Source organism: Oryctolagus cuniculus, chromosome 7 (genome assembly GCF_051225735.1).
Source record: "Oryctolagus cuniculus isolate XC-2025 breed Fujian yellow rabbit chromosome 7, ASM5122573v1, whole genome shotgun sequence".
NCBI lineage: Eukaryota > Metazoa > Chordata > Mammalia > Lagomorpha > Leporidae > Oryctolagus > Oryctolagus cuniculus.
The window spans coordinates 64,254,287-64,326,375 of NC_142873.1; positions in this window are offsets into that span (position 1 = coordinate 64,254,287).

The window sequence follows — 72,089 nt, forward strand, 5'->3', positions numbered from 1 at the left end:
TTTATAGGAAATTATGAATTTAAACAATTTTTGCATTAAAAGTAAACTTATCTTCAAATTTCATTTTCCGTGAACTTTTTAAAGTATCCTCCAACTTACAACTTTTTTTATCTCAACTGCTAATACCCATAATTTTGCCAAGTGAGAAAGTACTATGTTGTTGGATATTTTTCTTTTTTTAAATTATTTTTCCCAGAAACCTTCTATTCAAGGCACACAAACTTCATGCACCTTGTATATATAACTCCAGGAATATGGTGATTCCTCCCTCCCACCTGTACTCCCTGTTCCCATCCTCTACTAAGATCTATTTTCTTTTCTTTCTTTCTTTTTTTTTTAGAGGAAAGGTTTATTTTCAGCTAACTCCACACACACAATACCAACTTATACCAAGCAAAGAGCTCAAACAAATAGCATGGGGAAAAAAAAACCAAAAACTATTCTGCAACAGGAGAGACAAAGTCATTGTATCCCAAAGTGTCAATACTTCCAAAGATTACCTTTTAGGTGCTTTATTAGTTACCACAGGTCAGGGAAAACCTGATATTTGTCCTCATCTTGAAATGGGAACTGGATACTTTTATAGGTATAAATGGATAATTTGTAATATATCACATTTCATAGAAGTTAACAATGTACTTTAATTCTTAGGTTATATTATAGGCATAATATGGCTATATTATAGACATATAGAGCTGTTATGATTAATATTACATAATAAGAACATTTAAATGAAATTTCAGCCATGATTTACAAATTCTGTCCACAAATATGTGATTTTAATAAATGAACCTAACAAAGTAGATGAACTTGAAATCTTATTTAGACAGTTGTATCAGGCAGAGATTTATTTTTGCCAATTTTTATAGAATACCTTTGCTGACAATTTTTCCCAGACTCAAAAGTTATTAAGAAAAAATTTCTCTAGAGCATTAGGCTGACTGTCCCACCAATGGCTTTTTGCAAAGGAAGAGATGAGTGAGAGCCAGGAGTACTATGCATATAATCAAATGGGGCTTTGAGAAAAATGACTAGAAAATACCTGTATCCTTGAGAAATAATGACCACATTACCTGCCTAGCCTGATGCTGGAAGGAACTCTTAGGATAATGAGCTGAATTTGAAAAGTGTCTGCTCAGTTCATATCAGGGCGATAGGTGATGGGATAGGGACCCGTTAGCCTGGTTGAATGTAAGTTCTGTAGTTTAAACTAGGTCAGATATATTATTTCAATTTAAAATAAGGTGTACTCAAGAACCATAAATTTTCTGGAAGAAAGCTTAGGGATGTATGGCATGCAGACATATTCTTGATGAATTTTGTGACTCCTTTAGCGATGACCTGCCTTGACCTCCATTAGCGACTGCACACAATGATACATTAACATGTTTTAAATTCCCTCTTTCATACCATGCCTAATGTTGCTTATTGTTTTAAGACTATAATAAAGACCATCACCTCCTATATTCTGGGAGACATATGTACTACTATTAAAAATACTTGCGTTCCATTTTAGCAACTGTTCAAAAATGAATGGTATAATGGGAAATACATATTTAAGTATGTTATGCTCTTATCTCACTTGTACACTCTACGGCATATAATGGTTTGTTCATAATTACTTGAATGAAAGCCTAGGTTAATCAAAATTTTCCTAAGATTTTATTTTCCCTACCATACCATATACTTTCCATTTAAATAATTTTCATCAGGCTCTCAAAATATGAATGTATTTTTATGTGTGAAAAATTGTCACTCTGTAGACTAATTATCCATCCTTAGCTTTCCTAATGAGTATAAAAAAGAGGGTTCATAGTGGCAAATATAATTTGGGAGATAGTTCAATTCAAAGTGAAAATTCTTAGGGAAATAATGTCTTCAAAAGGAAGCATAGCTTGGAAATACATCCTCATATGAGTCTGTCTTGGTGATAAGAATAGCTATGTACAATCTTTCTTTGCTTTTCACATGATATGAAGTAAGATTTTTAAAAGAAATTATTCCATATTATCTGGTAATTTATTAGGAATTACACATTCATTTTCTAATGCTTTCATTGGAATTCTGAGACCTAAGTTGTGTTTATCTTAATATATCTGCACAGTTTTTGTGTTTTTTTTCCATGTTTTTCCAATAATATTTGTCACACTATGGGTACTACAGATGTGCTAAAGACCAAAACTTTATTAAAGAATTTACAGAGATAAAAAATTTGGGGTGGGTTATTACACAATTTTTAAAGGAAAAATATAAGCAGTTATGGGATTATTATGACTATGTAATTAGTAATACTTATTATAACAATATTGTCTACCATGAACATCTATGTCAACAGAATTAATTAAGCATTTTTAATATGTATTTCTTTATTTGAAAGGCAGAGTTACAGAGAGAGGGGAGAGACAGAGAGATATTTCCCATCTGATGGTTTACTCCCCAGATGGCTGCAAAGGCTGGAGCTGGGTCAGTACAAAGCCAGGAGCCAGGAGCCTCTTCCAGGTCTCCCAAGTGGGTGCTGGGGCCCAAGGACCTGGATCATTCTCTGCTGCCCTTCCATGCAGGAGCTCAATGGAAAATGAAGCAGCTGGGACTCGAATAAACCCCAATATAGGATGCCGGCATCACAGCTGGCAGCTTCACCCACTACACCACAACAATGGCCCTAACCGCTCATTTTTAAAAGAAATATGTAGGTGTGTAAATCAAGATGGCTTATTTGATCTGAAGTTGAGCAAGGTGTTTTAACAACTTGCCTTAGTATTGAAAACAGTAGGATTAACTACATGTTGGATTGAAATATTCCACTATTTTCTATTACAAAACCTTCACCAGAGCACTATGAAAGCTAAACTCCCCATAGTTTGGTCAAGTTTTAAAGACATTATTGCAAAATGAAAAAAAATCCTTTCAAAAATGCCAAGTGAATTGTGGATTAACCATTTACCTTCTATAGTATAATGTAACATTAATCATACCACACAGAGAAAAGAATTATTAGCTAGATCTATCTTTTGATTTGTCAATTGAAATACTTGGCTTGATTTAATTAATCTCAGTTGCTTTTGATGGAAGGCAAGGGAGATCTAGAGGAAGTTGCCTGGTGCATTATTCATTCTCTACATCTTTATTGTAGTGCCAATACTATTTATCCCGTCTTGAATTCTCCAGGTCCCTGTCCCTGGCAGTGACAGCTATTATAGCTGCTGTGACCACTGTTTCCCCCCCCCTCCCCTCTCTCTCTCTCCATTTTTCCTAACTAAAGGGCAGGGAGCAGCTGCTATTTTTTTCTAAGATTGAGTAAGGGATTGGTTTCTGGAGAAACTCCAGAGGTTGAGGAAGTCTCTCTCTCTCTCTCTCTCTCCTTTTTTATCAAATGTCTCCTCAAAGAAGTGATCAATTTCTGTTCTCATGAAACTGGGACTTCACCTACCTGACTAGGATCCTTCTTGTCTTTCTTGGAGAGCCAGTGATGATCTATTTCTAAAGTCAAAACATTGACTATTGCTTAAATCATTCAAGCATGGTTTCTGGATTGTAACATTTGGATAGTACTGTTTTCCTCCCAGAATTCTGTGGTTGCTAGGGCCTATATTGGTCCTGTCTATGGCATTTCTGCATAGATCAAGATGTGTATGTCTGTACTAATTTAAAGAGTATAAAAGATCACTTTCAGGTAGCCATGATGGATCAAGATATGACATGACACTTTTATCTCTAGAATAACAATTTTTCTTCCAATTCCAATAAAATCAGCTATTCTTTTATATAAGTGAAGCTTTCATGCTTCTGGTATTTTTATTCTATTGATTTCAAGTGCCAGATTTCTCTTTTATTGAGGGACACTCCCAATAAATTGCAAACTGTCAACGATATTTAGGAAATATTGCATTCCTCCATCACTGAGTCCCATTCAGTTAAATATATCATGCAGGAGCATTAGAACTGGGAAATGTATTATAGAAAAATATCACAGAAACAAAGATTCTTTTTTTTTTGGCTCCCTTGAATGTTAATCCAAATAAGCTAGATTAAGATGACTGAACTGACACATGTCTTTTCAAAAATAATCTATGCAACTGTATGAATATAAATTACACTTTTGGTAGTGCTACACTTAAATATTTATTTTGTGAAAACATGATTCGAAGTGTGGTAGTGCTTTCATGAAGTTTATTCCACCATTACATACAAAACATGTTGAACCACATTTCTTGAGTTTATTTACATAATTCTTTATGCCATATTTATGGTAGTAGGACTTTGGAATTCTCATGTTAAAACTGACTGAACAAGCCTGATAAAGGTCAGTTTGCTCATGGGATCATAAAACCTCTGTGGGGCAGAGCTAGAATTTATGTCCAGACTTCTAACTAAGCATTATATATATATATATATAATATATATATATATATTTCTCCTTATGTGTTTCTAAATGATTGTGAAGGAAAACAAGTAGCAAGTGTGGGTTTGTTTTGCTTCCAAACTGACAATCAATTTATATGTTTTCCCAACAATGTAAAAAGTTAGATTCATCAACTTTAAGACTTCCACACTAAATAATTAGAAAAAGTACATAAGTATATAGTAAAGCTGCTGACATCTATGCAATGTAAAGAAAATATAGGAGGTTGCAATAATTAATTCTTAGAACAGTAGACCAAGAAGATAAGTGTTTATTTTAAAACATTCAAAGAACTATAATATGAAAGACAGAATTGTATCTTGTTACTGTTGAAAAAGAAAAGCAGTATAAGAAAGTGGATCTAAACTCAAATAGCATCACAGATTTAAATAGAGACATGATATATAGAGATGGATTTATACATTGTAGGAAATATTCAAGCAAAATGATTGTAGAAGGAATTACTGTGCTGAGTTTCTGAGTACAATTTTGAGTAAGTTTCTTTATCTTAAATTTCTATAATTTCTATTGCTATTATCGGGGGGTGAAGGGCAAACCAAATTGCCTTGGCACATCTGACTTCAACAGAGTGCAGAAGTGAAATACTTCTACAGGGAAGGGGAACAAATACAATCTGAGCAGATGGCCACAACGGCCAGAACTGTGCCGATCCAAAGCCAGGAGCCAGGAGCTTCTTCCGGGTCTCTCACATGGGTGCAGGGGCCCAAGGACACGGACCATCTTCTACTGCTATCCCAGGCCATAGCAGAGAGCTGGACAGGAAGTGGAGCAGCTGGGTCTCGAACTGGTGTCCATATGGGATGCCAGTGGCAGGCCAGGGCATTAACCCACTGCGCCACAGCGCCGGCCCTTTTCATTTACTTTTTGTTGTTGTTGTTGTTGTTTGATTGCTTATTTCTGTATCTGGGCTCATTCACATCTATAATGAGTACAGGCGTTTGCAGTTGCCTGCACCCAGATGCCAGGGCTCTCCAGCTAGGACCAGATTATTTTGTTGCTGCCCTGTGGTGGGGATAGGTATGATATCACAGATTTCATTGCTGAGCCCATGGCCAGTTTTGCTCAAGTCTTGGTTATGCAAATGGCTTTGTATGTGCCATTTGTATGTCACCAATTTCAGAAGATCTTTCATGAATTTAAATTAGAATAATGAATTTTTAAAGGTTTATTTTATTTATTTGAAAGAATTATAGAGAAGTAGAGAGAGAGAGAGAGAGAGGTCTTCTATCCATTGGTTCACTCCCCAAATGTCCACAAGGGTCAGAGCTGGGCCTATCTGAAGCTAGGAGCCAGGAGCTTCTTTCAGGTCTTCCATGTGTGTGTGGAGGCCCAAGCACTTGAGCCATCCTTTTCTGCTTTCCCAGGGGCATTGGCAGGAAGCTGGATTGAAGTGGAACAGCCAAGACTCAAACTGGCACCCATATGGTTTGCTGGCACTGCAGACCAGACTTTAACCTGCTATGCCACAGTGCAGGCCCCATGAGTTGAAATTATTTTCCAAAAATACTCCCGCCTTTTTCCTGATGAGTCTTGAATGAGAATATGTAATATAAATACTACAAAGATAAATTTTTCTGAAATTCTTATTATAAGATTAGAAAACATGATCTAAACAACTGTCAATTTTTAATTTTTCACTACATTTTTGTCACTTTTTATTGGATATCTTTTAAAATTATGTTGTTAGGATCATACATATGTAGAAATCCTATACTACATTCACCTATTTTTCTTCATCAGTATCTTGAATGCTTTATCCCTTGGTTATCTGTGTGTGTGAGTGTGTGTGTGTACCTCTTAATTCTATTAATTTCCTGATAGTCAAATGGTTACCTTACCTTTGTTTGGTTCTTAACTAAACTATGCATTAATTTAAAACATCTTTGTACCAAAATAAGTTTATCTTTAACTACATTTTTTCCACAAATTTTAAACTACTCTCAGAGAGTAGGATACTCTTTTAAATATTCAGTATGACAGTTTACAGAGGCTGGTGTTATGGTATAGCAGGTTAAGCTGTGGCCTGCAATGCTGACATCTCAAAAGGGCCCTGGTTTAAGTCTAGTGATCCACTTCCAAACCAGCTCTCTGATGATGAACCTCTGAGTGTAGCAGAAGATGGCCCAAGTGCTTGGGCCCCTACCACCCCTATGAAGATCCATATGGAGTTCCAGGCTTATGCCTTCAGACTGTCCTAGCCCCCACTGGAAGTGAACCAGTGGATGGAAGAGCTCTCTCTTTCTCTCTCTATAACTCTATAACTCTCTCTCTATAACTCTGCTATTCAAATAAATAAAGAAAATCTTTTAAAAATTGTAGTTTACAACTTTAATTGATGAGCATAGACATTTAAATTTAATTATGATTGCATTCTGTTCACATGTTATATATCATTTATTCTTTTTTCTCTTTTCCTGAATAGTTTCCACTGTTTATGTTACTGCTATGCAAGTTGCACATTTCAATTATGTTCTTACATAGAATAAATCACATATGCTAATTTTTCCATTTCCTGTGTTTAACAGTCCTTTTACTTCTGTATCAAATGAAACATACACTATTTTTTTTTTCATTTTATTCTACTTTGCACCAAGGTATTACATCTACCACTGTAACCTCCATGTTAATATCATGAAATCCTAGATTTGTTTATGAAATAATGATATAAATTTCTAAGTTATTCACATTCGGTTAAAATATACAGGATGTGTTTCTGTGTTTTCTGAAAGTGCTTTCAGAAATGATCTCTGCAGAAAATCTTAAGTTTTGTTTTCCTAAATTTATCTCTATACTGGCATATTTAATGATAATTTAGCTAGGTATGTTCAAAATTAAATTTTTCTTTCCTATAAACATATAAAATTATGACATTGTCTCTTTTGCAATTAATCTTACCCTTGGGCTCTTTATGGTCAATATATGTTGTTTTGTTTTTGGAAATTTATTCTTTTTGAAAAAAATTTTAAAGCATAATCTTTGTCTTAATGCATTCTCTTATTCTGATGAAGGATATCTAGGTTCCATGAAGAATTTGCTATTGAATTTTCATTTTATTGCAGTAGATTTTGCCTTTTAAAGTTATTTTGGCTGAGTGAATTAAGCCAGTCCCAAAGGGACAAATATCATATGTTCTCCCTGATCGGTGACAACTAACTGAGCACCAAAGGGGAAACCTGTTGAAGTGAAATGGACGCTATGAGAAACAATGACTTGATCAGCTCTTGTCCTGACTGTTGATGTACAGTGTAATACTTTATCCCTTTTAGTATTTTTTCTTTGTTCTGTTCTAGTACTATTGGTTGAACTCTGTAATTAACACACAGTTATTCTTAGGTGTTTAAATTTTAACTGAAAAGTGATCCCTGTTAAATATAAGAGTGGGAATAAGAGAGGGAGGAGATGTACAATTTGGGACATGCTCAATCGGACTTGCCCCAAATGGTGGAGTTAGAATCATGCCAGGGGATCCCAATACAATCCCATAAAGGTGGCATGTATTAATGCCATCTCACTAGTCCAAGTGATCAATTTCAGTTCACAATTGATCACACTGATAGGTCTAAGAATCAAAGGGATCACACAAACAAGTCTAGTGTCTGCTAATACTAGCTGATAGAATTAAAAAGGGAGAGAATGATCCATCATGGGAAGCGAGATACACAGCAGACTCACAGAATGGCAGATGTCCTAAATAGCACTCTGGCCTCAGAATCAACCCTTAAGGCATTTGGATATGGCTGAAGAGCCCATGAAAGTATTTTAGGCATGGAAAGCCAAGACACTCTGGGAAAAAAAAAAAAAAAAAAAAAAAAGAAGACCTAAATGAAAGATCTCTGTGAGTGAGATCCCAGTGGAAAGAACGGGGCCAGCAAAGAAGGAAGTAACTTTCTCTGAAGGGAAGAGAGAACTTCCACTTTGACTATGACCCTGTCTGAATAAGATCAAAGTCGGCGAACTCAAAAGGCTTCCATAGCCTTGGCAACTCATGACTAGAGCCTAGGGAGATTACTGACACCATAAACAAGAGTGTCAAATTGTTAAGTCAACAACAGTAGTCACTGTGTACTTACTTCTCATGTGGGATCTGTACTTGATGTGTTGTCCAATGTAAAGCAATGCTATAACTAGTACTCAAACAGTATTTTTCACTGTATGTTTCTGTGTGGGTGTAAACTGATGAAATCTTTACTTAATATATACTAAATCAATCTTCTGTATATAAAGATAATTGAAAATGGGGGGCGGAGCCAAGATGGCGGAATAGTGAGGGCGTGCACCGATAGTCCGGGAAAATTTAGTTTAATAAAAGGGGAGTTACGGTAGCCGCAGAAAAAAGAACCAAAAAAAAATTGCAGGGGAAACCCTTCTGGATGGAGCAGCCGTGAATCAAAGGACCTACTGGGAGAACAAGGTTGCCCACCGCGCGGAAGCCAAGTCGCGGGACCAAGCCGCAGAAGCCCCAGGGTCTGTGCACCAGTGCTCCAAGGGGAGTGCATGCCACACAGACAACAGCGGGGAGACTTGGGACACTCAGGGCTCCGAGTCCACACATAGGCGCTGGAAGGGGAGGTGAGCTCAATAACCCGAGACATTGGTGGGGAAACGGGGGTCAGAATCTAGAGGGGGGCCGGAAAGTGCAGCAAACTCACTACCGGAAAGAAGGAAAAAAAAAGCTTCAAAGCTTCGGGGTTTCTCTTCCTCCTAACCTTGCAAAGGTTACAAGGCTGCAAGGCTTGAAGAATTCCCAAGAGACAAAGAGCAGGCCTCCTCTCTGGATTTACATATCAATGGGGGAGAGCTAAGGAACTGAGTCACTACAATTCAGTAGCCTAGGCAACCCAGTGGGAGTCCAGAGGAGCCAAAGACTGGAAGCTAAATACCATCAATTCTGCACAGCCCTGCCCTGCGGTGTTACTTACCCCCTGAATAAATAAAATACATAAATAAATAAAAAGAGAGAGATTTACCACGCATAACCTGAGGGTGTCACCTTTGCACACCCTTAACCAGGAAGAACCAGGCAGAGCTCTCAGGCTGCACCCATCTCAAGCCTCCAAGGCTCTTCCAACAGCAGGCAGTCCACTTAACACCGACACAGTATAAAAAAAAAAAAAAAGAAAAAAAAATGCACAGTGACGCAAGAAGAGTTAACTATGCCGAGTAACAAACACAGAAATCGAGGGAACAAGATCAACGATGACACTATGATGCCTCCAAATAAGCAAAACACCCCAAGCCAAGAGTATGAAGATGATGAGATAGAAGAAATGCAAGATACGGATTTCAAAAAATTTATGATAAGAACACTTAGAAGTTTTCAAAAGCAAATCCTTGAACTACAGAAATCCTTAATGGACAAGATTGAAAATCTCTCTCGTGAAAATGAAATTTTAAGGAAGAGTCAAAATGAAACTCAGAAACTAGTAGAACAGGAAAGTGTTATAGTGAAGAGAAATCAAAATGAAATGAAGAGCTCAATAGATCAAATGACAAACACATTAGAAAGCCTTAAAAACAGAATGGGTGAAGCAGAAGAGAGAATATCAGACTTAGAAGATAGAGCACAGGAAAACATACAGTCAAACCAAAGAAAAGAAGAAGAAATTAGAAATCTAAAAAATATTGTTGGGAATCTACAGGATACTATTAAAAAAACCAACATTCGAGTTCTAGGAGTTCCTGAAGGCATGGAGAGAGAGAAAGGATTGGAAGGCCTTTTTAGTGAGATACTAGCAGAGAACTTTCCAGGTTTGGAGAAGGACAGAGATATCCTAGTACAGGAAGCTCATAGAACCCCCAATAAACATGACCAAAAGAGATCCTCACCACGACACGTGGTAATTAAACTTACCACAGTGAAACATAAAGAAAAGATCCTAAAATGTGCAAGAGAGAAATGTCAGATTAATCTCAGAGGATCTCCAATCAGACTCACAGCTGACTTCTCATCAGAAACCCTACAAGCGAGGAGGGAATGGCGAGACATAGCACAGGTGCTAAGAGAGAAAAACTGCCAGCCCAGAATATTATATCCTGCCAAGCTCTCATTTGTGAATGAAGGTGAAATAAAGACCTTTCATAGCAAACAGAAATTGAAAGACTTTGTGGCCACTCGTCCGGCCCTGCAAAAGATACTTAAAGATGTGCTACACTCAGAAACACAGAAACACGGCCATCAATATGAAAGAAGGGAAAGGAAGAACACCTACCAGTAAAAGAGCATGGGAAGCTCAAAGCATATACTAGAAAATATTTCCGGGAAAATGGCAGGGCAAAGTCACTACGTATCAATAGTCACATTGAACATTAATGGTCTGAATTCTTCAGTTAAAAGACACCATTTGGCTGACTGGCTCACAGAACACGACCCAACTACTTGTTGCCTACAAGAAACACATCTCTCTAACAAAGAGACATGCAGACTGAAAGTGAAAGGTTGGAAAAAGATATTCCATGCCAACAGAAACCAAAAAAAAGCAGGTGTAGCCATATTAATATCAGACAAAATAAACTTTAATACAAAAACTGTTAAGAGAGACAAAGAGGGACACTATATAATGATTAAGGGTTCAATTCAACAGGAAGATGTAACTATTATAAATGTATATGCACCTAATTACAGGGCACCGGTCTATTTAAAAGATATGTTAAGGGACTTAAAGGGAGACTTAGATTCCAATACAATAGTACTGGGGGACTTCAATACTCCACTCTCAGAAATAGATAGATCATCTGGACAGAAGATCAATAAGGAAACAGCAGATTTAATTGACACTATTGCCCAAATGGATCTAACAGATATCTACAGAACTTTCAATCCTACATCTACAGACTTCACATTCTTCTCAGCAGTGCATGGAACCTTCTCAAGGATTGATCACATACTAGGCCATAAAGCAAGTCTCAGCAAATTTAAAAGAATTACAATCATACCATGCAGCTTCTCAGACCACAGCGGGATGAAGCTGGAAATTAGCAACTCAGGAAACCCCAGAAAATATGCAAACACATGGAGACTGAACAACATGCTCCTGAATGAACACTGGGTCATTCAAGAAATCAAAAGAGAAATCAAAAACTTTCTGGAAGTAAATGAAGACAACAACACAACATATCAAAACTTATGGGATACAGCAAAAGCAGTATTGAGAGGCAAATTTATAGCAATAGGTGCCTATCTCAAGAAATTGGAAAGGTATGGATAGATTCCTGGACACATGCAACCTGCCTAAATTGAACCAGGAAGACATCGAAAACCTAAACAGACCCATAACTGAGACAGAAATTGAAACAGTAATAAAGGCCCTCCCAACAAAGAAAAGCCCAGGACCAGATGGATTCACTGCTGAATTCTACCAGACGTTTAAAGAAGAACTAACTCCAATTCTTCTCAAACTATTCAGAACAATCGAAAAAGAGGGAAACCTCCCAAATTCTTTCTATGAAGCCAGCATCACCTTAATTCCTAAGCCAGAGAAAGATGCAGCACTGAAAGAGAATTACAGACCAATATCCCTGATGAACATAGATGCAAAAATCCTCAATAAAATTCTTGCCAATAGAATGCAACAACATATCAGAAAGATCATCCACCCAGACCAAGTGGGATTTATCCCTGGTATGCAGGGATGGTTTAATGTGCGCAAGACTATCAATGTGATACACCACATTAACAGACTGCAGAAGAAAAACCATATGATTATCTCAATAGATGCCGAGAAAGCATTTGATAAAATACAACACCCGTTCATGATGAAAACTCTAAGCAAACTGGGTTTGGAAGGAACATTCCTCAATACAATCAAAGCAATCTTTGAAAAACCCACAGCCAGCATCCTATTGAATGGGGAAAAGTTGGAAGCATTTCCACTGAGATCTGGTACCAGACAGGGATGCCCACTCTCACCACTGCTATTCAATATAGTTCTGGAGGTTCTAGCCAGAGCTATTAGGCAAGAAAAAGAAATTAAAGGGATACAAATTGGGAAGGAAGAACTCTTTGCAGATGACATGATTCTTTATTTAGGGGACCCAAAGAATCTACTAAGAGACTATTGGAACTCATAGAAGAGTTTGGCAAAGTAGCAGGGTATAAAATCAATGCACAAAAATCAACAGCCTTTGTATACACAGACAATGCCATGGCTGAGGAAGAACTGCTAAGATCAATCCCATTCACAATAGCTACAAAAACAATCAAATACCTTGGAATAAACTTAACCAAAGACGTTAAAGATCTCTACGATGAAAATTACAAAACCTTAAAGAAAGAAATAGAAGAGGATACCAAGAAATGGAAAAATCTTCCATGCTCATGGATTGGAAGAATCAATATCATCAAAATGTCCATTCTCCCAAAAGCAATTTACAGATTCAATGCAATACCAATCAAGATACCGAAGACCTTCTTCTCAGATCTGGAAAAAATGGTGCTGAAATTTATATGGAGGCACAAGAGACCTCGAATAGCTAAAGCAATCTTGTACAACAAAAACAAAGCCGGAGGCATCACAATACCAGATTTCAGGACATACTACAGGGCAGTTGTAATCAAAACAGCATGGTACTGGTACAGAAACAGATGGATAGACCAATGGAACAGAATTGAAACACCAGAAATCAACCCAAACATCTACAGCCAACTTATATTTGATCAAGGATCTAAAACTAATTCCTGGAGCAAGGACAGTCTATTCAATAAATGGTGCTGGGAAAATTGGATCTCCACGTGCAGAAGCATGAAGCAAGACCCCTACCTTACACCTTACACAAAAATCCACTCAACATGGATTAAAGACCTAAATCTACGACCTGACACCATCAAGGTACTAGAGAACATTGGAGAAACCCTTCAAGATACTGGCACAGGCAAAGAATTTCTGGAAAAGACCCAGGAGCACAGGCAGTCTAAGCCAAAATCAACTATTGGGATTGCATCAAATTGAGAAGTTTCTGTACTGCAAAAGAAACAGTCAGGAGAGTGAAGAGACAACCGACAGAATGGGAAAAAATATTTGCAAACTATGCAACAGATAAAGGGTTAATAACCAGAATCTACAAAGAGATCAAGAAACTCCACAAAAACAAAACCAACAACCCACTTAAGAGATGGGCCAAGGATCTCAATAGACATTTTTCAAAAGAGGAAATCCAAATGGCCAACAGGTACATGAAAAAATGTTCAAGGTCACTAGCAATCAGGGAAATGCAAATCAAAACCACAATGAGGTTTCACCTCACCCCGGTTAGAATGGCTCACATACAGAAATCTACCAACAACAGATGCTGGCGAGGATGTGGGGAAAAAGGGACACTAACCCACTGTTGGTGGGAATGCAAACTGGTCAAGCCACTATGGAAGTCAGTCTGGAGATTCCTCAGAAACCTGAAGATAACCCTACCGTTCGACCCAGCCATCCCACTCCTTGGAATTTACCCAAAGGAATTTAAATTGGCAAACAAAGAAGAGGTCTGCAGCCTAATGTTTATTGCAGCTCAATTCACAATAGCTAAGACCTGGAACCAACCTAAATGCCCATCAACGATAGACTGGATAAAGAAATTATGGGATATGTACTCTTTAGAATACTATACCGCAGTAAGAAACAATGAAATCCAGTCATTTGCAACAAAATGGAGGAATCTGGAGCACATCATGCTGAGTGAAATAAGCCAGTCCCAAAGGGACAAATACCATATGTTCTCCCTGATCGGTGACAACTGACTGAACACCAAGAGGGAAACCTGTTGGAGTGAGGTGGACACTATGGGAAACGGTGGCTTGATCAGCATAGCCCTGACTGTTAATGAACAACTTAATACATTATCCCTCTTAGTAGTTTTTTTTATCTGTTCTACTTAATATGACTGGTTTAATTCTGTAATTATCACACAGTTATTCTTAAGTGTTGAAAATTAACTGAAATATGATCCCTGTTGAACATGGGAGTGGGAATGGGAGAGGGAAGAGATGTATAATTTGGGACATGCTCAGGCTGACTTGCCCCAAGTGGTGGAGTTGGAAGCATACCAGGGGATTCCAATTCAATCCCATCGAGGTGGCATGTACCAATGCCATCTCACTGTTCCAGGTGATCAGTTTCAGTTTACAGTTGGTCATGGTGGAGGGACTGGGAGTCAAAGGGAGCACATAGACAAGTCTAGTACCTGCTAACGCTAACTGATGGAGTAAATAAAGGGGAGAGTGATCCAACATGGGAAGTGAGATACTCAGCAGACTCATAGAATGGCAGATGTCCTAAATAGCACTCTGGCCTCAGAATCAGCCCTAAAGGCATTCGGAGCTGGCTGAAAAGCTCATGAGAGTATTTCAGGCATGGAAAGCCAAGACACTCTCGCAAAAGATCTCTGCAAGTGAGATCACAGTGGAAAGAACAGGTCATCAAAGAAGGAGGTACCTTTCTCTGAAGGGAGGAGAGAACCTCCACTTTGACTATGACCTTGTCTAAACAAGATAAGAGTCGGAGAACTCAGAGGGCTTCCATAGCCTTGGAAACTCATGACTGGAGCATAGGGAGATTACTGAGGCCATAGACAGGAGTGTCAATTGGTAAAGTCAACAACAGGAGTCACTGTGCACTTACTCCTCATGTAGGATCTCTATCCTTAATGTGCTGTACATTGAGATTTAATGCTATAACGAATACTCAAACAATATATTTCACTTTGTGTTTCTATGGGGGTGCAAACTGTTGAAATCCTTACTTAATGCATACTAAACTGATCCTCTGAAAAAAAAAAAAAAAGAAATTATCAATTCCCAACTTGACTCTCACTGGGATTAAACATGACAATAGGCCTGATCTGATTTCATCATCATTTAAAAAAAATCATCTATTATTTTCACTTTATGTTTCTGTGTGGGAGCAAACTGTTGAAATCCATACTTGATGTATACTAAGCTGATCTTCTGTATATTAAGATAATCGAAAATGAATCTTGATGTGAATGGAAGGGGAGAGGGAGTGGGAAAGGGGAGGGTTGTGGGTGGGAAGGACGGTATGGGGGGGAAGCCATTGTAATCCATAAGTCGTACTTTGGAAATTTATATTCATTAAATAAAAGTTTAAAAAAAAAAAGAAATTGGAAAGGTACCAAATAAATGAGCTTTCAGCGCACCTCAAGGACCTAGAAAAACTGCAGCAAACCAAACCCAAATCTAGTAGGAGAAGAGAAATAATTAAAACCAGAGTAGAAATTAACAGGATTGAATCCAAAAAAACATTACAAAAAATCAGCCAAGCGAGAAGCTGGTTTTTTGAAAAAATAAACAAAATTGACACCCCATTGGCCCAACTAACTAAAAAAAGAAGAGAAAAGACCCAAATCAATAAAATCAGAGATGAAAAAGGAAACGTAACAACAGACACCACAGAAATAAAAAGAATCATCAGAAATTACTACAAGGACCTGTATGCCAGCAAACAGGAAAACCTATCAGAAATGGATAGATTCCTGGACACATGCAATCTACCAAAATTGAACCATGAAGACATCGAAAACCTAAATAGACCCATAACTGAAACAGAAATTGAAACAGTAATAAAGGCCCTCCCAACAAAGAAAAGCCCAGGACCAGATGGATTCACTGCTGAATTCTACCAGACATTTAAAGAAGAACTAATCCCATTTCTTCTCAAACTATTCAGAACAATCGAAAAAGAGGGAATCCTCCCAAATTCTTTCTATGAAGCCAGCATCACCTTAATCCCTAAGCCAGAGAAAGATGCAGCACTGAAAGAAAATTACAGACCAATATCCCTGATGAACATAGATGCAAAAATCCTCAATAAAATTCTTGCCAGTAGAATACAACAACACATCAGGAAAATCATCCACCCAGACCAAGTGGGATTCATCCCTGGTATGCAGGGATGGTTCAACATTCGCAAATCAATCAATGTGATTCACCACATTAACAGACTGCAGAAGAAAAACCATATGGTTATCTCAATTGATGCAGAGAAAGCATTTGATAAAATTCAACACCCTTTCATGATGAAAACTCTAAGCAAATTGGGTATAGAAGGAACATTCCTCAATATAATCAAAGCAATTTATAAAAAACCCACAGCCAGCATCGTATTGAATGGGGAAAAGTTGGAAGCATTTCCACTGAAATCTGGCACCAGGCAGGGATGCCCACTCTCACCACTGCTATTTAACATAGTTCTGGAAGTTTTAGCCAGAGCCATCAGACAAGAAAAAGAAATCAAAGGAATACAAATCAAGAAGGAAGAAGTCAAACTATCCCTCTTTGCAGACGATATGATTCTGTACTTAGAGGATCCAAAGAACTCTACTAAGAGACTATTGGAACTCATAGAGGAGTTTGGCAAAGTGGCAGGGTATAAAATCAATGCACAAAAATCAACAGCCTTTGTATACACAAGCAATGCCATGACTGAGAAAGAACTGCTAAGATCAATCCCATTCACAATAGCTACAAAAACAATCAAATACCTTGGAATAAACTTAACCAAGGACGTTAAAGATCTCTACGATGAAAATTACAAAACCTTAAAGAAAGAAATAGAAGAGGATACCAAAAAATGGAAAAAACTTCCATGCTCATGGATTGGAAGAATCAACATCATCAAAATGTCCATTCTCCCAAAAGCAATTTATAGATTCAATGCAATCCCAATCAAGATACCAAAGACATTCTTCGCAGATCTAGAAAAAATGATGCTGAAATTCATATGGAGGCACAAGAGACCTCGAATAGCTAAAGCAATCTTGTACAACAAAAACAAAGCCGGAGGCATCACAATACCAGACTTCAGGACATACTACAGGGCAGTTGTAATCAAAACAGCATGGTACTGGTACAGAAACAGATGGATAGACCAATGGAACAGAATTGAAACACCAGAAATCAATCCAAACATCTACAGCCAACTTATATTTGATCAAGGATCTAAAACTAATTCCTGGAGCAAGGACAGTCTATTCAATAAATGGTGCTGGGAAAACTGGATTTCCACGTGCAGAAGCATGAAGCAAGACCCCTACCTTGCACCTTACACAAAAATCCACTCAACGTGGATTAAAGACCTAAATCTACGTCCTGACACCATTAAGTTATTAGAGAACATTGGAGAAACCCTTCAAGATATTGGCACAGGCAAAGAATTTCTGGAAAAGACCCGGGAGGCACAGACAGTCTAAGCCAAAATCAACTATTGGGATTGCATCAAATTGAGAAGTTTCTGTACTGCAAAAGAAACAGTCAGGAGAGTGAAGAGACAACCGACAGAATGGGAAAAAATATTTGCAAACTATGCAACAGATAAAGGGTTAATAACCAGAATCTACAAAGAGATCAAGAAACTCCACAAAAACAAAACCAACAACCCACTTAAGAGATGGGCCAAGGATCTCAATAGACATTTTTCAAAAGAGGAAATCCAAATGGCCAACAGGTACATGAAAAAATGTTCAAGGTCACTAGCAATCAGGGAAATGCAAATCAAAACCACAATGAGGTTTCACCTCACCCCGGTTAGAATGGCTCACATACAGAAATCTACCAACAACAGATGCTGGCGAGGATGTGGGGAAAAAGGGACACTAACCCACTGTTGGTGGGAATGCAAACTGGTCAAGCCACTATGGAAGTCAGTCTGGAGATTCCTCAGAAACCTGAAGATAACCCTACCGTTCGACCCAGCCATCCCACTCCTTGGAATTTACCCAAAGGAGTTTAAATTGATAAACAAAAAAGCGGTCTGCACCCTAATGTTTATTGCAGCACAATTCACAATAGCCAAGACCTGGAACCAACCTAAATGCCCATCAACGGTAGACTGGATAAAGAAATTATGGGATATGTACTCTTTAGAATACTATACCGCAGTAAGAAACAACGAAATCCAGTCTTTTGCAGCAAAATGGAGGAATCTGGAACACATCATGCTGAGTGAAGTAAGCCAGTCCCAAAGGGACAAATACCATATGTTCTCCCTGATCGGTGACAACTGAACACCAAAAAGGAAAGCTCCTGAAGTGAAATGGACACTATGAGAAATGGTGACTTGATCAGCATAGCCCTGACTGCTAATGGACAACTTAATACATTATCCCTCATAGTATTTTTTTTTGTCTGTTCTACTTAATATGACTGGTTTAATTCTGTAATTATCACACAGTTATTCTTAAGTGTTGAAAATTAACTGAAATGTGATCCCTGTTAAACATAAGAGTGGGAATAAGAGAGGGAAGAGATGTATAATTTGGGGCATGCTCGGGCTGACTTGCCCCAATTGGTAGAGTTGGAAGCATACCAGGGGATTCCAATTCAATCCCATCAAGGTGGCATGTACCAATGCCATCTCACTATTCCAAGTGATCAATTTCAGTTCACAATTGATCATAATGAAAGGACTAAGAGTCAAAGGGAGCACATAAACAAGTCTAGTATCTGCTAACACTAACCGATAGAATAAATAAAGGGGAGAGTGGTCCAACATGGGAAGTGAGATACTCAGCAGACTCATAGAATGGCGGATGTCCTAAATAGCACTCTGGCCTCAGAATCAGCCCTAAAGGCACTCGGATCTGGCTGAAAAGCCCATGAGAGTATTTCAGGCATGGAAAGCCAAGACACTCTGGCAAAAAGATCTCTGTGAGTGAGATCCCAGTAGAAAGAACAGGTCTTCAAAGAGGGAGGTGCCTTTCTCTGAAGGGAGGAGAGAACCTCCACTTTGACTATGACCGTGTCTAAACAAGATAAGAGTCGGAGAACTCAAGGGGCTTCCATAGCCTTGGAAACTCAAGACTGGTGCATAGGGAGATTACTGATGCCATAAACAGGAGTGTCAATTTGTAAAGTCAACAACAGGAGTCACTGTGTACTTACTCCTCATGTAGGATCTCTGTCCTTAATGTGCTGTACACTGAGGCTTAATGCTATAACGAGTACTCAAACAGTATATTTCACTTTGTGTTTCTATGGGGGTGCAAACGATTGAAATCTTTACTTAATGTACACTAAACTGATCTTCTGTAAAAAAAAAAAAAAAAAAAAAAAAAGAAAGAAATTATCAATTCCCAACTTGACTCTCACTGGGATTAAACATGACAATAGGTCTGATCTGATTTCATCATCATTTAAAAAAAATCATCTATTATTTTTCACTTTATGTTTCTGTGTGGGAGCAAACTGTTGAAATCCTTACTTAAGGTATACTAAGCTGATCTTCTGTATATTAAGATAATCGAAAATGAATCTTGATGTGAATGGAAGGGGAGAGGGAGTGGGAAAGGGGAGGGTTGTGGGTGGGAGGGACGGTATGGGGGGGGAAGCCATTGTAACCCATGAGTCGTACTTTGGAAATTTATATTCATTAAATAAAAGATAAAAAAAAAAGATAATTGAAAATGAATCTTGATGCGAATGGAATGGGAGAGGGAGTGGGATATGGGAGACGTGGGAGTGGGAGGAAAATTATGGGTGGGGGAAAGCCATTGTAATCCATAAATTGTACTTTGGAAATTTATATTTACTAAATAAAAAAATACTAAAAAATTAAGTTATTTTGGGTTTTTGTTATTTTTTGTAGAAACATGAATATCATGGCTAATCATGTGTAATCAGGTTGAAAAGTTAAAACTCAAGGCATAGTTTATGTATCTATTGTTGAATTTAAGGTAGTAGATCAGAGAAAGGTTTGATATAAGAAAGGGAGTTTTTATTTGATCACTTTATATGTTCTACTCCTCTGGCCCTATAAATTATGTTATTCAACAATTTTCTCCTAAGGGTGAAATTATTTGGCCATTATTGTGGAGGGGAAAGAGAATGGCAGAGTACAACCTCAAGGACTTGCTACTTTGCATTGATTAGTTATTATGTTTTCTTCTTTCCAGCTGGGCCTGTTGTGTCATGTCTTTGGTTGTATTTGGCTGGGTCATAATTTTTTGAATCAACTGATGATAGATGGTGATTATAAGTTGAGAAATTCCTCCAGGATCAAAGTAGGTCTCAGAGGTTTTATAATTATAGTCATTTTGTGATCTTTGTATTTTTCACTTAGATAGAATTTGTTTAAGCAAACTCTAAATGTATGAAATTTTGTTATGAATCAATTAAATGAGTAGGTGATTATTTGTCTTGCACAGCAATTTTCCATAAGGTTCTTCTAAATAGCAAACTTTGCTAGTGAATTTCAATGTGAAACAGCTTATATCTAGTTTTCTGTAATTTCATTACACTATAGAGAGCCTGGAAAGCAGAGAGCTGATTCTCATCTAGGCAGCCCCCAACTAAACAAGTGATTCATTCCTTCATTCTTTTCCTTGCAGCTTTGTTCTTTTATCTAGTCTACAATTGTATATGTGAGGCAGTTGTGAAGTTACTATATCTGCTTCAAATCCACCCCCTTCTACTATGCTTTGTTCTGCTGGTACCCGAACTCTGGACAACTCATTTCTGCTCTGCAAGCTGCCTCTAGGTTAGGCTAATCTCATATGCGATGTGAAAGGACAACTGAAAAATTGAAAGAGGAAGAGATTTCTCTGCCTTCTCAGAAGTCTGAACTCAGCACCTTCGATCCCTTCTGCTAGGCTCAGGGGTCCCATCACAGCCAAGCAGCTTCTCATCCTCACTTGAGGTCTGAGTGTCAGCTGCACTTGCTTCTTCACTAGCATCCAAGTTCTCATCATCCCAACCTACTTCCTTTGGACGATAGTTCCTTCGCATTGATGCCTTACTTCTACTGTTCTGACATCTTGGTGTTCCCTTTTTATACTTTCAATTCTTCAATACGACTCTTAAACTAATTGATGGGGATTTTATCTCCTGAAAACCTAACAGACACAATATTCATTATATTTTCCTTTTAAAAAATATCTGTTCTGTTGAATGTCTGCATTGTGCTGGTCACTGTTAATGGTAGACAAGTCACTGTTAATGGTAGTCAAGTCACTTGAGCTCTTCCTCTTAAGGTTTTTGGAAGCATGCTTTCAAAAACCTATTGTTTTGGATTTTTGTGAATGTTGAGAAAAGTTGCATGAGGCAATGAATGTGATTGCATTATGGCAATAGCAATACTTGACCTTCATGTAGTATTCTACAGATTTAAAAATACCTTATACTATTACACTATGTGGAAGTTACACTATGTGGAAGTACAAGAGATTATACTATGTGGAAGTACAAGACAGCTATTATTCACATATAACAGATGAGAAAATATATTGTAAAGAATTTTTTCAAACTTTCCTATTGAACCTTAAATAATGATTTCTTTTAAAGCCACAATTTTTAAGTCAATGAAGAATTTAAAATGCAAAATCACTATGATATTGAATCACAAAACAAAACTCCAGAATTTTTTACTCTTCTACAAAATGGGACAATGAGAATTGAAGAGAAAAAAGATTTTTTCCCTTTATCCTCTGAAGGTTCACTGAAATGAAGTGAGAATAGCTAGATTAATAGTAGAAAAGGTATATGAATTTATTTAATGCACACATGTGCTCAGAAACCATGTAAAATATTACATTTAGGGGAAGGATCAGATGATTGAAGCTTGAATTTCCTCTTCATAGAGCAGAGGGAAATGAAGGGGTGCTGCAAGCAATTTTAGAGCGGTAGCAATGGCAGTTAGGAGAAATGAATGAAACCAAAGTTCAGACAATGGTCTGGGACCAGGTTGCTCTCAGGCCTAGAAAAGTAGCTACAATTTAAGGAAAGGTGGAAGTGGAAATTCACTGCTAATAAAGATTTTCTTATTAGGCAGATAAAAGTTCCTTGTTGATTTCAGAATGTTTTTAAGGACAGAGGAAAAGTCTGTTTGGGCATAATGACCTCTCATAGTCTCTTCTCTTTGGTTGATCTTGCTAAGTTATCTGATGAGATACCTAGAGAGGAGGTTTAAGACAACTACCTTTCCTTGGAGGAGAAAAGTTAGAGAACTTCAGAAAAAGCCTCATTCTGAACTTGGGGAAAGAAAGGACTAAAAATGAAGCAGAGACAGGGCCTTAGGGAGCAGACAGCTTAATTCTGAGACTTTTCTGGCTCAGATGTCAAAATGTCATATTTTGGAGTACTGATTTTGAGGCCCAGTGAAGTCATATGTTTTAGAAAAATATGTCTATTTCAACTGAAGCCCATGATGTAAAGATTGTTCCAAGCCTCCTATCTGTCTCTCTTAGCCCAAGGTGTCCTGGCCTATCCTTTATCAAAAGGAATTCATGGAATTGAGAGAGTGATACAGCTTCTCCAATAGATAAAATAAATAAAATTTGAGGTCCAGGCAGGGGCAGAAGGTGACTATCTCTTATTTGTAAACCTCCTCAGACCAATTGAAGCCCACATGGTCATATAAAACTTTCCTATGGGGCCAGCGCTGTTGCATAATGGGTAAAGCCGCCATCTGCTGTGCTGGCATCACATATGGGTGCCAGTTCGAATCCTGGCTGCTCCACTTTCAATCCAGCTCTCTGCTGTGGCCTGGGAAAGCAGTTTAGAATGGCCCGAGACCCAGAGGAAGTTCCTGGCTCCTGGCTTTGGATCAGTGCAGCTCTGGCTATTGCGGCCCATTGGGAAGTGAACCATTGGATGGAAGACCTCTTTTCCTCTCTCTCTCCTCCCCACCCTTCCTTCTCTCTCTGTGTAACTCTTTCAAATAAATAAATAAATCTTTTTTCAAAAGTTTCCTAAAGAGCATGGCATCACCAGCCAATTAAAGGAAGGTCACAAGTACCACTGACCAACCGAGAACCTGGTGCATTTCTAGCCCCAGTTTCCATCTATAAGAACCTTCACCCCTGATTCCTCAGAGAGACTGGGAATTAAGCTATAGCTGCCAAGATCCTTGCTCTGCGGTTTGCAATAAATACCTACTTTCTTCTATCACACTGATATTAGTGATTAGCTTTTTAAAAAAGACTTATTTTGGCTGGCGCCGCAGCTCAATAGGCTAATCCTCCACCTGCGGTGCTGGCACACCAGGTTCTAGTCCTGGTTGGGGCGCCAGATTCTGTCCCGGTTGCTCCTCTTCCAGTCCAGCTCTCTGCTGTGGCCCGGGAAAGCAGTGGAGGATGGCCCAAGTGCTTGGGCCCTGCACCCCATGGGAGACCAGGAGAAGCACCTGGCTCCTAGTTTCGGTTCAGCGTGGTGCGCCGGCTGCAGCACACCAGCCGCAGCGGCCATTGGGGAGTGAACCAATGGAAAAGGAAGACCTTTCTCTCCGTCTCTCTCTCTCTCTCTCACTGTCCACTCTGCCTGTCAAATAAAAATAAAAAGCTTTAAAAAAAGATTTATTTTATTTATTTGAAAGGCAGACTTACAGAGAGACGTAGAAACAGAGAGAGAGGTCTTCTATCCTCTGGTTCACTTCCCAAATGATTGCAATAGCTTGAGTTGAGCCATCCAAAGTCTCGAGCCAGGTGCTTCCTCTGCGTCTCCCATGTGGGTGCAGGGACCCAAGGACTTGTGGCATCATCAGCTGCTTTCCCAGGTGCACAAGCAGGGTGCTGGATAGGAAGTGGAGCAGGCAGGACTTGAACTGTTGCTCATGTGGTATGCTGGCACTACAGGACAGGGCTTTAACCTGCTGTGCCACAGCACCAGCCCCCTGGGATTGGCTTTCTGTGCATCCAGTGAGTAGACTGAGATCTAGGGGGTTTATAGCAACTAATTTGGAGGCTGTTCTGCAAGAATATGAAAATGTTTTGCCATTAGAATAAAATGATTTTGGTGAGCAATAACTTGTGAGTTTGCATGTGCTAGAAAATTAAAAAGAGGAGAAAAAAAAGAAAGTTTCAGTTTTGCAAAAAGCATCAGCCTAAAAGACCATGACAATATAATATTCCATGTTATTTTTCATTGTGGACTCATTTCCTTCCATTCAATTGCAATGTTAATAGTATGGGTTTTTATACAACATGAAAGTACAAAATTTGATAGTCACTTACTGCCCATAAAAATGTCTACCTTCTAGGCCTGCACCCAAAAACTACTTTTGGTGACATGTGGGTGTGATAAAGCCCTTGAGGAAAAAAATAGAAACTTTCCCCCCAAACTGTTTAGAGATTGATGCCCCAGGATGATGTCATGTCACCCTGGCTATCCTTTTCTCCTGATACACTGCTGTGGACTTCCTGTCAGGGCCCTGGATTAAAAATCATAACCTTAATACAGTTTTCAAGATCTAGATTCAGAAAAACTGCAATGAGCCACATTGTTCATTTATTCTCAGAATTTTATTTCAAAGAGATACTTTATCGTTTAGAACACAGATGCAATACAAATAAGGATTCAGTGTGCTTCCAATATTAGCTTCTTTTTTAAGGTATTTTTTGATTGTGGAGATATGGAATATTCTAGGGGTGGGTGTTGTAGTAGCATGGCTTAAACCATTGCTTGCAATGCTTTTATCTCATATCAGAATGTCTGGTTCTAGTCCTGGCCTTTCAAGTTCTGTTCCAGCTTCTGACTAATTCACTTAGGAAGGCAACAGATGATAGCAGATAATGGTTCCTGCCACCCACATAAGATACCTGGATTAACTCCTGGCTTTTGGCTTCCTACCAGGCCCAGCCATAGCTTTTGCGGGCATTTGGGGAGTGAACCAGCAGACAAAACATTTCCTCAACTGCTCTCTGTTTCTCCTCCTCTGTCAATTTGCCTTTAAAATAAATAGCTAATTAGAATAAAAATTGGATATTCTAAGTACATTCAGTGTTTTCTTTGTCTTTTCCTTATTTAGTGTCTCAGAGTGTTAGGATCAGTTAGAGCATCAGAGGGTGGTGCTCAGAAGACATTTGGAACACTCCCTCACTCGCTCTTGTGAAAGTAGCTCTTCAAATGATGTGGACTAAATAGGAAGGATTAACAGAGAGAGAGAGAATGGGCCATCATTTGTTTTCTTTCAGGCAACATTCCTCAGATGACCCTTCTTCTCAGTTGGTTAAAAGATTTTCACTAGGTTGCATGAAGCTAGATTTTTACTTTCTCATTCCCTTTGCTGTTTTGAATATTTTCCCTACCTCATTGTTTAAGCAAGAATCTGATTTCAAGGTAGGACATTACTTTGACATAAATTACAGCATGCTAGAATGCTTAATCTTCTCAGTCTGATTTTATTGCTGTCCTGTATAAATAACACATAATAATTTTGTTTTATTAATATAGTGATCCATCTTTATTGCCCTGTGCTTGTTAATGAAGATTGAAAATGAAGGTTCCTGATGATAAATTAAAAGTGTCTGAACAACAGAAAGGAGTTAAGTTTTCAAGTGGTAGATTAAACTTTCTTTTCTTAGACATATTTACACATAAACTTTCAAATGCTCTTGGATATTTTTGTTTGAAGAGGGTTATAGTCAGTAGGATGCCTTGATATGCTTAGAGATAAGTTATTCACTTTTTAGGCTAATTAAGCAATCAGCACATTTTAGTTTCAAATGAAAGATCTATGGTGAGCTCTGCTGAACCACTAGGATTTGATTTCATCGGTCAAAAAACTTTAAACTTAACTGTTGAGCATAGAAAGTCATTAAGTCTTTTGTGGATCCATTAAGATTGAAAGCTTAAAGAAAGGAGCCAAGAAAAGGTCCTGTGAAACATTTTCTCCTTTATGCATCTGTTACCATTGACCTTTTACCCTTCTTACAGTGACGGTAAACTAATTCAAGTTCTTGGAGTGCGTGACTTCCATTTGCCTCATATTTTTCATGTATGACCTTAGCTCTCAAGGCCACCTTCCTTTAAACACCGCCAATGCTGGGGGACTATCTGAGAGCCAGACTATAGGCTGTTTCTCTTTCTTCTGCCCAGTCTTAGGTTCTAAGACAAGTTTCATTAGGTATCCTTCAAGCAATATTTCTTACAGGGCTGTCCTTCAGCTTTCTAAACCTAAATCACTCAATTGGCTTGGTAGAAATGCAGATGTCAAGACTTCAGTGTGGAATCCAAGCAAAAAGAGTCTGCAGAGCTGTATTAACATCACTATGGATGATTTAATGCATGAATTTTGAGAACCACTTATTGGGTTCACTTCTCCTATTGGCAGAAGCAAGGAGGGGCAGTTGATGTTTGAGAGATTCCCTGCTGATTCAGAAATGCCTTTCATCCCACCAGGTACTGCTCTCCTGCATGATATTGATAGCATATATAGCATTGCTTGTTTTATTCCCTGTGCTTTGATATTTGCCAAAATAAAAGATGTAATCGTTGTCTTCAAGTAGTTTAGGGTATAGTTAGTTGAGAGATGAGTGTTGAATGCATTCGAAAAATTGCATCAAATTTCCCAACTTAAATTTTGGTGTTGACTTTAAGTACAGTGAAAAAGAGAAGGGTTAGGTGGTTTCGAGGAACTTGTGAAGATTTTGGAGAGTGGATTGGATATGAACCAATAGGGTATAACAATGCAGGAAACAGTGGGAAAACCACTGAGGTAGGAGTTAAGAATAGGAGCAAGGACTAGCATTGTGGCACCAGTTCATGTCCTGGTTTCTCCACTTCTGATCCAGCTCCCTGTTAATGGCCTGGGAAAAGCAGCAGAAGTTGGTCCAAGTGTTTGGGTTCTTGTACCCATATGGGAAACCCATATAAAACCCATAGCTCCTGTCTTTGGCCTGGCTCAATCCTAGTCATTGCAACCATCAAGGGAGTGAGTCAGAGGATGGAAGACCTTTCTCTCTCTCTTTCTCTCTGTAACATTGACTTTCAAATAAATAATAAGTAATAGCAGATAAATGGATGTGAGTAAAAGAAAAGAGTTAGGGGCCGGCGCCGTGGCTCACTAGGTTAATCCTCTGCCTGCGGCGCCGGCATCCCATATGGGCACCAGGTTCTAGCCCTGGCTGCCCCTCTTCCAGTCCAGCTCTCTGCTGTGGCCCAGGAAGGCAGTGGAGGATGGCCCAAGTGCTTGGGCCCCTGTACCCACATGGGAGACCAGGAAGAAGCACCTGGCTTCTGGCTTCGGATCTGTGTAGCTCCAGCCGTAGCGGCCATTTGGGGGCTGAACCAACGGAAGGAAAACCCTTCTCTCTCTCTCTGTCTAATTCAGTCAAATAAATAAATAGATATATATATTAAGCTAAAAAAAAAGAAAAGAGTTGGAATTGAATATCTTGAGAGCAGAGAAACAGCCCTCAAATCTTTCAAGTGAAGGAATAAAAGAGTAGGAGTTTAGACACATTGCATCATCTTCAATTATTCTCCATAATCTTAAAAAAATAAATAGATTTCAGAATTTGAACAGATTATAATCATTGGGAAATCCTGCTCTTGGTATTGAAAAACAAATGAAAACTTGAGTATACACAGATTATGTCAGTGTAGTAAATCCCCACCCTAATAATAAAATGTATGGAGTATTTCTAGACTAGTTGGAACAAGAGGCATTGGTACCTGAGTAAAAGCAACCTAAGTCTGTTCAAATTACAGGAAGATATTGTCACTAGTAGATTGTGGCTTTTGTGATCCCCTGTGAGAGGCATGCAAGGTTGTGTTTCCGAGGGATACACATGCTCATTCACATGCATATATACAGGAGGAAAAACTATCTGGCTTAAGAAAAGATTTTTAAAGGAATAGAGGAATTATCGTAATGATCTTATGTGTCTAAATGGAAGAAAGAGAAAGGGAGAGGAAAGAGAGAGAGAGAACAGGAAGAGAGAATGATAAATTGATTAAATCTGGCCTTGCTTCTAGAAAAGTATTCAAAATAGTGATAGGAGAAAGAGGAGAAAAAGAATCAAGAAATACCTTCTTTGTCCTCTTTTTCATCTATTAGCAATCTATATCACAATATAAATTTAAAATCTCTTCAACAACTCTAAAAGTCTATCTACTATCTGAGAAACTGTGAGTTACAGAGATTAGGGAATTTGTCAAAAACAAGCTGACCAAGGGAGTATGTACACTAAGGTGTATCTTAGTATAAGAACTTTCATTTTCAAGTCATCTGGAAGCATTTAATAAGCAAGCCAATTTGAATGCGCTTTTGCATTTTCTTGAACTAAGAGCCCCTTGTGTGCTCTTGGGCTTACTTGATTTGTTTCCATTCCTACTGCTTTGGCTCCTTTTTTCTTAAATTTTGGAATTTGCTTTGCTCAAAACACTTTTTGCCTTCCTCTCTACAGCAGCTCTAATTTATCACTCTGAGTGGCCAAGGATATTCTTCAGCAGCCTACAGGGAATGGGGAATTCCAGCCTCTGCCTACTTCTGTACCAGATATGTCCAAATGTCCAGTCACTTTTCTCTTTTCTTGTGTGATCCAATCATGCCCACATTTTTTTTTTTTTTTTGCTGTTATTCCTCAGATATCTCAATATAATTTTATTGGTTTTCTGGAGCATCCACTGTAAGTTATGACAACTTTTATGGCTTAAAATGAACAGGAACATATGTTTTCCTTGTTTTGAATGTCAGAATTCCTAAATCAAGGTGTCAGTAGGGTTGGTTCCTTCTCAGAACCGGAGGGACAGTATACCCATGCCTTATCTCCTAGTATCTAATGGCTTCAGACCATCCTTCACAGTACCCACTTTTACAAGCATTACTTCAGTGTCTCTTTTAGTCTTCTCTGAGTCTCTTTATATTTTTCTCCTTTTCTATATTTTACCAGAACATTGTAATTATATTCAGGAATCACTCTAACTACGGATTACCTCATCTCATGGTCCTTAGTTTATGTGCAAAATATAGTTATTCCAAATAGGTTCACATTCTGAGCTTCCAAGTGGAAATCTCATCTGTAATACTGCAGCTTAACCTACAATAGTAAACCTGCTAGTCCCCCAAACTTCACATTTATTCTATTCTACATGCAAAATACATTCATCCTATCTCAATGTCCCCCTGAATCTGAAAGCTTTATAACTCATTATTAACTCTTAAGTCCAAAAATCTCATGAAAACAGTTAAAAAGTCTCAAATATCTCAATGCAATGACTTAACCCAGGTATGAGTGAGACTGTAGATATGTTTTACTGCACCATCTGTGGGCCTGGCAAGTGAGAAAGCAAGTTATCTGCTTATTTAATGCTTTTATAACGGTGGTATAGGCATAGAATAGATGTTCACATTCCAGAAGACAGGAAATAGAAGGATAAAGGGGTCACTTGTTCTAAACAAGATTAAAATCCACTACAGCAAATTCTATTATGTTTAAGAATACTACTCTGTTGCTCAAGACTGCCCTCTGTTTGCTCAATGCAGCTTTCTCAAGCTCTCCACCTCACTGTCAGCTCCGTCACCCTCTGAGTTGTTCTTGCTTTTTATTGAATGGTAGCAGATGTTTACAGCTTTTTTCTTAAATTTTGCAATTTGCTTTGTTTCCCTGTTTCCTGCCTGAAGAATTTTGTAACTACAATAATTGTCTTTCATTTCAGTCAGGTTTTTTTTTTTTTTTTCCTGTCCAGGTTGACAGTGTCTCTGTTCATGTAACATTCTCAAAAACCTTGCGGGTCTCCCTTGTATATCAAGGTGACCTATGCCATTCAACAAGAGGATTCTCCACAGGTTCTTCCTGTACAGCTCTATCCCTATATCTGGCTTCTGCTCATATCAGTGATTGGAGGCATTATTTCTACTTTGATTGGGCACCTAATTTCTTCAGCAAAGCTTTGTTCAGCTGCTTACTTGAGCTTCTCTTCAAATACACTTTCTCTATTGTGGTTCGCTTTCTTTCCCTTTAAAAAAAGATCTATTTATTTATTTGAAAGGCAGAGTTACAGGAAGAGAGAGAAAAAGAGAGAGAGAGGGAGAGTCTTTCATGTGCTGTTTTACTCCCCAGTAAGCTGCAATGGCCAGTTCTGAAACCAGGAACAAGAAGCTTCTTCTGGATCTCTCATGTGGGTGCAGGGGCCCGAGCACTTGGGCCATCCTCCATTGCTTTCCCAAGCCAATTAGCAAGGAACTAGATTGGAAGTGGAGCAGCCAGGACTCAAACCTGCACCCATACGGGATGCATGGGCAACAAGAGATGGTTTTACGCACTATATCACAGAGCTGGCCCCATGACTTTTGTTTTAAAATAAGTTTTACTTATTTTTTGTATATGTAAAATGCAAAATGACAGGAACAGAGAGAAAGAGAGAGAGAGAGAGAAATATTTTTCATCTACTGGTTGACTCTCCAAATGCCCACAACATCCAGGGCTGCGCCAAGCCAAAACCAGAAGCCAGTAACTTCATCCTGGTTTTCCCATATGGATGTCAGGGATCAAAATACTTGAGACATCATCTGCTCCTTTTCCAGGTGCATTAGCAGGAATCTTGATGGCAGTGGATCAGCCAAGACTCAAACTGACATTTAGAAATGGGATGCTGGTATTGCAAGAAGGAGCAGAGCTGTGCCACAATGCAAGGCTCCTCAATTGTTACTTTTTTTAAATTTTAACATTCTTTGCAATCTGGCTAGGCTAAGGACTTCCCAAATCATTAAGCACTAATTTCTATCCCTGAATAAATTTTTCCGCAATTGACTTCTTTCCTCTTATATTTTATTAAAATTAGCAAGGTTAAAACAAGCTACGCCTTCCACATTTTACTTGGAATTCTTCTTTACTAAATATTTGAGTAAATTGCTTACAAATTCTACTTTTCACCCACTATATGTGTTTGTGTGGGAAAGTGAGAGAGAGATGTAGTGTGTGTGTGTGTGTGTGTGTGTGTGTGTATTTCTACAATTTGTTTCAAGAGGTTGACTGACACCATTCTAGGGGCTGGCAAGGCTGAAGCATTTAGAATAGACCAAGAGACTGAACTTGTAGACAAGAGTTGAACTATAGTCCACAGATGGAATTTCTTCTTTCACAGGGAAACTTCAGATTTTTTTTTAAGTCTTTCAACTAATTGGATAAAATCTATCCGGATTATCACAGAAAATCTCCTTTACTTAAGGTCATTTAACAGTAGATGTTAACCTCATCTATAAAATACCCTCCCAGCAAAATCTAGATTAGTGTTTAATTGAATAACTGTGTTCTATAATCCAGCTACTTTGGCACAGAAAACTTACACAACTATTGGATATGATTTTTCAGCTACCTGAGTCTGCTACCCTCCATATAATGTATTCTGTGTACTGTAATACACCTCTCTTCTCACTCTGTAAGATATCTTGCTGTAGTCCCCACACCAAGTTCACTGCCTGTTAAAAGTCCCAGCAGCACTTAGCAATTCTGCACATCACACTCACTATTTAGGTAATATCTAAGCCACCTACTGGATTATTAGTTGCAAGAAGTTTCATGAATCTATCCTGTTCTTCACATATTTGACACTCAATGAAGTCTTTTGGGTGTGAGAATGACTAAATCACAGATTAGGCTGATCCAGTTGGCAGATTCTCTTCATCCACAACTTAAGGATCCAATGCCAGCTCTTGCTATTTTAATGGTAGCCAAAAAATTAAGAAAATCATTTTGTTATTCAATCATATCTAGCCTTTAAGAACATTGTGTTCAGATTCTAAGTAAAATATTTTGTCTGGATAAACTTGACAGAATATGGCACATATCTTCCTTGCTTCTTCAGCAAATAGGATGAACTCTTATTTCAATCTGTCTATTTCAGACACAGCTGGAACTGTGGTCCATCCACCATTATGTTTCTACTTGCTATTTCTCCTTTTCTAGGAGAAGAACAAATGAGGAAGTCTGAGTTAGCAAGAATTGGAAGATTTGACATTAAATCTGAAGACATACTTTAAAAAGTGGTTTGGAGTACAGGCATTTAAGTGCTATACATACAGATCTATGTCACCAAATTACTTCCTTAAGCCTCAATATTTTTGCAGCATTAGTCATGCTATTTCCACAGTCTCAGTCTTTTGGCATGGGGCTATATTAAAATATCTATTTTGACTGAAGTAAAGAAGGCAAACATGGCTGCTAACTGGAAGAGTTCTCTTTTCCCAGGACCTATGCTATTTAAGAGAATGAGGGTGTTCAACACAAGCCTGCATGAGGAAGGACAGTAATCTAGCAGGCAAGGGAAACTGTATGGTTGATGATGGAAAACAGCAAAATCATATTGAATATAATTTGCTTTATGTGGGTCAGGAAAAATTTAAACATTGCAATTTGATTTGTAAACCAGTGTATTTTCTTCTTTTTCAGCCAGAGAAAATAGAGTAAGTTAATTGGTATAGTTAAGTGTTTATGAGGTAAATCCCACTTATAATCTTCATTTTTAAAACAAATCTAATAATAGTTGCTCTACTGATGGGCCAGAGATTGTTGGGGGAAATTAGAGTAAAGAAGACATGATATGTTTGAAATTGGTTTGTATCCTGTGAAGAAAATAAGAGGTATGATTATAAGATATCTTGTATCTACATGCTTCAATAACTGAACAAATTTGTACTTTAAAAACAAATCAATCAATCTGGTTGTTATTTGGCATCATGTAGACAAAACAATTGTTGATTTGACAATATTTCATATTTCAACTCGTTGTCATGGCATCATGTTGACTGAAAAAAAATGTGATTCTCTCTCCTCCACAGTTTTCAGATTCCATAAAACATTAAATAAAGAGATCTGAAAATAGAGGGCAGTTTTAAAGTCTTTGCTCAAGGCTTAGTCATAGGATAAATTTTAGAACATGCCTTTGGTGTGTCCTGAATAAGCTGATATTGAACATGCCTCATGCTGTTTGTCTTTGGGAGATGCCCTAATTTAGACTTTGCATTTGACCTTCTAGATGGATATAAAATAGAAATAGCCATGAAATGGGCCAAAAGATGAACAATAGTGGTTTGTCTTCTAGTTAGCAAGAGTATAAATGAACAGAGACACAGTGTTATAATTGAAAATACTTTGAAGATAATTTTTTGCCAGCCTTTCCAAAGATCAAATTAATTTAAGAGTTAGGACTGTAATCCAGGCTTCCTGAAGCTAAATTAAATATCCCCCATTCTCACTACTCATACTCAACTGTGCTACAGTGAAAAATAAATGGAGATCATGTTGGCTTTAATCTTTCTTCCCTCTGATTTGAATTCCTTACAAAAACAGCATGTAAAAAATCTCTCTAATTCTCATTAGCCTCACGCATATTTTGTCGAGATAAACTTGACAGAAGATGGCAGTTACCTTACCCGCTTCTCAGCATATTGGATGACCCCAGGTTTCACTCTGCTTGCTTTGGACACAGTTGGAGCTGTCCTCCATCCACCATTATGTTCCCTAACAAACTCTTAAGAAAACTATTACATTAAACACAGAGACTGAAGGTAAGGTCTCCTGTAGGCTTACCTAATGAACAGAAAGCTTATCACTCTCCATTTCAGAGCCCATTTATCTGGGCCAGTTATTCTGAGTGGATGGATCACTTTGCTGCCAAAGTCCTTATTTTCTTTTTACCCAACATTTCCTGGAGGCAATCAGGGAATGAGTCATCCTTAATCTTTGTTAACAGAGGGAAGCATGGACCTAATTTAAACATTGCAGTAGTGGCCAGTAGACCTACATAGCTATACAAAACAAAGCAAAACAGACAAAGCTTGATATAGTATTATGACAATAGCCAAATGGCTCTCTGCATGTTTTTATGTAGAAGGCCCACAAAATCATTTACAGAGGTTTCAGCTAAGAATGAGGATGTAAAATTAGCAACTAATCATATTATCAATTTGAGGAAATAACAGTTTGTTGAAACTTAAATTTGAAGTTGAAAAGTTGAAACCATGTTATCTGTTATAAAGAATATTGGCCATTTCTTTTTGTCACTAATGCTTTAAAGTTAATTTTAAATTGCATGTAGTCAGGTTTCATGAAATTATACTTGCAGAGCATTTCACAGCACACTCTAAACTCTTTCCCTATGCCTGCCACTAATTACACCAACACACACATAGATATGTTAAATGGATTCCAACATTAGAGGGATACTTAAGGACTGTGTAAAGCAGTGTGGCCAGGGTATAGGGAAATCAGAACCTCTAGCTCAAGAACTATTTCCAACATATCACATTGATTCTGCCAGAGCTTTTCCTGGACAACTCTGTTTTTTTCTTTTTTCTTACCAAACAGTGTTGTCTCTTCCATATAATTTTACATAACTCTTGGTTTAATTTCCTTATTGTATTCTACTGGCCAAGTCATCTTTCACAGTGATCATATATCTATATACTTTATCATTTCACATTTTCTAAATTGTCATTTTTTAAAGAATTTCTTCCAGAGTGCTCATTATAAAAGTAATACATATGTTGGTTTGTGCAGGGTACTTCCAACCTGGATTCAAACACACTTCAGAGAATCAAAGTTTAAACTTTTTCCTTAATATTGTGCACTGGATAAAATAGAGACTTCTGGTACAGTCTTTAGCAACCTAGAAACTAGACTGACATTGGCCAGAATCTAGAATGAAAAGATTAACTCTATTTTCCTTCTTGGTGTCTATGTTGAAGACAATTAATGTTGGTTTCTTTTTGTTGATATTATATTCTCCAGAAAGATATTGAAAATGTGGCTATACATTAACAGATATTGAAAATGTGGGTTTGACAAAAGAGTAATTGTAGGGAGTTTGCATTGATTGGTCCACACATTCTAAAAGGGTTCATATTTCATCTTTATTTCCTTCCTGCCTTCATTCTCTCTTCCTTCTCTCTCTTTTTCTCGGTCAAGACAGAGACAGAGAGCCAGCTAGCCACTGGGCTGCCATCTGCTGGTTGACTCCTAAAATGCCTACAGTGGCTGAAGCTGGGCTAAATAGAACTGGGAACCAAGAATTCAACCCAGGTGCCACATTAGATGGCAGCAACCCAATATCTTGAGCCATTTCCTAAAGCCTACCAGGATTTATACTGGTAGGAAGCTGGACTTGAGAATAGAGTCAAAAGTAGAACCCAAGTGTTTTGATATGTGATGTGAGTTAGTTTCTCCCTCTTTTTTTTCCTTCCTTCCTTCTTTCTTTCCTTCCTTCCTACCTTCCTTCCTTCCTTCCTACCTTCCTTCCTTTCTTCCTTCCTTCCTTCCTTCCTCGCTCCTCCCACAATCCCTCCCTCCCTCCTTTTTTCTTTCTTCTTTCTTTCTTCTTTCTTTCTCTTTCTTTCTTTCTTTCTTTCTTTCTTTCTTTCTCTCTCTCTCTCTCTCTCTCTCTCTCTCTCTCTTTCTCTCTTTCTCTCTTTCTCTCTCTCTTTCTCTCTCTCTTTTCTTTCTTTTTTTTCTTCTTTATCTTTTTATTAAGGTTAGAATTTTAAAGGCAGAGTTAGAGAGACAGAAGGAAAGAAAGAGAAAGAGATCTTCTATCCACTGGTTCGGTCCTCAAAAGGCTGCAACAGCTAGAACTAAGTCAGGCCGAAGCCAGTAACCTGGAGCTCATCCAGATCTCCCATGTGGGTAGCAGGTTCAGAATTGGAGCAGCTGAGACTGGAAACAGCTCTCACATACGATGCTGGTGTTGCAGGCATCATTTTAACTGGATGCATCATAACACTGGCCTTGAATGTCAGTTTTAAATTAGTGTTTCAACCGTTAGCACAAACACCCACCTGATATTTTTTCTTCCTAATGTGATGATATGCATATTTCATGCAGATACTCACTGCTTATTTTATTGTGCTGGAAAGGACTGATGGATCACAGGTACTAAATGTGCTGTTTATTCTCACTGATACTAATCTGTGTCATTGCTTTCAAGCCACAATTTTTCTTTCACTGGAGAAAAAGATGATTTGGGGACTAACATATGTTTACTAAACCTGGTTAAAATCCCAACTTTGTCATTTACTAGCTATGTGACTTTGAGTGAGTTACTTAATCTGTTAAAACTCAGTCTCTTTACATATAAATCGAGGTGGAAATTAATAATTGCTTCACTTCATTTTGATATGAAGATTATATAAAATATCATATATGCAAATACTTTTGTAAACAGACTAGAAATACCAATTACTTTATAGCTAGTTTCACAATATCTCAAGAAAGGGTGATAAATCTTTTTAGAATTTGTTTTTTTGCTGCAATCTCTCTTTATTCATTGTCCATAGTAAACTTATGTTCAGCTTGTCATAGCACAAAGAATTTGGGAAACTTCTTTTAATTTTTATTTTATTTTATTTTGTTAAGAAGATTTTATTTACTTATTTGAGAGATAAATTTACAGACAGACAGGGAGAGACAGTGAAAGGTCTTCCATCCACTGGATCACTCCCCAGATGGCAGGAATGGCTTGAGTTGAGCTGATCCAAAGCCAGGAGCCAGGGGCTACTTCTAGGCCTCTCATGGGGGTGCAGGGGCCCAAGCACTTGGACCATCTTCCTCTGCATTCCCATGCCATAAGCAGAGAGCTGGATCAGAGAAGGAGCAGCTGGAACACAGGCTGGTACCTATATGGGATGCTGGCAACACAGCCGGTAGTTTATCTTACTATGCCACAGCACTGGCCCCCGGGAAACTGTTTTTTTTTTTTTTTTTTTTTTTTTAAAGATTAATTTTATTTATTTGAGAGGAAGAGTTAGAAAGGGAGAGAGAGATAGAGAGAGAGAGAATCTTTCATCTGTTGGTTCACTCCTCAAAATGCTGCATCTGGATCTCCCGGTTGGGTGGCAGAGGCCCACCTTCTGCTGCTTTCCCAGGCACATTAGCAGGGAGCTTGATCTGAACCTGGACTTGAACAATATGGAGATGTTATAATTTCATAGATTCATTAGTGGAGGAAAAAGGAAAGAGGACACCTCAAATTAAGGCCCTGGTTGGGCAGGGGAGGAGGGGAACTACACAAGTAGGATTCTGAACACTGGGAGAAAAACGCCCTTTGGGCCCTCTTCAGAAAGGAGTGCAGATCTTGTGCTGCACTCTACTCCCTAAGCATTTCTTATTTTGAGTGGTATTTGAGCAAATGAACTGACAAAGCAAATGTTTGGTGTGATTCGGCTGTGATGGAGACAAATGTCCACTGAAGCACATGGGACCTAAAATGAAAGTGAGGGGATACAGAATTAATCCAATATATCACTACTTTCCCATATGTCAGTTTTAGAGATTTGGTCTCTCAGAAACAGAAGTTAGAGGCTAGTGAATTAATCCAATGCATCATCACAAGATCCCTGGGTATCTCTGTAAATTCTGGCCTCTAATGGTATAAAATACAAGTTTAGTCATGTTAGTGTATTTATGAATCCTACATGTTTCCCTTTGACTCATTCATTGTAAGTTTTCCATAAAAAAAAAAAAAAAACACATAGGCCAAATGAACAGCAGCATTAGACTGGGATCATGTTTCCTTTTAAACTAAAAATAGAAAAAGCTCCATTCCCATATTATAAAAGTAAACTGCAACCCAATTATTTTCTCCTCCTCGATTTAGTTGTCATATTGTGTCCTTGGACTGATAATTAGTTTTACTTTTTTTTTTTTTTTTGGTGGCTCTGCCTGTCAAAGGAGCACCCCATGAGATCAGACCATATAATGTCCTGTGTTTGTACCCACAAACCTGTATTTATTCCTGATGGGGAGGCTGTGTGTGACTTTGCTTTTAATCTAAAACATAATTCTTCATTAAATAGTTTCTGTTTTTAATCACCTAGTCAGCAGGCCATGATAACTAATTTTCTAAAATGGTTAAGTATTCTTTTTATTCAAATGCATTTGAATTTCACAATTGAAATGGTAGAGAAAAACACATGCAGCATTTCTCAGGCTGGAATTACTGTGTGGGATATGAGTTGTTACACAGTCATGAGACAGTTGGTCTGAATAATAAGTGAAAACCATAAAGCCTGCAACATTTTGGCTTGAATAATAGATCATTAGGTACTTACAAAAGAGAGGTTCTTGATGATGGAGTTGTGGAGGACTCCTAAATATATGTTTATGATACATAATTTCCCTATAAGTTAAACACCAGAGCATTGTTGTTGCGTACATGTAATCCTAAGAACCATAGTTTGCTTTAATTTAGAACTAAAATCACAAAACCAAACCATATCTGATGTTGGAAAAGGCAGTTACTCTCAATAAGGCTGAAAATTCACTGTGGCTTGTCAGTTTTGCAAACATGCATTTGGAAGCAGAGGTTATTAGCTTTTACTCTTGGTATCAGAATAACAGCATAAATCCTCAGACCAATGTACACTGCAGTGCACTCATTAATATACCCCGAACTCTCTAGATTGCCTGGTTACTGGGTGACAGTGCCATGCTCTTCAGTGTCAAGGGGCAGTGGCAGCTGTCACAAAGAACAGCAGGTGGCATGCAGTTGCTGTATCTCCACTTTAGCTTTTCACAATTGTTTGAGTTAGGAGTTGAATTACAGCACAAAAGGAACGACCATCCTACTCTCATTTATTTAACAGATTTGAAGGGTATATTGAGGTGAATTATTATCCCTTGTCAAAATGGTCTAATGACTTCTGGAGTTACCTTTCAAAGGGTAGGAGTCGGTAGCGTGAAGGATTGAGTGGAAACCACATTGGTTTAAGTGGTAAAAGATATTTGCCAACAAAGTACGGAGAGGACAGAAGGATTCATGTTGATCCTTTGTCGAGGACTTAAAGTGCTATAAAACATTCCTATAAATCATCTGGCAATCACAGTGGGCACGAAGCAGAACAGTTTGATTTTTCTTCAGGGGTAATCTAAGGTGAAAATTTATGGATTGGGTGAAATTATTTAAACTCACAAGAACTTTTGTTTTACTTTAATTTTGCACAGCTAATTCCTACTTTAAATAGGACTTTTGTCCCAGACCTCAGAATAGCATGGCTTTAATTAATATCTCAGTTCATATTATGCACAAGGACTGTTCTCTTTTGCATTAATTAATTCCTTTTAAATGAGAATAGAGATTATATATTGCTTTTAACACATGTTTAGGTAGGATAGAATATTTCTTTTTTTAAGATTGATTGATTTATTTGAAGGCAGAGTTATGGGGGGAGGGGGAGAGAGAGAGAGAGAGAGAGAGAGAGAGAGAGAGAGAGAGAAAGTCTTCCATCAGCTGGCTTACTCCCCAGATGGCTACAAGGGCAGGAGCACTGCAGGTGGTATCTTTAACCTCTATGCCTCAGTGCTGGCCCCTAGAATATTTCAAAAAATAAATTCAATATCTGAAGCCTGATTAGCTGTGAAACAATTTTGAGTGTACAAGCATTCAAAACATAGTATTGGAGGATTATTTTTACATTATATTTGATAATGCATCATACAATTTCCTTAATTTTAGAATCTTTTAAACTTTCTTGGATTTTTTTATGCTGTTTGAGAGTAATGGGCCACTGTTATTCTCTAATTTGGAAGCAGATTTTTCCAATATAGTCTTGAGTACTTGATCTCCTGAGGTTAGAAAGCACTTTTTTTTCCCCCTCTTGCTAAATATTTAGAGACCTGAAAGCATCTCTGAATCTTGCACCAAAATTTATAGTGTCCCCTCGATAGCTGAAAAGAAATTATTTTAGGATTGTGATTTTGTTTCTTCTGCCAAGATCCTACTGTTCCTTTGAAAGTCAATTGGTTGGCCTCAGTAATGTGGGTTAAAGTACCTTCCTACTGTCATATTATATAACCAGCTCATCAGTGAATTTAACAGTCAGCCACTCAGAGACTGAACCAATCCAAAGGTATTCATCAACAATGTACTTACTATATGATACTACTTTCTAGGTGAGTCAGTACTGCAACAAAAATGGAAGATTGCCTTTTATCTATAGGAATGCAGTTAAAGGCTTATGTTTAATTAAGTACTGGGTCGAATGAGTCAGAGTGTAGACACTGTGGAGGCTTAAAGAAGGGAAAGACTGAAAATAACCAACATCAGAATCATTTACTTGAAATAGGTAACCACAGTGCTTATTTACAACTATTGAAAAGCCCAAATAATGCAGCTATTTTGTGACAAAAAGAGAAAGCTGACACAAGTACCCAGCATTCGTTTGGAAATCATGGATTAATAGTAGGTTGCTCTGATCCAGCTGTGATATTAAAAATGTCACTTTTACTTGTTATGTATTATCCCCTCTGAATTCTTGTAGATGTAAAGCCCAAAGGTCACTTGACACATCAGACATCTTTCTTCCTGAAAGTCAATGGCTGATGAAATACACATCATTAGAGTTCAGGAATGTGCTACTCTTTTCCTCCTTGCAATATGCATGCCTTGGCAGAGGTATAGAAATCAAGTTAGTAGGAGAAATTTCAGACCCCCTTGCTGTGAAGAAGACTGAGCGTCATTTACTGCACGACACTCCGATTTGGGTTTAAGAGAATTACACCAACTAAAAATTATACATAATAGACTTGGCAGAAACAGAAGCTGGCGGTCAGGTTCGATTCTATCAAATAGAAACACTTGGAAACTGATGTTGCCAGATATGGCTTTCTGGGATTCACAGCAGGTGGCCACAGGACAGTAATCCTCACACATCCTCAACTACTTCCTTGATGCTCAGATTTTGAGCTACAGACTTCCCTTGGCTCCTTGACAAAAGTGTATGTTAATTAAGATCTATCTAAATCTTCTGAGCTAAGAAAAGTCAGAGCCTAAAAGGAAGTCTTATCCTGAATGGATTCCTTCATTGCACTACATTACCCATAAATTTTGAAGGAAGTTTTAGGTTCCAAAATCAGATCAAGTTAGCCACAAAATTTAAAAATAGTATTGTTAACCAGAAAACAGATATTGACAATAAATTAATTGATAACAAATAATTAGTATATATGATCATTAGCATTGTTTAGATTAAATTTTTCTTTTTTCTAAAAATAACATGTTTAAGTAACAAAGTAATGTTTTTAAAGGATGGCTTTGTATGTGCAGTTATAATATATCAGCCTTTATTGTTGCAGATAAATTCTATGAAAAAAATCCTTTGTTAATTTGTTTTTCTTCCTAGATTGTGAGTTTTACAAAGATAAGAAATGTTACATTACCAGAACCTAGAACAATTCTAGGTCCAAAGTATATACTTGGGAAATGCGGGGTGACAATGTTGAACAAAAGTATTTTTAATTATGGCTTGCACTACAACAAGAGCATTTAGATAAACAACAAAAATGGGTGCAGACTAGACATTTCTTATTTAGTTGTCTGAACTAAATAAAGCTTGGTATTTCATGTTGGCCTCAATTCATTTTTTAATTAAACTAGACAAGGAAAATAAAGTACATATAGCAATGTCTTAGGGTAAATGCAGAAATTCTATTTTTTACATAGTGGAAAGCAGGTTTTCAAGACTCATTCAAGTATGATCATGGATTTGCTTTGCATTTTTCATTTGAGCAACATCTACTACCTTGACATATACATTTAGACTCTAGGAAATCATCTTCCATGTGATCAGAATTTTGTACACATGAAAGATCAATAAAAATGAAAATAAAATTGCAACACTGAGTTCACTTCCATTAAAAAAAAAGGGTAGCCAAAGCAATGTTAACACAGCTAGATGGATATTTTTAGCCTATGTATATAAGTCCCGAATATAGGACCCTGCTTTTTTTTTTTTTGTCTGTCTCCCCTAGCCCAAGGTTTCCTTGTCTGTCCTATATCAAAAGGAATTCACTGAATTGAGGGAGCTATACAGCTGTCCTTACTGGACTACAGGAATCTTTTGCTTCTGCAACAGGTAAGAACCCTGATAACCAGTTTTGTCCAGAGGGGTTTGGTTAGGCAAATTCCACATCCCAAAATACTCCACCCAGGCTTTCCCAGTACAAGGAGGATGGGAGAAGAAATGGGGGAATCCATACTCATGTCCATAGAAACCTCAGTCTGCATGCACACTGGGCTCTCAGTCCATTACTGAGATGCCCATTTGGTCTATCAGGTGTAGGAATTTCTGTCTCTTCACTTTTTACAATAAACTATGTTAAAATCACCTTCTCATCTGCTTGTTCATTGGCCACATTCTTCCTCCTGCATAGAAAAAGTTCCTGGGGGTCAAATCAGGTGGTAAGAGTAGGCAGTTGATGTAAACATACATGAGAATGAATGCAATTAATCAAATACATAGAGAAAAAGTTTATTGAATTTTTGTTAAACTTTCCATTTGAAGATCTCAGAGATATTTTCTTTTGTCTGGAAGACATTCTAATGTATCAGACCTAATCAATTTCACTGACAGTTTGTACCTCCAAATTGGTACAATAGTTTTCATTTTAAGATCCCAGCACACAGTATATATGGAGGATCTTCAACAACCTCATTGAAACTGCATATTATTAATTAATTAGTTTTTTTAATAAGAAAAATTAAGATTGGATTTCTAAAATTTTTGCACCAAAATAAACTTATCTCTCTTTTTTTTAAAGATTTGTTTTATTTATTTGAAAGAAATAATTACACAGAGAGGATGACACACACACAGAGAAAGAGATCTTCAATCTCTTGGTTCATGGTTCAAATGTCCACAATGGCCAGGGCTTGCCCAGGCTGATGCCAGGAGCGTGGAGCTCCATTTTGGTCTCCCACAGGTATCACAGGGACCCAAGCGCTTGGCCCAGCTTCTGCTGCTTTCCCAGGCAGCATGAGAAGGGGATAAGAACTTTTCAACCAGGACTCAAACTTGTACTCATATGGGATGCCAGTGTTGTCGGCAGAGGCTTAACCTGCTGTGACACAGTGCTGAACTTCCCCTTAAACTTATTTTTGACTCCATTTTTTTTTTTTTTTTTTGATAGGCAGAGTGGACAGTGAGAGAGAGAGACAGAGAGAAAGGTCTTCCTTTGCCGTTGGTTCACCCTCCCATGGCCGCCGCGGCCGGCGCGCTGCGGCCGGTGCACTGCGCTGATCCGATGGCAGGAGCCAGGAGCCAGGTGCTTTTCCTGGTCTCCCATGGGGTGCAGGGCCCAAGTACTTGGGCCATCCTCCACTGCACTCCCTGGCCACAGCAGAGAGCTGGCCTGGAAGAGCGGCAACCGGGACAGAATCCGGCACCCCGACCGGGACTAGAACCCGGTGTGCTGGCGCCGCTAGGCGGAGGATTAGCCTAGTGAGCCGCGGTGCCGGCCTTGACTCCATTTTTTCAATCAACTTTTTGACATATCATCATATAAACTTCCCAAATGTAATATGGAACATCTAAGTGGTAGAGCACATGTTTTGGGGAGTGAATATATATATATATATATATAATTTTTATGTACATAAGGTGAATAAATTTTGTGTATTTCATATATATAGATAGATAGATTTCAGAACATAGTGATACTTCCCACCCTACCCTTGCTACTGCCCACCCTTCTACCCATCCTTCTCCTTCCTTTCCTATTCCCTCTCTTAATTTTTACAATGATCTACTTTCAGTTTACTTTATACTCATAGGATAGCCCTCCACTAAGTAAAGAACTCAACAAAAAGTAAGAAAAAAAACAAAACAAAATACTGTTCCACAACAGTAGAGACAAGGGCTACAACTAATAATCAATTTTCAAAATGTCAATTCCACTAAAGATACATTACCTTTTTTGTACTCTATTCATTACCACAGATCAGGGAAAACATATAGCATTTTTCTTTTACAGACTTGCTTATTTCACTAAGTATAATGGTTTCCATTTACATCAATTTTATTGCAAAAGACAGGATTTCCTTCTTTTTATGACAGTGATATTCCATAGTGTAGGTTCTGATTTTTACCAAAAGTTTTGCATTTTTACAAATAATTTCTTGCCCATGAAGCCAAACTTGTTTACTAAATAGTTGTATAAACATTTTGTAGATGAAAAGAGAGAGGTAAAGAGACTATATTGTCCAAATTTGCTTAAGCAGTAACTGGCAGACATGATCTGAATTCTGGCATCTGACTTTGAATGAGAATGCATTCTGTCATATTAATAAGTAGTTAAAACATTATTTATAATGAAAGGAAACCATGAAATTTCAGCCTAATGACACCATTTTCAGCCCTTGTGTATCTTTCCTTGCTTCTCCTCAAATACAATTAATGGCTTCTCTGGTATATATTCCTTCACACCTTTCACTGTGCATATACTCCTAGAAAATACAAAGTATCATGTATTTCACAATTTTAATATGTAAACTTTTGCCAATTTTTTAATTTTTAGTTTTTTAAAGTTTTTAACAGATTCATACATTTCTGAGAAGATAATGATATTCCCTTTCTTCCTTACTCTCTTACCTTCTCTCCTTCCCTTCCTTCCTTTCCTTTCTTCCCTCTTCTCCTTCTCTTTTGAGGTAACATATCTTTAATTTACATTGCATTCAAGGGCTTAATGCTCCAGTAACAAAAGAGTTCAACAAGTAAAATGCAAAAAGGTCTTAATTTAGTGGAAATATAAGCAAGGGATATAAACAATAATCAAATGGAAAAATGACCATTTCACCCATATACAGTAATTTCAAAGTAATTACAGATCATTAAACCTATAATAGTATAACATTCTTTTTTTTTTTGACAGGCAGAGTGGACAGTGAGAAAGAGAGACAGAGAGAAAGGTCTTCTTTTGCCGTTGGTTCACCCTCCAATGGCTGCCACGGCCGGCGCGCTGCGGCTGGCGTACCGCGCTGATCCGAAGCCAGGAGCCAGGTGCTTCTCCTGGTCTCCCATGGGGTGCAGGGCCCAAGTACTTGGGCCATCCTCCACTGCACTCCCTGGCCACAGCAGAAAGCTGGCCTGGAAGAGGGGCAACCGGGACAGAATCCGGCACCCCGACCGGGACTAGTACCTGGTGTGCTGGCGCCGCAAGGCAGAGGATTAGCCTAGTGAGCCGTGACACCGGCCTAGTATAACATTCTTAGACATTATGTGACAAAGGTATAAAATAAAGTTTGACCAAACCATATGTGCAGCAATATTTATACACAGAAGCATTTCTTTTTTCTTTTAATTTTTTCCTTTCTTTTTCTTTTTTTAAATTTAAGTTCCTACATAAAAGGAGAACATACAATATTTGTCTCTCTGTGTCTGGCTTATTTCATTCAATGTGATGTCTTCCAGTTACACACATTTTGCTGCAAATGATGAAGTTTCATTCTTTTTAATATTTGAATAGTATTTCATTGCAGATATGCCACTTTATTTGTTCATCTGATGATGGCCACCTTGGTGATTCTATATTTTGGCTATTGTGAACAGCAATGGTAAACATGGTGGTGCAGGCATATCTTTGATACAACATGGTCCTATCTTTTGCATAGATACCTGGAAGTGGGATGCTTTTGTTATTTAGAAACATTTTTTTAACTTCATTATGCATTCTTAGAGACATTTCCAAATTAATTTATTTAGTTCCACTTCTTCCTTCTAATATGTCTGTAGTGTTTGACATTATGTTCACATTTTCTTTATTTCAACCAGTTCTTTCTTATTGATAGCAAGATTAATTCACTCTGGAGGAAGAAACATGTGTATGTTAGGAAATGATTTGATCTCTCTATATTTGTTTCTTAGCTTTACATTGATATGGCTTCCTGCTCTACCATGCATCTTTATGTCTGTACCTATAGCTTTATTGCCACGCAGCACCCCAAGCTCATTGAAAGTGATGTTATAGAATCCCCAAACGAGGCTGACTCATTCTATGTACAGAAAAATAAGTATCTGACAACAGGATGGTGGAAGAAAGTAGGTATTTATTGAAAAGCACAGAGCAAGGAGTCAGGATGCTATCCTTAATCCCCAGGCTCCCAAGGGATTCAGGTGAAGTTTCTTATAAATTGACACTGGGGCCTAGAGGTGTGGGATCAGCTCTTGTCCAAGTTCCTGGTTGATCAGTGGTGCTAATAACCTTCCTTTGGTTGGTCAGGGATGCTGTACTCTTTAGGGAATTTATGATGGCCAGGGTTTAGTCTGGGGATTATATGAAGGTGGCAGTTACATTCTTCCTGAACCTGGAATTCCCTTACACAAATCACCCCAGGACAATACTGGCCAACAGAATTCTTGTATATGGGAGAAGCAAACTACTCCTTGAGTGTGGTGATTACAGCCTTGTCAGACCAGTTGTATCACTCCTAAAGTCAGTGAATTTGTTTTGATAAAGGACAGGCAAGGGCATCTTGAACTAAGGGAGACAGATGAGAGGCTGGGCCTTATTTTTATATTATAAGGGTTCAGTTTTAGTTTTGTTTTCAAAAGTCTTTGCCATTTTTATAAATATTAGGTGACATTATCATCATCAATTCAATTCATCATGTATTTATTAAATATTTTCTATGAGCAATTTTCTGATGTAAGTATCATGGAAGGTAAAATAAATATTATATGTGATATTAAAGTGATATATAGAGAATAAAGGGACACAATATAAACATTCTGAAAAATGAGGGTGTGATTTGTTTTAGGAAATATGCAAAGTTCAACTGGATTATAGGAGAGGGGTGACTAACTAAATGTGCTGTGAAACCCTTCTTAAGGGATGAACTCTTGAGAGACAACATTAGTTAGAATGTAGGGAGAAGAAAGGAGATGATTGTTCCAATTCTCTCATATAAGTGAGATTTTGATGCTTTGTTCTAAATGGCAATCTAGAGGTGGCAAGTCTTTCATGAATGAAATGGTACACTATAGGATTAAGAAATAAAGGTCTCATGGAAACGTTTGGAGCTTACCTTCCAGAACTACCCAACTAGCTTGAAACTTCCCAACCTAGCTAAAATCTGTCAGAACTGTAACATGGTATGTGACATGTGCTACTGATTGCTAGGTGAACTTACCAGGGTTTTGTGCCAATATCATCACCACCCAAAAATGCTGAGACTGCCATATTTTAAACATACAATATAAGATCTATGCCTATGCAGAAAGAACAAGAACTCCCCTTTTTGAGGCCCAACTAATTCCCATATATGGTTACCAACTTTTCCTTCTTAATATCTCTTGCAAAAGGTGTTCAGGGAGTCATACTTTAACATTACTCCTATCTCCTCAATGTCCTTATCTGGATGTCTTGTAATAACTTCCTCCCCACAAAACCTGTGACTTATATATCTGTTTCGTGATTTGTGCTGGAAGGTGAACTCACTCTGGTTTGGTAATGTGATAATCTTTTTGGAACATTGCTAAGAAATCAAAAAGCCCATGTTTCATGTCATAATTGTATTGGAAAATTAACCATGGCACTCAAAATACTGTGTCAATTCAAGTACTACTCAGATCACCCTTAGCCGCACTGATATAGTGCTCCAGCAAATGAGAGATACCCAGATGCACAGCAGGACTTCTGGGAGATGCAATTAAGTCAGTGTCTGGGAAAACCCCATAAGGTACTCAAACTTAGAATTAAGTATCTCTTTATAGGGGTGTTCAGATTGCATAGAGAAGGAGGAATGTCAAGGGCAATGAGGATAGTACCAACCAAGTTTGCAGACTGAGGAAATTCAAAGCTTTTTGTTAACAGTGTGATTTAGGATGTGTTTTTGGGTGAAGGATGGGAGAAGGAAGAGAAATGGAGGTACAGAATGTGAGGCTGCTATAAATGTGAATTAATGCACATAGTGATATTTGAGTGCCAAGGTATGGTAAGGTATTAAAGATTTTCTTTCATAGAGTGACACATAATCAACTTTCTCCTTAAAAGAAATCTCTTGAAGGTCTGTAGGAAGATTAAAGAATCTAATATTGGAGGCAGTGAGGACAGTTACGATGCAACTGTTAGAATAGACAAGGAAGTTGTGTTGTGGTCTTCAGAGAAAAGTGGAATGGAAAAAGAAGACTGGACAAATTTGAAATGCATTACAGAAATTGACTTCTGAGATCATTTTGTGATATGGGAAAAGGGGAAAGTAAGGAATCAGAGATGATAATATCAATCATATGGTAGCAGTTACATATTATTTAGTGGTGTACAAGGCACTGTGCTAATATATATGCATATAAGCACACATGTAGCACATGTATACCCATACTTGTGCATTTTTACTTCCAAATAAATATGAAGGTAGTTCAAAAAGTTCATGGAAATGTATATTATGATAAAATTATACATACAATTTAATTTTTGCATGAAAATAAACTCATCTAGTTGTATTTTCTATAAACTTTATTTTTCAAAGATTTATTTGAAAGGCAGAGTGATGGAGGGGGCAGAGAAGGATACAGAGAGAGAGAGAAAGAGAGAGGGAGAGAGAATCTTGCATCTGAAGCTTAACTCCCAAAACAGCTGCAAGAACTGAGGTCAGGACAGGACAAAGTCAGGAGCCAGGAACCAGGAACTCCATGCAACTCTCCCACATGGGAGGCAGGGGCCCAGGCATTTCAACCATCCTTGTCTGCTTTCCCAGGCACAATGGTAGGGAGCCAGATTGGAAATAGTACAGCCAGAATGCAAGTCAGCACTATAATGTAAATATTTCAATAATTTGCACCCACTCAGACACACAAAATATAAAGAACTGTTTGAAGACTTATCTTGCCATTAATTCTCATAGTACAACACATTAAGGACAGAGATCCTACATGGGTACTAAGTGCACAGTGACTCCTGTTAGTTCCTCACAACAGCATAATATGTTACCCTAAAATTATGAAGGAAATTGAAGCTCAAAAAGGTAAATTGCTGAAGGTCATGATCAAAACCCTTGGCACATATCCTCCATTGTAGCAATTCAGTGAAGACCCTATGATATCATGTGTTAGCACTGAGCATTTATTCTGAAAGCCTGTAAAGTTTAGTGGAATATTTTCATATTTAATAATTTAAGTTTAGAAATGTCTCTCAAGACATGGTTATTAGAGCTTGCAAATGTGTAGGCATGTAATATGTATGCATGAAATTGTGTGTCAGTGCATATCAGTACATTTAAAATGTTTTCCAGGTTTTATGGCTGCTGAGTTTCAGGGAGGGGATAAAATGTAAATCTTATAATCAATACAGTACAAAAAAGAAGCTACCTGACAGACTTTCTGGTTTATTGTTTCTTGATGCGTGAAATACTTTGTGTCAGCTTTTTCAAAGAAATGAAAAAATAACAATAATGTAATTTCCTAAATTCCCTTCAGTCTCTGATAATGAAAGTCCAGTTCCAGATAATGAAGTTGAGCGTGGTGAGATTTAAATTCTATACAAAAAGTTACATTAACATGTTATTTATTCTAATAAAAGAGAGGAATCCCAGGATAATTGAAATCCACAGATAATTGAAAAACTGCATTTAGCTATATTTCTTAACCTCAACCCATACCAAATTTTTTATTGGCATTAAAATCAGGTAACAAATCCTTCTCATTTAAATTGCAGTCTCTTTCCCTTTTCTTTTTGCTTAATAGGAAGGGAAATGCTTAAATTAATAAAGATCAGAAGGTCAAAGTTACCTGGCTCCTGGCAGGTCAGAATATGGATGGCTGAGCATTTGTAATATGCAAAACAATAAAACCAAAAGTTTTACAATACAGCTATGGAGGGAATTTTGAACACTTTATGAATAAGAGAATACTCCTAACTGGTTTTATATTATCAGTTTGAGTCTTAGCTTTATAATGCTTTGAACTGGAACAAATAGTTTTCATAATGGCCGTTTGTTGATTTTATTAGGCAATAAGGTATTGTGAACAGAGTAGCAGGTACATAACCTATCATTTATTATACAGTAAATTTCCTACCATTCATATCTTAATATGAGTAGAATAGGGTAATGAAGTTTAAAGTAAATTGACAAAAGGACGTTATGCTTTATTTAAGTAATTTATTTTTGAAAGACATTCTGTCTTTCAGTCTGTGCCTTTTGAATAAATTGAAAAAATGTTTTTAAATCAGTTGCAATGTATATTTACAACACTGAGTTTGATATTTCATTTTTATAACTCTAATACTTCATAAAATAATACAAGAAGTACTTGTTAAACACTTAACATAAACCTACTAATAAAATAATGCTGAGACAATCCTTGCCTGACCCTTCCTCGCCTGACATGCAATCAGCCTTGTGATATAGATAAACAGGATTCGCTAAGGTTAGAGGTCAGTGGATTCCTGAGGAGATGATTTATGAGGTCAATTAGAAAATAATGTGTTTAAAATTGATTGGCCTAATCAATATGCTTATGCAAAATTGTTTAAACATTGCTCATTTGTTGCCACAGGAAGTTTATCCAGCTGAAAACTTGGATATCTTAGCTTTCAAATATTAATGATCACTTTTGACTGAAGCATGGGTGAGGTCCTAAAGTCATTTCTTTCTAGCTTTCCATCCTTTTCCCTTAATTTTCTTTTTTTTTTCTTTTAAAGATTTATTTATTTTATTTGAAAGTCAGATTTCCAGAGAAAAGGAGAGGCAGAGAGAGAGAGAGAGACAGAGACAGAGACAGAGAGAGGTCTTCCATCCTTCCATCCGCTGGTTCACTCCCTTCCTTTAATTTTCTAATTCTTTCTTCTAATCAACATTATTGAACATAGTATATCACATAGATACATCACATTTTGCTCATTATCAACCATAGTTTGTAATTAAAAATTGGGCAGAAATGTTAATCTGTGGTCAATAGCAGGAATTTATTGCATATTTTCTCATGATTTATGAGATTAGAAACTTGTTGAAAGTCATTTTTACTGTTTATATCAGGCTTTAGAGAGGTTAAGACTCATGGCTTGTGAACTTTTCAGGGAAAATAAAGACCCAAATTTACAGACACAACCATTGAATCTAAACTTGAATTGGATGAAAGGGCACATTTGATTAGAGGATCCAGATATTGCTAATTATACCTTAGTAAGTTTGTTCAAAAATGGATGATAATAACGTGTAGGCATGTCCATATAATTGTATACATATGTATGTATGTATACACACAGTATTTAAAATTCTATAAGTTGTGCTAAATATATACATAAAATGAATGAAAACATAAGTTTAATCTGCCCTCAATCACATTCCTATACCTCACCCCCAGACCCTTCATGCTCCCACCATAGCAACTCAACTTGGCAGCAGCTCCATCACTCTGGGAAGATATGGTCAAAGGAATTCCCTCTTCCATTAGCTTTTAATCACAGGGCATGGCATCTCATCAGAGGACAGGGCATCAGTTTTTCTCATCCCTTCAACTTTGATTGTAGATGTCAAATTGTTTGATGAGTTGTCAGGGTCTGCTTTCCCAGGGTCTGCTCTTAGGGAGGAGTCTCTACTGAGCATGTCAAGACAAGCCTTCTAATCCCTTTAAGCTCATTAGTACAAAATTTCAATGCCAAGAATGGAAGCTGATTAGAATAGAGGCTGCCCCCACCCAGAGCACAGAGTAGTGGAAGATAATGCTTGGAAGAAGAGATAGTCCATAAAAACAGAACTGCAAAGCTTTCACAGAAGTGTGAGTTATTTCAAAGCTAATGATACTCAAGAACAATGAGAATTTAGGTGATAAACAATTGAAGGGGCCGGTGCTGTGGCTCAATAGGTTCAAGCCCTCATCTGCAGGGTTGTCATCCCATATGGGTGCTGGTTCAAGTCCCTGCTGCTCCACTTCCAATCCAGCTCTCAGCTATGGCCTGGGAAAGCAGTAGAAGTGGCCTGCATGGGAGACCCAGAAGGAGCTTCTGGCTCCTGGCTTCAGATCATCCCAGCTCCGGCCATTGAGGCCATCTTGGGAGTGAACCAGCAGACGGAAGACCTTTCTTTCTCTGCCTCTGCTGCTCTGTAACTCTGCTTCCAAATAAATAAATAAATAAATCTTAAAAAAAAAACACCTGAAAAGAATCTGTAAGTTCTATCAAAGTCACAGGGAAACTACAGGCCAATGAGTCCAAGGAAGTAGCTAAGAAAAGTCCTACTGGAATCAATAGCAACCTCTGAGACTGGACTCAAAACCTATCCCTGCCCAAATTTCATTGAATTGGTCTGCGGTATAATTGATGTCCAAGGATATTACGAAAAACAATAAAGCAATCAGCTCATAATTAATGGAGTCTATCAGCTGGACTTAATACGTTCAGACAGCTTAACAGAGAGATCAGGGAAAGAGACGAAGAGGGTCTAGCTAAAACGATTACCGTCTCATGATAAATTTGTATATTCTCAAAGCTACATCCTAAGAGGAGTGAAATCAAAGGCTTCATACAACAGGGACAGTAGGCATCACTAAATTTTCCAGCCAAGTCACTAAATAAATAAGTAGGAAAACAGCAATAAAACACACTCTGGAGAGAAAGAGGTGGAAATCATTTCATGGCAATGCATTGTCTAAAATGTCACCTTTTCAACAAAAAATTTTGAAACATACAAGGAACAGAAAAAGTGTGACTCATAAATAGTGAGAAAAAGCAGACAGAAGAGAATTGCTATTGAAAGGGCCAGGTGTCAAAATCAGACAAACAGCAATCCCCCTGGGAGGAATCAATTCCAGCCTGGCTGGAATGGAAGGGCTTTCCAGGGGTCTGATTTTCAGGGGTTTGATTTCATGACCAAAGGCTTCTGGAGAGGGACCAGAGTCACTGCAATGGAAAGATATGAAGTTGTGGGTACAGCTCTACAGTATGTTCTGCAGTCAGTTAATTTCCTAAAAAATAATTTTTAGTGCTTTGCCTTATAGATGTGTTGAGAAATATATATTTGTAATATAAATGTATGAAAACAAAATAAAAACGTTTTATATTAAACATTAATTTAAACCTAAATATCAAAAATGATTTTTTGAAAGCCAATTGGATTGCTAAATAGAAATATTAGGGGTTGGGTAACTTTAATGATTCAAGAAAAATGTTATTTTGATTTCTATTCTTTTATTACTACATGTTGAATTTCAGATGCTCATCTGTGCTTCTATCAAGAATATAAACATATTTGATGAGGTAACTTCCCTTTTACACTGATTTTTCTTCTTTCTTATCAAGACATTTTAAAAATAATTTTTAGACTAATTCCTTAGATATTTAGAGATGCACAAATCTTGCGTATTTGGCAGTTTTTAAAAATATATTTATTGTGGTATGATGTACCTAGTAAAAGAAATTTTGATGCTATGTATAGTGACCATTACCTCCAAAAGCCTCAAATACAAGGGTTTCCTCTGTGTGACAGTTTGTGAAGAAAATACAAGATGCCAGCTAATAAATGGATTCAGAAGTGCCAAAAACACAACTGAAAGATAATTATTAATCTTCCCACAAGTGACCACATTAATAATTAAATGGAAATATGAAAGCTGTTCATTTAGTTATGAAAACTATGAATTCTATGGTCCCATATGGTACTGCAGAAGAAAGGCATAAAACAGACTATTAACGCTACCTATACACATGTACAACTTCCTCCTTATGCACCCAGGTTTGATAAAATATATATTTGGAAATGTGATAAGAATGCTTATAAATTCATCCAAAATAGAATTATAGTATTACTATGAAATATTGCACATTAATTCAAAGAATCATGCAATTTGCCTTTGAATTTAAAAAAGGAAAAAATTTCAAGCAAGATACAAGTATGCTCGAAGGTTTTACTTTTTTTTTTTAAGCATAGAGATCCATACCACAAAGGTTAAAGATTTTAAATATTTAGCAAAATGTACCTTTTAACCTTCTCTCTCTCAGAAGGCAATCTGAATTCTATTCAACTCATTAAATTAATCCTTGGTGGCCACAGCAGAATAAAAATTTCATTTCTTTAGCATGCAAATGATGTTATTAATGTGTGGAAATATACAGTACGAAAGTCATTTTCTTGTCTAACTGAATTTTATTCTGAAAGCTGCAGTGTATTTCATATACAAGAAACAAAGATTAAAAGCAATGTAAAATTTAATCTGACAGAAAATGCCAAACATTAGTTTTATTTTCACGAATAGAAATATGTTTCAAAATTTGTTCTGCAAAGATTGTGGGTTTTTTCTTCTGGCAGAAAATTGAAACGGACTGTATACTTTGAACATCGTTCAAGTTTAATGGACTTGAAACATGTTGGGTAAGACCTTTCAATGGCCTTTGGGATGTGATGTTATCTATTCATGGATTATTTTAGATCATAAACATGTACTTAGTTCTGAAATGTGTGTGGTATTTTAAAAATGAAAATTGTTTCATTTTATAACAGTTTTGATTTACAGAAAGACTTCAAAATGGGTAAAGAGGGTTCCTGTATTTCCCACATGTGGTTTCCCTTATTATTAATAATTCGAATTAGTGTATACATCTGCCATGATAAATGAATTTATACTGTTGCATTTTGTTATTGTCAATATTTTATTCAGATTTTCTCAGTTTCCCACAAAATCCTTTTTCTGACCCAAAATTACATTTAGTAATTACCATATTACATTTAATCACCATACCATCTTCAACCCCTGTTCTGACAAATTTTCAGATTTTCATTGCTTTAATGATCCTTGAGTTTTCAAGTTTCATGTTCACGCGTTTTTGTGCAGGAGGACTCAGATGGGAATTTTGCAGTAGTTTTCTCATGAATGGTATGTGGTGATGGATTTAAGGGAGGAAGACCACAGAGGTGGAGTCCCATTCTCATCATGTCCCGTCAAATCAAGAGTACTTATTTGATGTCACTGTTGACGTTAATCTTGATTACACGGCATGAGTAGTATTCAAAAGCTTTCTCCTCTGTAAAGTTTTTTTCTTCTCTTCTCCTTTTCCAAACTGTATTCTTTTGGAAGGGAGTTATTTTGTACAGCCTATACTTAAAAAAAACAGGGAGTGATGCTTTAGCTACATAAAGGTGTAGTGACTCGATTATGTGAACTTTTTTTTTTTTTTTGACAGGCAGAGGTAGACAGTGAGAGAGAGAGACAGACAGAGAAAGGTCTTCCTTCCATTGGTTCAACCCCCAAATGGCCTCTACAGCCGGCGTGCTGCGCTGATCCGAAGCCAGGAGCCAGGTGCTTCCTCCTGGTCTCCGATGTGGATGCAGGGTCCAAGCACCTGCACCATCCTCCATTGCCTTCCTGGGCCACAGCAGAGAGCTGGACTGGAAGAGGAGCAACGGGGACAGAACTGGCCCCCCAACCAGGACTAGAACCTAGAGTGCCGGGTGCCGGCGCCATAGGCGGAGAATTAGCTTAGTAACCGGCTCTGGCCTATGTAAACTTCTTTTGTTCCAGTATTTGTCTATTCTTCTTCATTTATTCAAACATTTTTATAATGGTATGCACTAACAGATATTTCATTTATATTTTGGAATATAATCCAATATTAATTTTGAGCACTGCTCTGTTTTCTGGCCCCTCAAGATACCTAAAACTCATCTTGTAAAGATGGAGGTAGGCTTGGGTGATAAAGGTGTCAGCTTGTACCTTTTCTGCTCCAGTCCTAAAATTAACCCTTTTCCCCAGGAACACTAGTTCTTCATATTGGAGAAGAGTATTGAAAATCAAGTTCTGTACGCTAGGTTTGCTCAGTAGTGTTGGGTTCTTGTTGCCCTGTAATCTGACAGAACAAGTAAATAATGGATAGGTACTAACCCATGTATATAGTCACATTTTCAAATATTTCCCTATATATATCCACCTATATCAATGTTAAACAAAACATGAGTTCTCAAGAGTGTCTAACTCTAATCCATTACCACATGGACTATTCTAACCTCATTCCCTTGCTCTACTTTGGCTCCAACAGTGAGAAACTTGACTCTCACTATTTTCTGTCCACTTACTTAATTGTTCGATTCTAGTATCCATATGCAGGGCTTTCAGAATTGCTAATCCATATATCAGTGGGAAACAGCTTTACTAAATAGAGAAGAGTGCTCTGTATAGTTATTTTTGCTTTTAGTCTTATAGATTCCACCCATTTCAGAAGTTATTAGGTTAGAGTTTTGGTCTGCAAACCTGTTAAGCTTTTTCATCCATTTAAAATACACTCAGATTCTTTTATCACCTTCTGCATTGCACTTTAGGATTTGCTATCTTTCTAAATATATTTTTGAAATTTGTGTACATTAATTTTCATCACTGTAATGTGAAATTACTTGGTTTTTAATAAATCAAAATGTTATATATTCACTACAACAGTATGATACATTTCTGAATGCTTTCACTGCACAAAAAATGTCCTGTGCTTTACCTACTCAATTCTGTCCTACCTGCAACTCCTTTGAACTACAGATCATTTTCCTATCTCTGTTGTGTTTTTTTTTTTCAAAATGTTATATGATTGGAATCATACAGTATGTAGCTTTTTGACTACCTTCTTCCACTTAGCTACATGCATTTCAGATTTATCCATGTTTTTTCATGGATTGATTATTCATTTGTTCTAATCAACTAGCTTTCCATTATACAGATGTACCATAGTTTGATTAACTATTCAGCTATTGAGGGACATTGTACTTCTTTCCAGTTTTTCATGATTATGGATAAAGCTACCATAAATATGTGTGTGCACATTGTTCTAGTTTTTTTTTTTTTTTTAGGTCAGACTACATGGATGAACAACGAGGAGCTGAATTACTTAATTTTTATAGTGATACTGTGGTTACCCTTATAAAAAAGTATCTGTCTTTCAAATTGACTGTACCATTTTGCATTACCACCAGCTATGAATCAGATTTTGTCTTGCTCTATATTTTTTTACTAGTAATTGATACTTCAAGTTCTTGAATTTTAGCTGTCCCACAGGTGTGTATTGAAACCTTATTGTTAATTTAATTTGAATTTCCTTATGGCAAATGATAATGAACAACTTTCCATATTCTTATTCGTCATCTGTATATATTCTTCGATGTGCTATCTGTTGAGATAACTTGCTCATTTTTGTGTTCGGTATTTTGGTTCTAAATGTTCAAAAGATTTTTATATTTCCAGATATAATCTTTTATTATATATGTGATTGTGAATATTTCTCAATGTTTCATTCACAAAGCAAAAGTTTCTGATAAAACTCAACTTCTCAACTTACTTTTTTCATGGATCCCACTTTCGGGGTATTATCTAAAGACAAGCCACTAAATTAATGGTCATTCACATTTTTCCTATATTGTTTCTAGAAGGTTTTAAGATCTAGATACATTTTTGAATCAATTTTGTGTAAGTCATCAAATTTTGTCTATGCTCATTTTTTTTGCATATGAACATTGTATTAGTTAGTTTTTCATTACTTTTACTAAAATATCTGAAAGAACTCCTTGGAAAGAAAAATATTTATTTTGGATTGCACTTTGGATATTCAAATTTCAAGATCAGGTATTCACATTTGTCTGTAATTATCACATGTTGAGCCAGGGAGTTGAGAAACACAGGTAGCGCTCTCTTTCTCTACCATCTTTGTGGTTCCTCTTTTTAAAATCATCATGATTTGATAATGGAGCTCCACCTTAGTAACCTAATCAAATCCAATCACTTCCCAAAGGCCAGATTTTCAGACACTTAATGGGATCAAGTTTCTACCCTAATCTATAAAACATTAGCATAGTGGTAAGACTCAGGGGCCTGCACTATGGCCAACAGGTTAAGCCACAACCTGTAGAGCCGGCATCACATATGGGCACAGGTTTGATTCCTGGCTGCTCCACTTCCTATCCAGCTTCCTGCTAACGTGCCTGGGAAAGCAGTGGTAGACAACCCAAGTGATTAGGTCCCTGCACCCTGAAGCTTCTGGCTCCTAGCTTCAGCCTGGCCCAACCCTGCAGTTGAGGCCATTTGGAGAATCAACCAGGGGGTGGAAGGTCTTTCTATCTCTGTCTCTTCCTCTTTGTAACTCTGACTTTCAAATAAATAAATATGTAAATAAATAGTTAAAAAATAATGTCAGACTGGAGTTTAAACATCTGCATGAGTTTGGGGAGGCAAATCCTACTCAAACCATAGCAAAGATCCAATTGTTGAAACATCATTTACTTTATTCCTTGAATTATTTTTTGCCTTTGTCTAAACCCAGTTGACTAAATTTGTCTGGGATTGATTTTAGGCTCTGTATTCTGTTCTATTGATTTATATATCTTTTTCCCTCCAAAATATCATGGTATATTGATGATTTTAGCCTTGTATGAAGTATTTTAAACATATATTTAACATTTTTAATTGACAACAATTCAACATATTTATAGGATGCAATGATATTTCAATGTATGTGTGCAGCATACAATGTTCAGAACATGGTAGTTCGCACATCCATCTGCATTCTGTGAGTTGAGAACTCACAGCTGTCGGGACCTGGGCTTTTCTTTGTTGGAAGGGTATTTATTACTCATTCAATCTCTATGTTGGTTATTGTTCTTTTTAAGTGTTCTGTCTTCGTGACCCAATTTAAGTGGTATCTGTTGGTACAATTCCTTTTGTGTCTTCTCCCTTTTTTTTTTTTTTGTTAGTTGGACCAAAGGTGTGTCAATTTTGTTCATTTTTTCAGAAAAACAGCTCTACATTTCATTGACCTTTCATATTTTTGTTTCAGTTTTTGTTTATTTCTTCCTTAATTCTAATTATTTCTTGCCTTTGACTAGTTTGGGATTTGGTTAGCTGCTGTTTTGACAGCTCACTTATTTGGTTACTTTCCAGTTTCTTGAAGTAAGCACTAATTGCTGTAAACATCCGTCTTAACTCTGCTTTTTCTGTATCCCATAATGTCCATATTTTTGCCTTTGTTGTATCCCTTAATCCAATTGATATAATTTATTGTCATCCTCATTCATTTCCAGATTTTTTTTTATTTCTCTTTTGATTCCTTTTATGACCTAACATTCATTTAGGAGCATGTTATTCTGTCTCCATGTGTTTGCATATGTTCTTGAGATTCTTGAGCTGTTGGTTTCAAAATTAAATCCATTGTGATCAGAGAATGTTCATGGTATGATTATCAGTTTTTTTTAATTTATTCAGACTTGCTTTAAGGCCTAATATTCTGTCCATTCTACAGAATGTTCCATGCACTGCTGAGAAGAATGTGTGTTCTGTGACTGTTGGGTGAAAAGTTCCGTAATACTAGTTTTGTCCATTTGGTTTATAGTGTCGATTAACTGTATTGTTTCTTTGTTGATTTTCTGTCTAGTTAATCTATCCATTGATGAAAGTGGGGTGTTGAAGTCCCTCATTATTATTCTATTGGAGTATACTGTTCTTTTAAATAGGTGCCCTGTAATTGGGTGCATATATATTTATTATAGTCATGTCTTCCTGTTGTATTGATCCCTTAATCATTCCATAGTGTCCTTCTTAGTTTCTTTTAAATGTTTTTGTGTTAAACTCTTTTTTTGTCTGACATTAGGATGGCTACACCTGCCCCCTCTTTATTTTCCATTAGCATAGAATATCTTTTTCCATCCTTTTACTTTCAGTCTATGTATATCTTTGTTGGTGAGGTGTGTTTCTTATAGATGGAAAATGGATGAGTCTTGCTTTATAATCCATTTGGCCAGTCTGCATCATTTAACTGGAGAGTTGAGGCCATTTACATTCAAGGTAACAATTAATAAGTACCTACTTGGTCTTGCCATTTTTCTATGAATATTCCTATTGGTTACTTTGGATTTCTTTTACTGAGGGATTTTCTCTTTTTGTATTCTTTCATGATGATTGCTTTCTTTCTGTGTATCTATGTGTAGCAAATCTTTTAGCATCTTTTGTAAGGCAGGATGCATGGTGACAAATTCTTTCCATTTCTATTTGTTATGGAAGGTGTTTATTTCACCTTCGTTCATAAATGAAAGCTTTGAAGGGTACAGTATTCTGGGTTAACAGTTTTTTTCTCTTAACATTTGGACTATATCTTGCCATGGTCTTCTAGCCTGTAGGGTTTCTGATAAGAAGTCACCTATAGTCTAATAGGAGATCCTCTGAAAGTAATCTGACATTTCTCTCTTGCACATTTTAGAATCTTTTCTTTATGCTTTACTGTGGAACATCGATTAAAATGTTTTGTGAAGATCTTTTCTGGTCATATCTGTTAGGATTTCTATTTCTATTTGTTGTTTTTTGACATTTCTTTCTTTCTCCAAATTAGGGTAGTTTTCTGTAATTATTTCACTAAGCAGGCCTTCTAGTTCCTCCTCTCCTTCCACCCCTTCAGACACTCCTAAGACCTGTATGTTGGGTCATTTGATAGTATCCCATATATTTCCAAAACTGCTTTCGATTTTCTAATCTCTTCTTCTTGTTTTAATAGTCCTTCTAGTCTTTTCTCTTTTTCTCTTTCCAAACCTTTAGGTACTCCTAAGACATGTATGTTGAGTCATTTGATATTATCCCATATATATCCAACACTCTTTTAAGTTTTCAATTTTTTTTTTGTTTTTGGTCTAACTGTAAAAATTATAGAGATTTGTCTTCTAGCTCAGATATTCTTTGTTCTTCCTTACCAACTCTGTTGTTAAGGCTTTCCACTGCATTTGATATTTGATATATTGAATTCTTCATTTCTAATAGTTCATTTTGATTTCTCTTTAAAATCTTAATTTCATGGGAAAATTTTTCATTCATATCATATAATATTTTCTTTAGTTCACGGAGTTGATTCTGATTTTTTGAGTAATCCTATGACCAATTTTTTAAATTCCATTCCTGGTATCTCCACAATCTCTTCATTTTCACATTCTAATATTGAAATGTTGTGTTCCTTTTTGAGGGGGTCATAGTGTCTTCCTTTGGGGGGGTCATAGTGTCTTCCTTATTCTTGTTTCTTGAATTTTTGCATTTATTTTTAGGCATTTGTAGAATGTTTTTATTTATGATGACTTTTATCTTTGAGCTATGCCTCTATGGCTTAGTGGAATATCTACACTTTCTGTAAATACTAAGAGGTGTGTGGTAGGTGTAGCCAGGGAGTGCTTGTCAGTGCTCCAGAATGGGGTGAGTATCAAGGGTAAAAACCCAAGTGGTAGCTCTCTTCTGGTTAACTGGATGGAGAGGATTGGTCACCTCTGTTGGTGTGACCACCCCTTCTCTTCCAAGCTGAGAAATGCTCATGTGTTAGCCAGTGTGATCAACACTCATCTTCAGGGAGTAGGAGATGGGATGGTTTAGGGGAGGAGGGCAGGTATGGGGGGAAGAGCCACTATTATCCAAAAGTTGTACTTATGAAAGTTGTATTTTTTAAATAACAACTTTCTATTAAAATAAAACTCATCTGCACCACTATATGAACCACACATGTGATCCGCACAGTCTTTCCTGTTAGCACTGTTCCCTCTGCTGTGAGCTCCTCTAGGCAACCAAAGAACTCTGAGGGTGTGCCATAGCACTGTGTGGTTGCCATGAACCCAGCTACTCCCTGCCTCCCCTCACACAGTCACATTGTTTTCTCAATCTCAGCTCCCAGGATTCTCAGGGTCAAGGAGTGCCAGTGGGGCCACTCTGTCCCACTAACCCATCCTGTCCGCAAAGAGACTGAGGTGTTCCTAGAGCCACTGTGTGTGTGTTCCAACCTGTTGGATCAAATCTGTTCCTTCCAGCCAGATTTGATGTCAGTGGGAAGTGTGGGTTTTTCTCTCTGGTAAAGTCTCTGCATCACAGGCACATGAAACACCTGCCAGTCGTAGTCCTACTCGCTTTATAATTGTTCTGGGCATGTAGAAAGTCCCCCCAGGTGGCAATTCCCTTCCATACGGATGTTTCCCCCTCCCCTCCCATTGCCAGGTGGGTACAGCTGATGTGGTGGAGACCTTCTCCATTGGTTGTTTTTGAACTGCGGATGTCCACTGCTGAGTGGAGGGTAACTCCAGTAGTTGCTGGGTACGTGTACGTGAGCTGGAGAAGGTGATACCTGCCTGTGTATATAAATGGTGCCAGACCTCACAAATTCATATTTTTTTTTTATTTTAAAGGTAGAGTTATATACAGTGAGAAAGAGAGACAGAGAGAAAGGTTTTCCTTCCGTTGGTTTGCTCCCCAAATGGCCTCTATAGCCAGCACTGCGCCGATTCTAAGCCAGGAGCCAGATGCTTCTTCCTGGTCTCCCCTGTGGGTGCAGGGGCCCAAGCACTTGGGCCATCCTCCACTGCCCTCCTGGGCCACAGCAGAGAGCTGTACTGGAAGAGGAGCAACCAGGACTAGAACCCGGTGCCCATATAAAATGCTGGCGCTGCAGGCGGAGGATTAACCAAGTGAGCCACAGTGCCGGCCCTGATTCATATTTTTTGATATTTGTATGTTGACATTTGCACACCTGGAACATTTCTCTGTTTTTAATTTGTTTGCTAAATCATTGGTAGTTTTCCCTTCTTTAATATCTTTCACTAACTTCATAGAGATTGTGTTAGCATTATTTCACCCTTAGAATTTGGTAGAGTTTAATATAAAACCCTCTGGACCTAGTTTTTTTTTTTTTTTTTTGTGGGGAAAATATTGTTTTCAATTTCTTTAAATGCCATATGGTAATTTATGTAATATCTTTCTTCTTGTGTAATTTTTTGCAATTGAAAGGTCTTTTTTAAAGATTTATTTATTTATTTGAAATTCAGAGTTACATAGAGAGAGAAGGAGAGGCAGAAGGAGAGAGAGAGGTCTTCGATCTGTTGGTTCACCCCGCAATTGGCTACAGTGGCTGGAGCTGTGCCGATCTGAAGCTAGGAGCCAGGAGCCAGGAGCTAGGAGCTTCTTCTGGGTCTCCCAGGTGGGTGCAGGGGACCAAGGACTTGGGCCATCTTCTACTGCTTTCCCAGGCCATAGCAGAGAGCTGGATTGGAAGTTGAGCAGCCAGGGCTTGAACAGGCATCCATATGGGATGCTGGCACTACAGGCAGCAGTTTAACCTGCTACACCACAGCACCAGGCCTGCAATTGAGATTTTTCAATAGGTCAATTATTTTCATTATTGTTTTAATATCATAGAATAAGTAGCAATGGACACTCCTTAATTTTTATATAGACAGTTTGTGTGTTCTATTTTTTATTAATTATTTTGGCTATAGGTTGATTTTACTGATTTTTCAAAGAACAAATCTTGGTTTTGCTGATTTTCCCTATCAACTTTCTATTTTTATGAAATTCTGCTTTAAATTTTATTTATTTTCTTTTATTTGCATGTGGCTAAACTTGTTCTTTCACTGGTTTCCTTGGATCAATAGCTCAGGCTATTGATTTTAGAACTTTCTCCTTCTCTATTCTATGTAATTTGTGTTATAAATTTACCTCTAAGCCCTGCTTCACTGGATCTCCAAAGTTCAATGTGTTATATTGTCATTGTTTGTTCAAAATATCTTTAATTGCTCCCAAGAATTCTTTGATCTACATGTTACTTAGATATACTGTTTCAACTTTGCTGTATTTTATGACCCCATATGTGGTTTATATTGGTGAATGTTTCCTATAAGCTAGAGAGGAATGTATGATCTACTGTTGTGAATATTAATCAAAAAAATGAATATCAGACAATTTGATTGATAATTTTGTTCAGATCAACTATTGTCCTCATTATTTTCTATCTGCTTGATCTCTCAGTTAATGATAGAGATGCTAAAGTTTCCAACTGTAATTTCTCTTTTTAACTCTATCAGTTTTTGCCTTGGATATTTTGCTATTCTATTGCAAGATGCAAACATGTTTAAGATGGCTATGGCTATGTCATCTTAGAGAAATGTTCTTTTTATCATTATGTAGTAACACTCATTTTTCCTATTGATTTTCTTTATTCTCAGGTATTCATTGTCAGAAATTAATATATTGAACTTTCTTCTAAGTAGTATTAATACGATATAATTTCCTCTTTTTTTTTCTTTTAGCCTATTTGACAGTTTACATTTAAAGTGGGTTTTATTAAGATAATTTATAGTTTGATATTAAAATGTCTCTTTTTGAATTGATGAATTATTCAGTCCATTAACATTTAAAGTGACAATTGACATATTTGGATTAATATCTTCTTGCTTATAGATGTCTTCTGTCCATTGTATTTACTTTTTGTTTTTTTTTTCTCCTATTTCTACCTTCTTTGAAAACATTGAGCTTCTAGAGATTTTATTTTATGTACAGTTTATCAAATTTTTTCCTTATGGAGGTTTTTTCATTGGTTGCTATAAGATGTAAAATATACATTATCACATCTGTGGTTAAAGTTATCCAAAAATGTTTAAATTTTTTGTAGCTATTGTGCATGGGACTGATCTTAAATTTCTTTCTCAGCTTTAGCATTGTTAGTGTATACAAATGCTACTAATTTTTCCGTGTTGACTTTTTTATCCTACAGTTTTGCCAAACTCTCTTATGAGTTCCAATAATCTCTTGGTGGAGTCTCTTGGTTCCACTATACATAGTACTGTGTCATCTGTAACTAGAGAAAATTTGACTTTCAGTTTTCCCATTTGTATCCCTTTGATTTTTTAATTTTTCTGCTTAATGGCACTGGATAAAATTTCCAAAACTACATTGAATAGTAATAATGACAGTGGGAATTCTTTTCTGTTTCCAAAACTTAGGGGCAATGCGTCCACCTTTTCCCCATTTAATATGATGCTGGTCATTGGTTTATTATATATTGTTAATTGTGCTGGGTTATGTTGCTTCTATACCCAATTTTTTAAAAAGCTGTTATCCTGAATGATGTTGTATTTTATAAAATGCTCTTTCTGCATCTATTGATATAATCCATTCCATTAATTTTGTCTTTTTCCCCTTTATATTGAAGGTTGGAATGTTGCTATTTATTGACCTATCTTCAAGCTCCTTCTTTCCTTGATCGTGTTGTCTACTGATGAGCTGAGCAATAGCATCCTTCATTCTTTTCTAGACTTTTTTAAAATTTCCTTTTGATTCTTAGAGTTTCATTTCTCTGTTTTTATTACCTGTTTGTTCTTGCAAGTTGTCTACTTTTCTGTTAGATACCTTAGCATGCTAAGCATATAGTTAATTACTGATTCTTGGCATATGATTTAACCTATAGTTACTTAAAGAATTTTGTCATGTAATTCCAACCTGTGCCATATCTCTTTTTGGATTTTATCCTTTTTTGTCTACTCAAATTGTGTTTTTTCTTTTAGCATGTCTATTATTTTTGAGTTTACATTGTGATAAAATATAACAGGTTATAGAGGGAGAGGACAACAAGCTCTGAGGTAAAATTTTATGTTAATATGGATAGGAGTTGGGCTGCCTTTAATGTTTGCTGCATAGTGATAGATCACTTAACCTGATTTTTTTTCTTAACTTTTATTTAATGAATATAAATTTCCGAAGTACAGCTTATGGATTACAATGGCTTCCCCCCCATAACGTCCCTCCCACCCGCAACCCTCCCCTTTCCCACTCCCTCTCCCCTTCCATTCACATCAAGATTCATTTTCAATTCTCTTTATATACAAAGATCAGTTTAGCATACATTAAGTAAAGATTTCAACAGTTTGCTCCCACACAGAAACATAAAGTGAAAAATACTGTTTGAGTACTAGTTATAGCATTAAATTACAATGTACAGCACACTAAGGACAGAGATCCTACATGAGGAGTAAGTGCACAGTGACTCCTGTTGTTGACTTAACAAATTGACACTCTTGTTTATGGTCTCAGTAATCACCCTAGGCTCTTGTCATGAGCTGCCAAGGCTATGGAAGTCCCCTGAGTTCACCAACTCTGACCATATTTAGACAAGGCCATGGTCAAAGTGGAAGTTCTCTCTTCCCTTCAGAGAAAGGTACCTCCTTCTTTGATGACCCGTTCTTTCCACTGGGATCTCACTCGTGGATATCTTTCATTTAGGTGTTTTTTTTTTTTTTTTCCCAGAGTGTCTTGGCTTTCCATGCCTGAAATACTCTCATGGGCTTTTCAGCCGGATCCGCATGCCTTAAGGGCTGATTCTGAGGCCAGAGTGCTGTTTAGGAAATCTTCCATTCTATGGGTCTGCTCTGTATCTCACTTCCCATGTTGGATCGTTCTCTCCCTTTTTGATTCTATCAGCTAGTATTTGCAGACACTATTCTTGTTTCTGTGATCCCTTTGGTTCTTAGTTCTATCATTATGATCAATTGTGAACAGAAATTGATCACTGGGACTAGTGAGATGGCATTGGTACATGCCACCTTGATGGGATTGAATTGGAATCCCCTGGTATGTTTCTAACTCTACCGACTTAACCTGCTTTTGAAAGAGTGTACCATTCAGTGATCTCACCATTTTGTCAAAATCTTTGAGTGTAGCTACACAAGCCTTGATAGTATAGGTCAATTACTTAAAATAGCCTCTTCAACGATCAAGAGAGCAAGAGACACAGTGAACATGAGAAGTATGAGGCTATTGCTATTATAACACAGTGTGCTGTATATTATTGTAAACCTTTTATAGTGTGGTAACTATGTAAAGCAGTAGCATAGACATTTTACCTTTATCAAACATATATATTTTATGTGTATTCTTTCATAGGACTCATGTAAAGTGGATTTGTTTACAGCAGCATCATCATAAATATGCTGGTAAAGTGTTATAACATGATGTTACAATGGCTATGTGTCACTAGACAATGGTATTGTTTCTGCTCCATTTTAATCTTATTGGACCACTGCTGTATAGGTGGTCCATTGTTGGCTGAAACTCTGATATGGGTTGCATGACTACTTGTTCTAATTCCCTTTGTCCTTTGTCACTTTCCTTTTTTTTCTTGCTATTTTCTGTGAGTTTATAGGTGTGAAGATATAAGTTGATATATCTATGAATTTGGCTTTGTTTTTTACAAGTATAAGTGCTAGAAACTTCAGAATATCTAGGGTATTTTATTTGTATCTTCTCTCTTGACTCCAGGTCACAATAAGTTCTCAAAGTCTGGGGTTCATAGCTCTTTTGGTAAGGTGGGAGGTAGAACATTCTATAATCTAATTAAATATCAATTTTTCTTACTGTGACCTTTACATATGTTTCTTCTTAATAACATCTCATCCCTCTAACCTTTACCAGTTGAGATAGAAAGTCTGGAAGAGGCTGGAGGGAAAGAAATGCCTTTCTCTTTAAAGCTCTTAGGCGAATCTGGAAAGTCTGTGCCTCTGGGAAGGAGGCTTTACTACAGAGAAGACTCCAGGCAGGTTTTTCTCATCTTCTCCGTGCTGCAGCCGGAAGGGGATTTTTCTCAGATTTTCACTCAGTTCATACTAAGCCTCCAGCAATTCATAGAAATGAATTACAGCATTCATACCAGTTTATGGCTAGAATGGGTCTGCTCCAAGTGAGTGGATCTCAGTTGTGACAGAAGCTACCTGTCTCTGCAGCTTTGCATTTGGCTGTTTCCTCTGCAATTATGAATCCAAAAAAAATCCCATTTATCAGTCTGCCAGGTTTTTTTAAAATTAATTTTTGCATTTTTTGACAATTAAAGCTAAAATCTTGTCTCTCTCTCTTTTTTAAAGCAAACTCATTTCAGAAAATCATCAGAGGTTTTGTTATTTTTTTACAGAGTACTCATATGTTGAAATATGGCCTGCTGAACCCATCCAGTTTCTAATTCGTAATAACTTATACTTTGGACAAGTCTTGGAACTTTTAATTCTTTCAAGTTGAACAGAGAAAGTTCAAGCCCAGTGGTTACCTTCTGCGCTGAAATCTGCCCTTCAACTGTTCTGTTTTCCAATTTTGAATTCAGAATTAGATATTTATTAAATATTACTAAAGAGATTTGAATTCACATTAACTAATTCAATGATTTACAAATAAGAGTAGATTTATGAAATGCCATTAACCAAATAAGTAATATTTCCAAGGAATTGTTCAATGAAAAAATATACAACTATTTTTTTAATTTAGAAAGTATATTCAAAGAATATAAGATTTTACCTAAAATGTATAGGTAACTATTAAAGTTATAGTTTAAATATATAGTCCAATGGCCTCAATTCCTTGTTTCTGGAACTGGCTTATCTAAATTGTAGGTAAAATTAGTCCATTTTTTTTATTTTCTATGGTTGATTTATTTTTCTCTTTTAAGATTAAGCTAATAAGATTGGTAATGGGTGTCCATTACTTTGATGTGACTAAAGTAATCCAATTGGCTAATGAACTCTCAGATAATCTTGTGTTATTATAAAGACAATTCACAACATTTTTGGTACAAAGGAATATATATATATAATTCTGTTGTATGGTATTTTAAGCATATTACACTATATCCTTAACCTGTTGCTTCAGAAACATTTCTCTGTATTTCTCAAGTTGAGCATTAAACATAGAACAATTACGTATGTGAAGAAATGAACGCCTTCTTCTGATCTTAGAAAATTCCTTAAAGTTGATATTCTTCTGTTGTGGTGTAGGTAATTTACATATTAATTCACCAGTTAAGCGGAAGATCATCTATTAGTTCAGAACTTTGTGGCAGGCACAGGAAATACTGAGATGGAGACTCAGTCTCACTCATAAGTACACAGCTTAATGAGAAAGTGGAAGGAAACACATTGTTACACTACTCTGAGATAAATATTATGTTAGAATATAATGTAATATCCCCCCAATTGCTATGTTTGGAATAATTTGATAATATTTTTGCATGTACTCAGCTTATTTTACTTTGTATTATGATAAATTACTTTCATAATCTTTTAATTCAATATGTTATAACATTAATGAAGACAGATAAAATACTTATTCATTTCTCTATTTCCACAGGATCAAGGATAACACTTTGAACAGATACCAACTGTTCAAAACAGTTTGCAAAATAAACCTTTAATGGTTTACGAGTTTTTGAATGACGCTTCTTACTTTTTATTACAAAGGATATAAAATCTCTTTATCACAAAGATATAAAATCTTTTATACTTTGTAAAAATTTCATATTTACTTTGATATCTAGGCTACTTGATATAGCTCATAGTTGGGTATTTTACCCTTATAGTTACTTAGTTCCTTCTAATTATAGATTAAGATTTATTATGTGGCACCACTAGAATTCTGTAAAGAAAAATATAGAGTAATATCTAAAATTCAAAATGCTTCAGAAGACCATGGCATAATTATAGAATCTAAATATACTTGGTGAGCATTTATCATGCTTTAAAGTTTTAATGTACCTGAAGATATCAGCAATGACAAAAGTGTAATCTGAAATTATTAGCCAGAAAATTAAGAAGAAAATGAAGTTCTTTTGGAAGTTAGAAGTTAGTAGATATTATTAATACAAATTATAGTAATGATTCAATATTTAAAAACTATGTTATTAAAACTTTATCTGTTTAATTGAAAGGCAGACGTTCAGAGGAGGGGAAGGGAGAGCAGAGATAGAGATCTTTCACTTGCTGGTTCACTCCCCAAATTGTCGCAAACATTAGGATTGGGCCTGGCTACAACCAAGAGCCCAGAACTCCATCTGGGTGGCAGGGGCCCAAGTTCTTGGACTATCATTTGCTGCCTTCCTAGGCACATGAGCATCAAGCTGGATCAGAAGTGGAGCAGGAGGGACTTAACTGGAGTTCAGATATGGTATGCCAACCTTTCTCAATCAGAAGTTGAACCTCCTGTGTTATAATGCTCATCCCTAAAAGTTATTTTAAAGCATATTTTTAATCACTCTTTTAAGATACAATTACTATTACTAGTTACAGATCAATGAAAGCTATATAATAATGAGTTTAGTGACGATATTTCATTTATATTCACTTTTGTATGCATTCATTTTGATTCAAAAAAAGTAAATTTCAATTGTCGGCATTGTAGTGTTTAAGGACAGTGTTTTTCCTGCCAAATGTGCAATATACCTACACAAATTAATTTTTGCTATGAGATGGTATTCAGCAAATGCTTGGGGTGTGGTTGCAATCCAATCAAATCCAAACTTCTACTTGAAGAAATGAGTATTTTAAAAAGATTATGTTCCTATAACACCATTTACTTCAATGACATCTTCATGAGTGATAAAGGTACAAATAAGGCAGAGTTTCTTGAAAATGTTTTGAATTAAGTGACATATACACCTGATATTTCTATAGAATGGAATGAGTAGCCTCATTTTTTTCACTCATTTATTCACTTCACATGTATCTATTGAATACACACTATGTGTGAGACACAATATCTCATTAGAATATCTGTATCAACATTTTATATCATTGCTCCCTTTCTGTCTTACCTTTGCTTTCCTCTCTAACTTTGGTCAGAAAATATGTGTTATGGAGTTTGAACAGGATTTGGCTCCCTAAACTCATGCAGATGTTTAAACCCCAGAGTCTAATATGGGTTAATGGAGCAATGCTGATAGACTAATGAAGAGACTTGATCCAGTTATGGTGTCTGAAGGCCAATGGCATTATAAATAGAAACATGAACATGGAGAAAGAGTGTGCCCTCCATGTCCCTGTCTGTTTCCTGGGTGATCATGTAATCATCCATCACCATCTTCTAGTCTCACCAGATGCCTGAACCATTAAGGCTTTTGAATCCTCACAGCTCCAGCTGTTGCAACCATATGAGGAGTGAACCAGCGGATGGAAGATCCCTCTCTCTCTCTACTTCTGCCTCTATAACTTTGTCTTTCAAATAAATAAATAAAATCTGAACAACAACAACAATAAGACCAGACTGTCTTCCTTCCTTAGAAGCTCCTCTAGCTATTTTAGTCAAAATAACATAAGCTGACACATGTGCAACTTAATTCATTTTAGAATTTCATGTGTTTTTTTTAATCTTTACATTTTATTTTAATAGTTGAAACAGCCTTGCATAGCAGAAGTGATGGAGTATTTCTCAGATAATCCCTTTAGAGCAAAGACTCTTCAACCCTGGGCTGCAAGGCACGCCACAATTACATTCTTCAAATGTCCTCAGCTAAATCGAATATCCCTCCCTCTATAGCAGCTGGTATTCTACGCAATGTCTGGTTGACACAGGTGGGGAGAAGGCCTGGCTCCTGTGACTCAGTTTGGGTAAACTCTGAAGTGCCATCTGAGCTACTGAACTCTGCATGGTATTGCCCGAGAGCCCAGTGCCTCTGTGCTAACCACACTGAATTCCAGCTTATCTGTTTGCCAAACCTAGTTCTCTCAGTTCCTTCTAAGTATTCCCAAGTGCACTTCCCTGTAATCTCCTAGACACGAAGCTACTTTTCAGTTTCTACATATGGAGAAGTTACCCTAAAAGAGTTAGTACCTGGAGTGGCATGAAAATCAGCTCAAAAATGGGATCTTGGAACTGCATCAGTTAATGGTCAATTGTCAGGAACTACAGCTACTGGTATGCTATAGTAGTGTAATTGTCAAGAATTTTACTAATGTTGAACTGGATAGGAAGGAACACATTAATGATTGCACTATTTCAAGTTCTTGAGAGATACATGAAAATTAATACTAATTACAGAATCTATCAGATCAAATGGTTATTTCTGGGTAATGCCAATGTGTTGGATAAAGGCATGCTAAGAGTGATTAACAATTAAATGAAGTTAATATGTGAACATTAGAGGACTTCCTTTATAGTATATAAAGAGATTCTCATCTCCTGTAGCCAGAGGCAGATAAAGCTGAAGAAGAAACCTAAGGCTTTATTACAAGGGTAGCAGAGCTCAGTGGAGGCTGAATTCTTAATCTTAAGTAGCTTCCTGTTATAAAGTTAGTGCTCTGATTAGGAAGAACTAGAATGCTTACACTTGGAAGAAGATATCTTCTGGCATGCACTGAAGACTTTGAAACCCAGAATTATCTCCCTGGATATTCAGAAATGAAACATTCCTTCTTGGCAAAGGGTAGAACACCCCGTCTCTGGAGGATGATGCAGACACTTCTGCTGAAAACGTTAAGGGTTGCTCTGAGCCTGCTCGTGGCTTATGGAGGAAGGGATGTTTGTGCTTGTAGAACTACAGGATCCAGGCAATGTGTACTGGGAGGAGCTGTGAGAGCACGTTTGGAACGGGTCTTTGAAGTTGTTCAAAAATATGAAAAGAATATGAAGTTTGTTATGGAAATAGTCTCCCGGGATTATAGTGTGAACTCTATATATAAAGACCTTTATCG